A 72,089-nucleotide genomic window follows, 5' to 3' on the forward strand; every position below is an offset into this window, starting at 1 on the left:
GGTTAGGTCCAGAGGTTGGTCCAGATCACTGCTCAGGTACTTTGGACTTTCCCTTGTTAGCAAACTACATTCTCTGATTTTGGAACTACACCCTTCTTGGGCAAAAGCCAAGTGATAGTGTTGGCCACAGGCAAAGTTTTTCCCCTTTCTTGTCCCAAAGACCCAGAGACTGCTCTGAACATCCAACTGTCTCACTGGGCTGTGAAGCCCATTTGGTCACCCCTGATTTTCACACAAAAGTAACTCAAGAGAGCTCTTCTCTGCTGCTGGTCTATTGGATGGCGTTTTAACTCAACCATCAGTTTTGTCAGTTATCAAAACTCACAGCTAGGCTTGGCAGCCTGAACGGAGCTTACCCAAACAGAGCTCTGTGGTATCCAGAGAGAAGAAAACGTTCCTCCTAAAATCTGATAAGTGATAGCCTTAATTTAATAATCAGAAACAGAGAGGGCGATAGCTCGTTTCGAGTCCTCTGCTCGGCTTCCAAATACACCTGGCTCTGATATTAACAGGAAAAGAGAGTGAGGTTGGGCCCAGTAGAAGAAACATGCCATTTTAAGGCATCAGCTAGGCAAGCCAAAACACTAACAATAATCATATCACATAAAAGAATGTGGGCTTTTATTTTCAGCTATTACTTTCTTGAGTTCAAAACTGCATACATTACTTTTAATATAATGGCAAAATGCATTAATGTCACAGAAAGGCTAAAATAAGCAATCACAGCTAAGGGAATAATGGGTGATTAGTGAGCCCCTTATTCAGAGCCTCCTCTTGGGACTCTTCTAATCCATTTTAGTTTGTGGTTGGCATGTTTCACGTAGTGTCCAATTTATTTGCAGGTGTTGTTTTCAAGACTGAAAAACATTTATTTTGTTTTGTTTGTGAAAGAATTGCCTCCCAAAACACACTGCTGTTCTGGGACATTTAATTGAACTGGCATCATCCTGTTTTAAAACATCACAGTGTTAAGTAAACTTGACCCGCAGTACCAAAGTGCTCACTCCTCCCCAGCTGTGCCATGCCACCGAAATGCAGGCACACATGTGTCATATGGTGACTTCTCCAGCTGAACAAGAATAAGCTTCCCTCTGAAAAATAATTAGGACTTTCTCCCCCACTACAGAACTCTCAGAATTGCACCCCTTCTTTGGTGCAAAATCCTTGCACCAGAAGTAGAGCATTCTTACTCACTACTCCCCAGGGAAAGTATTTTCCCTGGAATTACTTACTTCAGCTGCCTGGAGTTAAGTTTCCACCGATAGAACTGGACTCCTCTAATGTGCTGTGGGCTTGTCTTAAAAACGGAGCAGTCTTTGAGAATCCTAAGAATCAGGTCAGGGTTTACAGACAGACGTTCACTGCGGTTTTTCATAAAAGGAAAAGAAAACAAAATACTCCATATTGAGAGATGGCTGCGTAAACGACAGCATAATTCCTGTGATGCAATATTATGCATCCTTTTAAATGATGCTACTGGAAAATGTAGGTGGCACGTGGATATGAGCATTATATAACAAGCTTTAAAGAAACAGAATGCAAAGTATGAGTCAAAATAGAGGGGGAAAACTACTGCAAGTAATAGGCTAAAATGTGTCTCTGTCCTTCTGGTGAAATGGGGGGAGGTGGGAGTGGAGACTGGGATTGGAAGGGGACTGTCTTATTCTGTATTCTTTATTTTTTCCAATGTTTCCACAATCAGAAATTACCTTTATGTTATGTTGTTACTGTTTTTGTGTTTATTAAGGCAAAAAAAAAAAAAAACCACACACAAAAAAACCAGGATCTGCCATCCCTGGGACACAACCTAATTAGCACCATGAGCAACTTCTAACTTCATGTTAAGATGGTTTTGTGATCCTGGAATTGTACAGTAGCGTATGCATTAGAGAGATGATTGAATTGCAGGAGAATTTAGGGACCCAAAGTATATTTTAACTTTCACTTTAAAATACATAGGGAGTCGAGGGAGAAAGATCTAGACAGGAAATGTCACCAAGAGGAAAAAAGCATCGAAGCTCTGAAGGACACCACGCCACCATCTCGTGTGAGGGCACGACTACCATGGCAGGTTTTGAACTCACAACTATAACACTGTGTCTCCTGGTGGAAAAACACACACACACACACACACACACACATGAAACGCACAGGCTTCGCACACACTCACTCAGGTGGAAAGACCTTTTTTTTCCTTGGGGGGACCTAATGCCACGATTTCCAAACACTGGATCCCTTTCTCAATACTTAAAAAGCCATCAAATAAAGCTTGACAAACTCTCCCACTATAAATAACCTCTCTGCCCCTCTCTGATTTAGACAGGCAAGTAGACACCACCTAGCAGAGAAAATGAGCTTTGCCAGGCCTCTTGAAGGCAACGAGAAAGCTGGGAATAAGATGGAGCAACTGAGTCCCAACCCTTGTTCTAAATACACCAAGATCTGTGAGAATTTTACTAAGCATAAAAACAATGAATGAGGACGAGAAGATAACGATTTGAAAAGAAGTGCTCTGTCCTTTAAATCTGGTGCACCTCTGGGCTGTTAGGTTGCTTCTTTCTTAAGGAAAGAAAAAGAAAGAAAAACTCAGAAAAGAGCCCCTTGTGGTTACAAAAATCACATAGCTATGTTATGAGGACCAATAAAACTATTAGCTATTGGCCCAAAGCCAAGAATCCATTAATGACAGACTGGTATCTATCCAGGAATGTAAAATGTTTTACTAAATAAACACTAGAGCAGGAAACAGTCAACTTCTGTCATTATGTAAAACTTCAGTGTGATTCTATCCTGAAGTGGGCCCGCGAACAGGCCCGTTCAAAAAGAAAGACACCGCGGCAGCTCTCGGGTACCAGGAGGAACCAACAAAATTTAAAAATATTCTACAGAGGAACTTACAAAGCCTGCTATATAAAGGATAATACTATTGTTAGAGGGTGCCCGTAGCAGCATTTAAAACCGAAATGAAAGAAAGAACTTGTTTAGAAGGAAGTGGAGTTAGCCACCTAGGATAATGGTTAGTAATTAAACTATAATGACTGATTTTTACAGCTTTTCAAGGCTATACAAACAAAAGATTAGGGCTAATTGAAATATAAGATTAAAATAATGATTACTATTTGTTACTTGAGGCTAACTACTGCTTTCTCACACGTATTTACATATGTCTTCAGTGTTAGGAAACCTTGTGAAAAATTACCGATAGATATACAGCAAATTCCCTAAAAGGACGGAGCATCCAAGGATAACTTGAAGCAGACAAGTGCCTCCCCACTCCTAAAACACATAGGATTTTGTATGTATCTCGTGACATTTAGGATTTCTCATAGGAACTTCATCTGTGTTCTCGTAGACTACAGGGAAAAGACCTCAATCTGATTATGAATCAGCATTAACTTTCATCAAGATTTAACACTTTATCTAACTGAGGAATCCGTTAAGATCTATGAACGCTATAGAAAATTGTGTCATTCATGTATTGGAAGACATGCAAAGGTAGCGTCAAACAAGCCATTTTGACTAAAACCATCACATTTAATTACAGAATACTCAGCTTGATATTTCCTGCTAACATACTATCCCTTTCCCCTTCCCTCTGCTTCCTAACCCCCATCTCCACCCTCCCCTCAGCAACACGCAGCTTGTGGAATCTCCCCAACCAGGGGTTGGACTCATGCCCTTTCCAGTGAAAGTCTGATGTCCTAATCACTGGACTGCCAGGGAATTATACTCTTCACTTCTTCTGACATAAATCTGTTGTGTAGCTTCTATACCCGCTGGATGTCTTTTATGCTCGAGAAGCCAAAAATAAACGTTTTAATGAAAATGACAAGACCCAAATTATGTTCTTAAAAGTGACTCAGTCAGTGATAAACCAGCTCAGATTTCTCTATTTGTAAGAAAGGACCGTTTGCAGGATATAGTTTTTCATCCTCAGCTGTCAGATGAAAGCTCTGTCATATGTGGTAGAGTTCAGGGGAAAAAGAATGTGAATTTAGGTACAGCTTCAAACCTAGGATATGAAAATAGAATCAGAACACAGAACCAGCTACTGCTACAGCTTGACAGGCAAGGACGAGCTCCATTAAAGAGCTAGGAATTTAAGGGTAGCTCTACAGAATGCCAGGGTCAAGTTAGTAAAGTTAGACCCTTGATCTTTCAAATATTGTTACCACCTGTTGATAACACAGAGGTAGAAAAATCCCTGCCTGAGGACCAGTGAGGGTTGCTATGGCAACAGCATTCACCCATCCCCTTCTCCAACACTATCTGTATTTCCACTAGTAGTCCAGTTTTAATGTTTTTTAAACAAAATGCAAAAGAAATACTGCAGAAAAGCACACTTTTGAAATTTACTTACTGAAAGTGCTTTTCTAATACATCAATAATTTAGAGGCAACCATTTTAACTGGAAGAATAAATTCTGAATTTGTGAAAAGTCTGAAATGATAGAATTTTAAAATAAAGTTGGCCTATTTCAAACACATAGACTACTTCTTATAATAAACAATCTGTTTAAAATTTGAGAATCTCTGCAATCTTATTGAATCACGGTGAAAATTTGATTTCTCTAGATCCTGTTGAGTTTTTTGCTGCAGCCCACTATTAAAAGAATGCATCAGCTCACAACCCCATACACCTGCATCGGAAAATGTCTTTTTAAACTTCCACAGACCCAATATTCTAAACATCAACAGCTAATTACAAATGCAGATTTGTGACTATTGTCCAGAATAATATTCCTGAGAAAATACAATATCCATAAACTGACTTCAATTACCATATTAACCAAAAGGGGATATATTTTTACAATGTTTAACCAAAAAGATGCAAAAAATTCAATAACCCTATCAAGATTTCATCATACTAAGCTAATGTTCTCAAAAGAGTTTGCTTTAGATTGCTTCCACAATCTGCTTTAGAGCATTATTTGCTTACCAAACCCCTCATTCTACAGCAAGGCTATATTTAAGCCCAGTTCAGGATGAATTATTACAAAGTCTAAATTAGGGAGCTCTAAATTAATGTGTGTTGTGTTTTTTTTAAAAAAACCATTCTAGGAAATCTCTACTCACAACCTGTTTTACCAAAACCTATTGCTGGTAACAATCATATCTGATTTGACCCTAAAGTTGAGAAAAACATTTTACCAAGTCCTGTAACATCAGTGTAACAATAAGTAAAGATATTCCCATAGCTTGAGCCAGTAAGAATGATTTTAAAAAAATAAACTCGAGAGTGAAGGAAATTTTTTGACATGCTACAATAGTACAGAACTGACAGTAATTAGTAAAAGAGGAAAGATTAGGCTAAATCTGGAAAACCTCAGAACAAAAGTACCCAAGATTAGGACTGGAAGCAGCTTTGCTATTTGAAAAAACAAAAAGAAATAAAATAATGGGCTGCCTGTTATAGATAAAGCTGGTAAGTCAGATACATTGAATTTTTTACATTCTCTAAACTTTGTGATCTAATTATTGGATAAAAAACAAAATGTGAACTAATTAAGCAATTATTTGTAATATGCACCAAGAAAGCACTGAAATAATATTAAATTTGAATGGACTGCATACACAGGCTTGGTTCTTTTTATTATTTTACATACTAAAATACACATGAAATATTTACATATACAAGTGCCAAACATAGCAACATCCTTCTTGGGTCCTGGTATTAATAGGTATATGGTGCACACATGTATGTCTGCACACACACGGATGTGGGGTGTGTGTGTGCACATGTGCACACCAACAACCAGCAATGGTATTCCACAAAGAGATAAATGCTAAGGGTAGGAAACGTGAAGGTGGAAAGTGATAAAGTCCTAATGACTGTCTTAAATAAAGTTAAGACCTATTAGGTCAAACCCTGCTGGGTAAATAAACTAGTCCCTGGTGTAAATTAGAAACTTTTGGAGATGCATTAACTTCTTCAGGCCCCTAAGGTACTGTTTAGTAAATTATTGCTCCAGTGAACTAAACGATACCCTGGGGGCCTGCAAGACTTAATGTATCTTCAAAAATGAACGACGGACTCTCTTCTCACCAGTAGGATATCACACACCTGTGCACCATGCCTCACCAGCCAAGTACTACAGATAAAAGAAATTCATTCATTCATTCACTTACTCACTCACTGTCTACTGAGATTCAGCTCTGAGCGAGGCCATGTTCTAAGCACTAGAAACACAGCAGTGAAAGGACAGGAAGGAAGACAAGCTTCCATAAAGCTGACATTGGGATGAGGAAAGACAAACTTTAAACAAGTGAAACAAGACACATCAGGAAAGACAATAAAACAATGTGATGTGCTAGAAAGACACAGGAGAGCCATTCTGTCCCAGGTGTTCAAAATCTTGACAGCTAACTCATAAGCCAGCACCCAACTATGGAGAAGGAAACAGAAGGGACCATGTTGGGTATTACTGCTACAGGTATCACAGGCTTCACACACAGAGCCCAAAAAGAACCTCATCAAAGAACAAAAGAAAGTCAGTGCAGCTTCAGTGAGCATTGATTGCAAGAGGGGGAAGCCCGCCATGGAGCAGAAACTCCTGGCTCTGTCCAGTTCACTCTTAGAAAGCAGCTGAGGTGGGAAAGGGAAGTGGGGGAATACAATTTTTAAAAACTAGAAAAGAAGCATGTCTTTGGGATTCTTGGACAGAGCTTTCTTGGAGGAAATAATAAGCTGCAGGTGATCCTAAAGGAAAAGTTCTGTGACCCATTAACAATTTTAAAGAAATCCTGTTCTAAATGGGACAGGGTCTGTACTAGTCGGCATTCTCCAGAAAAACAGAAACATCAAGAGATATCACACACACACACACATATATATACAGACACATATGTACACACATATATATCCACACATCTCTATATATACACACATATGTATCTATACACACATATATTTACATATATATACACACACATATATATTTTTAGATAAATATTTGAATATATGTAGATAGATAGATAAATGGGAAGATAAAGAGATTATTTTAATAAATTGGCTCATGCTATGATGAAGGCTTGGTGTATCCAAAATCCCCAGGGTAGGCTGGCAGGCTAGAGGTCCAGGGAAGAGTTGCGATTGAGTCCAAAGGTAATCAGATGCCAGAGTTCCTTCTTGCTCAGGGGAAATCAGTCTTAGCGCTATGCAGAACTTCAACTGATTGGGTAAGGCCCACCCATATTTTGGTGGGCAATCTGCTTTACTCAACGTCTACTGATTTAAATGGTATTGAAGCTCTTTCAGACAACACCCTCACAGAAGCAATCAGAATAATGTTTGAAAACATATCTGTGTCCTTTTAGTCCAGCCAAACTGACACATAAAACTAACCATTACAGGTTCACAAGAAGAAATGAGCACAGATATCTCATGTCAGGGGTATAAACCCAGCTCAGCATTTCCAGGGCCTTGAGTACCCACTTCTTGTCTTCATAGATCCCTCTCACTGAGTGAGAGACTAGAGATCCTGGAGTAATTCTGCCACTTCTCATAGTTAGAACTCTAAGAAGCCTAGAGCCCCAGGCCCTACCATTCTGAGGAGAATCTGACTTCAGAGTCAGTCAGAGCTGGGCCTGAGTTCAGGCTCTGTCACAGAACAGCTGTAGGAGTGTGAGCAAGTTCTGCAACCTACCTGAGCCCCACATTGCACATTTTTATAAGGGGGCAACAACTGCAGCCACTTCAGATGAGAGTTTCTTGGTGATGATAAAACAAAATACAAAGTGAGATCATACAAACTGTGCCCAGTTCGTAGTAAGCGGTCAATAAACACAAGTTCTAACTGTTCACTGAAGAGTCTGTTTTCTAAAATCCATGAATCCTGGTGTACGTGCATGGAGCTTTTGATTGTGTGCATGAATGTGTGTGTGCACATGCATTTATATACGTAGATGGCAAGGGTGTATCCACAGTAAAATTCCCCTGAGCATGTAAGGAAACTGCAGTTCTCCCAGTGACTCAACATATTTCAACAATCAAAGAGAGAGGAAGAAACTTCTTTAGGGGACATACCCCATGCCTCAGGGAGCAAAGTAATTTTTATCATCCTCTCCTCCTCTCTCCCACCTCTTCTTCCTCTGAATGTTCTCAAAGACCCTTTTTTCTAAAGGTTTCAGGAAATTCTAAAGGCCCAAAGCTTTGTCTTTGCATACAGGAAACTAAAGTAAAGCAGACTAAATTAATTTTCTCAGGGCTACTGAAGAAACTGGTGGTAGAGTCCTCTTAATTCATCTTTAAAGAAATTGGGGGACAAAATAATATTTTCTAAATGATTTCAAGAGTATTTACTAAGTAATAATTCAGTCACTGTTAAACGTCCATATGAATCAGGTTTTATAAGTAGCATAATAACAATTCCTAAAAATAATGTGCCTGTAAAATCAACATCTTGCTGCTAAAATACCACCAATAAACATGATGGGCTAAACCCCTACTGTGACCTGAGATGTGTCCGAAGAGGGCTGGAGTCTTGAGTCTCTATAGCTCACATACTGTTCAGTGGTCAGTGCCTTACAATAGAGGATGTCTTTGAATGAGGAGAGCAAATGCACCATGTAAGTTATGTCACGTTGGGTCAGGCAGCTCACATTGCATGGCACAAGCCTCACAGTCAAAAGCACCCACTTGTTGCAAGGCAAATGCTGGCTGGATTTTGTCATGATCACTTTGCTGAATGTAGAAGCTGCTCCACTTAATAGGACAGCTTTTTAAATAGACAACCCCCATGCAAAAGTGAGAGGAAGAGATGATTATGGCCAAGAACTCAGTAGTTTGCAGTCACCTGTGTGTAGCAAGCCATTGAAGAAAGTCATGGACAACCAGCTTGCAACTGGGCAGAAGATAACCTGATAAGATTAAAAAAAAAAAAAGATTCTGTTCTGGTCCAGTCCTTAAAAAAGAAAAAAAGATTGGGATCTAGGATCCAGTGGCCCTTTTATAGTAGCAATGCTACAGCTCACAAGCACTTTGTTATAATTGCTGGAAAGAGAGAAGCCCTGGGATGCCAACCAGAAGTAAGATTTTGGGCTCTGGTCTCGGCTAATTCATTGGGTTCCATGTACTTCAAATATAAAGTTTAACGGAGGATATGATATCCCAGCCAATGATACGTCTTATGACATTTTCCTGTCTTTTCCTATTCATACTTGCAACAAACCCCTAAGACAATGGTAGGCTAATGGTGGTGATGCTCACTGAGTCTTGTAGTCTCATGGCTAGAAAACAACACAACCAAATGAAGCCCTTATTTTCCACGTCAGTGCTCATTCACTAAACTGCACTGAAAATAATCTTACTCTTTGAAGGTCAGAGTCTATGTGAAATAGGTGTGTGCACGTTTGTATCTGTCTATTATCATTCCAACATGTCAACAGCAGGCTATCACTGACCGTTTTGTATCTAAGAGAGGTTTAGAACATTGTGTAAATGACTAATAAGAATATTTTATGATTTTAAAAGATGTTCATGGAATTTTTAAATCAAAAATTTACATAATGCTGTATATAATGATTCCAGTTTTGTAAGAAGCCAGATATAGGCACATGTGGTTGTATGTGTGAATAGACACACATATTGATAGAAAGCAAGCCTGGGATGTGGATGTCAGCTGGTAAATAGAGGCTGTCTTCCAATAATGGAGTTTTGCGGGAGACCTGGGCTCCATCCCTGGGCCAGGAAGATCCCCTGGAGAAGGAAATGGCAACCCACTCCAGTATTCTTGCCTGGAGAATCCCATGGACGGAGGAGCCTGAGGGGCTACAGTCCAGGGAGTCGCAGAGTCGGACACGACTGAGCGACTTCACTCACTCATTCAGGTGATTTTTAGTTTAAAAAAGTTTTAGTTTTAAAGTTTAGTGATTTTAGCTTTTGTACTTTTCTATATTTTTGAAATGTTGTAAAATGAACATATTTTGCTTTTTCAATCAGAGAAAAAAAAACATTTGTAAACTAGTGAAATCTTTTCTTCAACTATAACACAGCAAAGTCATTTGATGCTAAAATAATGTTTAATTCTAACAGTGAGCTCTTGTCAATGACTCAGGAAAGTACACATACCTGCCAAGCATTTAGAAGGGAATTTGGCATATGCATTACGGGAATTAAAATTGTTCATACCTTCTGAGCAATAACTCACTTCTGTAACTGATTTCAAACCATTCATCCTCAATGTTTGTACCTAGGAATACATACAACATTAATTATAACAGCAAAAAAATGGAAATAACAAAATGTTTAACAATAATTGTTAAGAAAATTGACATCCACTCAATGAAATAGTAAGCCAGTATTAAAAAGAATGTTAAGACAGAAACATTTAACATATTGGGAAAAATCAGGTGATGAAATAAATTTGTAGAATTTGGCACAGATTGTAGTCCACAAACTCAAGGGTGAAAATAGTATTTTTCTATAACAATTCAACTTCCTTTTTTACATAAATCCTTCAGAGTGGTAGAAACTTAACCTCAGAATTCCTTTCTCCTGGAAGCTCCTCAGTACACACGGTACTTGGACATCTATGAAGAAATCTGTCCTCCAGACTGGATATGGTCCTCATTTCCAGCCAAAGTCATCTTCCAATCTTGGGTCACCCTTTTGCTTCCAGACCACAGCACAGGATTGGACGTTTCATGAGGCTGCTTTAAGCGTTCTGGCCTGGACACATCTACAGCCATTTCTTTCCTATAATTTTATCACTTCCTTACTTCTCACCTGGAAAAATGGAAACAACCTCCTCTGCCTCCGCATAAGGCTATCTGTCTTGAGTTGTTGCCATTTTCCCTGGAGAACAGAGCCTGAGGCCCTTCTGAATCCTCTGAACACTTCTCCTGTTTCCTTTCTCCCCAGGAGGAAGTGTGCTTGTGTGTGTGTGTGTGTGTGTGTGTGTGTGTGTGTGTGTGTGTGTAGAGGAGGTGGAAGGAAGGGAAAGATCCCATACTCCTCCAACCATGCTCTCAAAACTCCACTCTGTGATGTCTACACACCCAGGTATGTGGGCATTTCAAACCCTGACGCCAGGGAGAGATTTTTTTCCTTTGCTCCTTACTCAGTCACATATTTCTCCAGAAGCAGGGAACCCAGAATAGTCCAGCTGGTTAGAAAGTATTAATAACCTAAAATGTTATATTTATATAATCATGAATAACTTTAAAGGAATTAAGTCTAGGGAGGAAATTCACTAGAAGTAAACACGTTAAAATATTAGTACTGGCTATTGATTCTGGAGAATAACTTTATTTTTGTGGGTGATTTGGCTTTTTAATTTCTTTGCTTTACCAAGTTTTTCTGAAAGTCTGAGACTATGAGGGGTAAGATATGGAACAGCCAGTCATCAGGGAAAGAAGGAAACAAAAAAAGATGTATACTTCAGAAAAATATAATATTGAGATGCTACTGAAAAAGCAATGTCTATTTTTTTTGAATCATCAAAGACAGATTGCTGCTGCTGCTGCTGCTAAGTCACTTCAGTCGTGTCCGACCCTGTGTGACCCCATAGACAGCAGCCCACCAGGCTCCCCCATTCTGGGATTCTCCAGGCAAGAACACTGGAGCAGGTTGCCATTTCCTTCTCCAATGCATGAAAGTGAAAAGTGAAAGTGAAGTTGCTCAGTCGTGTCCAACTTAGCGACTCCATGGACTACAGCCTACCAAGCTCCTCCGTCCATGGGATTTTCCAGGCAAGAGTGCTGGAGTGGGGTGCCATTGCCTTCTCCGTCAAAGACAGATTAGGCCAAGGTAAAACATGCAATACAGAAAAGAATGCCATTGACATGATATTGCAAGAAAAACTTACACTGCACTGACTGTCTCAAAATATACATTTTACCTCTCTTCAGTCTTCATTTTACAGATAACATCTGGTTGAAAACACTATTAATTCCACCCTGTGGACTTTGAGAATTTCTACAACATGAGTGTCCAAAACACTTCCAGGTATTCTGATGGTTCTGGTCATTTGAAAGGGTTTGGAGAAAATGAGGTTTTTCATCAGGTTGAGCAGAGAATGTTTAAGAAGAAGCAGATGTGAAAGTTAAATTTATAATTGTGCCAGTACTACTGGCCTATCAACTGCTCAACCCCATGAAGACACCAAGATCCACGGTCCACTTGTCTTTCCTTTGGCTTTCCTTATTGTTATTGTCCATTTTATAGCATTTGTAATGTACTTCTAATTACACGGCTGGCCCAGATGAGCTTCAAAGAACTTTCCTCCTTTACCGAATGTTTGGTCCCTGCTCTCGTTAAAATTAGGTGCTCTGTGTCTGGCTCCTGGATAGGCAAGTTCCTGTGAGAAGTGATGACCTTTGCGATGGTCACTGACGAGCAACGAGACTTGAGTACATCACCTCTCCCTTCTGGGACGCGATTTTTCCTTATCTTAGAAACACAGTGTGCTCCACTCCGGAGCTTCTCTGCAGACTGTGGGCTCCAAGCATAACTTCTGCCCGTGCCTCTCAGGCTCCTGTTCCGGTCGCTCCTACGCTTGGGACCTGCTGACATCAGGTCACCCTGGGTGCCTTTGGGGCTTCTTCTCTCTCTAGATTCGCCCTGAAGGCGACTCCTCCTACTCAGCACTTTCAACCTCTACCTTTTACAGCTTGATGGCTCCCCAAGCAAAGTCTCCAGAGGGGAGGTCCCTTCTGAACTCCAGGCCTGAACATCCACCGAGGATCTTGTGGTAAGAGGTGATTATCGCCTCTGACGCAACATATCCAAACGTAACACCGACCCCTCCCTCCAAAACCTGCTCCGTTTGCCGCTCGCCCCATTTCAGTTAACACACGACTCCTCCACTCTTCCTAAGGCACAGGACAAAAGTCTTGAGGGCTTTCTGGATTCATTCATTTTTCCTATACACACGTTTTCCAACTCATCAGAAAATTCAGCCTGCTTTCCCTTCAAATTTCCCCTCAGCATGCCCACTGCTCCCACTTGGATCCCACCGTGGGTCTCTCACTCAGGAGGATGTCCTCCTGGTCTCCTGTTGCGCCCCCTACAGCCCTTTCTCAGCACAGCAGAGGGAATGACCACACTGAGACGCCTGCCAGCCCACGGCTCTTTTCCATTCCAAGTTCCTTGGTGGCTTTGCCCTCACTCAGGATAAAGTCAGATTTTGCAGTGGCTCCCAAGGCCCAGAGCCATCTGCCCCTTCTCCTCTCCTTGCTCACTTGGCTCAATGCTCCCTGGGCTCCTGTCCCTCAAACATGCCAAGCCACCTAAAGCTTTTGTCCTAGCTGCACCCTCTGCCTGGACCACTCTTTGTCCAGATTTACGTGACTTAACCTGCACCATATACAAATCTTTGCTTAAACATCACTGTCAGTGAGACTTAGTCTAAAGATGTCAACTTTTAAATTGCAACACCTAATCCATCCTGCACACCCCTTCCCATCACATGGCTTTATTTTGACTTCATGACATTCGTCACCTTCTAACAAAATTGTCATCATTTACTTACACTTTTAATTGTGGTGAAATATACATAACACAAAGTTTACCATCGCAATCACTTTTTAGTGTATAGTTCAGTAGTATTAAGTACATTCACATTGTTACACAATCAATCTCCAGAATTCTCACTAACCCCAAACTCTCCACCCCTTAAACAACTAACTCTCCATCCCAACTTCCCTCAGTCTTTAGCACCTACTGTCCTACTCTCTGTCTCTGAATTTGATAACTCTAGGTACCTCATATAAATGGAATCATATGATATTTTTCTTTTTGTGACTTGATATAATCACTTAGCATTATGTCCCCAAGCTTTATCCATGTCCTAGTATATGTCAGAATTCCCTTTATTTTTAAGCCTGAATGATACCTCATTGCATGTATATATCATGTATATAATACTTTGGCCACCTGATGCGAAGAACTGACTCATTTGAAAAGACCCTGATGCTGGGAAAGATTAAAGGAGGGAGAAGGGGATGACAGAGGATGAGATGGTTGGATGGCATCACCGACTCAATGGACATGAGTTTGGGTAAACTCCTGGAGCTGGTGATGGACAGGGAGGCTTGGGGTGCTATAGTCCATGGGCTCACAAAGAGTCAGACACGACTGAGAGACTGAACTGAACTGATCACATTTTGCTTGTCCATTCATCCATCGATGGATACTGGGGTTGCTTCACCTTTTAGCTGCTATGAATAGTGGTGCTTGAACCTGGGGACATAAATATCTGAGATCCTGCTTTCAATTCTTTTGACTATATTGGGTTGGCCAATAAGTTCGTTTGGAGTTTCTTCATAATCTGTTATAGAAAACCCCAAGTTTTTTGGCCAACCCAATGTTACACACCCAGAAGTGGAATTTATAAATCATATGATAATTTTGTCTTTACTTTTTTGAGGAACCACAGTACTGTTTCCAAAGCACTGCACCATTTTACACTCATACCAACAATGCACAAGGGTTCCAATTTCTACACATTCTCACCAATATCTGTTATCTTTTTACAGAAGCTCTCTTAGTGGGTGTGAAGGAGAATCTCACTGCGGTTTTGATCTGCGTTTCCTTATGACTAGTGCCACAGGCTCTTTTCATGTGCTTGTTGACCCTTTGTTTATCTTCTTTCCCCTATTTTTAATCTGGCTGAGTTTCTTTTGTCGTTGAGCTGTAGGAGTTCTTTACATATACTAGATATTAACCACTTGTCAGCTGTATGATTTGCGCATTTTTTCCCTCCCATTCCATCGGTTGCCTTTTCATTCTTTTCATTGGGTCCTTTTATGCACTGCTGCTGCCGCTGCTGCTAAGTTGCTTCAGTCGTGTCCAACTCTGTGCGACCCCATAGATGGCAGCCCATCAGGCTCCATCCTCCCTGAGATTCTCCAGGCATGAACACTGGAGTGGGTTGCCATTTCCTTCACCAATGCATGAAAGTGAAAAGTGAAAGTGAAAGTGAAATCGTGTCTGACTCTTAGCGACCCCATGGACTTCAGCCTACGAGGCTCCTCTGTTCATGGGATTTTCCAGGCAAGAGTGCTGGAGTGGGGTGCCATTGCCTTCTCTGCCTTTGATGCACAGACATCAGTTATTTATTTATCGTTTTATTTTACTTACTGTTTTTCCCTCCTGTCTCCCCTCTGGTGTATGAGCTCCACAAGGGCAAGGCCATGTCTATTCTGTCTGCAGCCATATCCCTAATGCTGAGAACAGTGCTTAGCACTTGGTGAGATCTCAACAAATATTTGCAGAATAAGAGGATAAGGGAGTGGACAGCTCAGAGATGTGATCCAGCCTTTCCCTAAAATTGCATGGGTTCAGAAAAAATCTGAAGCATAATTAATACATATCAAAAAGAAGAATGCTCTAAAACAATAACTTAAAATAGATTTCTTGAATAAAGGGCTTTTTAAAAATTCTTCTCTCATGGGAAGCTGGTTTCCCAGGCTACCTGGAAAACAGGCCTGCCTCCTCCTGCAGAATCCATTAAAGTGACAACTCTGGATGTGTCTGAACAGAAACCTGCTCCATCATTGGCTCTCTCTGCCCTCACCCCACCCCTTCAGACCTGACCTCTCTCCCGCTTCCTCTTCCCTTTCCTGCCCTGCGCCTATGGCCCTCTCTCACACTGCAGGGCCCAGGCTGGGCCTCGTATCTGCTTTATGTCCAAGGTCCCAGCCTTCTCTGTCAGGGATTCCTTTGCCTCCATTGTTCCACTGAGGACCACACACAGGGGCAGGGCTCAGGTACCCTTCAGTCTAAGGAGGCCTGTGGGAATCTGGGAGAAAAGCATGAAAAGGGGCAATGATTGAACAGTACTTAGGAGGGGGTTGTTCTTGTCAAGCCTGGTTAATGATAATGGTAATTTAGGATCTGCTTAAGCTTTCCCATTGTTAGGCTTTGCCAAGAAGTTTTCAAGTGGTATTTCAAAGGCTTCTAGGTCTGGTTCATGCTGCAGGGATACCAGCAAAGCAGGGTAACCACACCTGACATGGTGTGTCCCATAGTGAACACCAGGCCTATCTGTGTCTTCCTTCTTATTCACCAGTATCCACCCACCCCAGGGCAGCCTTTAGAGACTGGAAACCTCAGTGATTTCCATTATAAAGACAAGCTGTTGAGATCTTCTCTTCACTCTGTCTTCTCGAGAACAAAGGACTTTAGCATGCTCTGTCATGGGAGGAAAGGTAGACGGAAGTGGTTAAGTTGAGGCTCAGATCCTGATCCAGCTGCTTCCTAAACGTGGGACTTTCAGCACTAACCGCTCCAGGATTCACTCTTCTCATCCAAAAAAAAATGGTGATGATTGTAAAACCTACCTTGTAATCTGTTATGAGAAATAAATGAGAGCCCATGAGTAAAATCCTAAGAAGAGTGTCTGACACCAGGCAACGGGTTGACAAATGTTAGTTATTAGTATCGCTGCACAATTAGTGAAGTCAGGGGTCTCCTTTAGAATAGGGTTTCTCAGCCTCAGCACCATTGACATTGAGGCCTGATAATTCTCTGTTGTGGGAGGTTGTGTACTGACGGATATTCAGCTGCACCCCTGATCTCTACTAGAAGTTGGTAACTCTCCAACTTACCTCTCCTTCCCCCCTCCGCCTACCCACCCAGTCTTGAGAACCAAAATAAAGGACTCCAGATATTATTAAATGTTCCTGAAAAGGGAGAGGGTGCCTTCCCTTGGTTGAGAACCACTACTTTAGAATGTGTATGTGTTAGCCTTTCAGTCATGTCTGACTCACGACCCCATGGCCTGTTGGGCGCCTCTGTCCATGGGATTCTTCAGGCAAGAATACTGGAGTGGGTTGCCATTTCCATCTCCAGGGGAACTTCCCAACCCAGGGATCGAACCCAGGTCTCCTGCACTGCAGGCAGATTTTTTAACCATCTGAACCACGATGGAATCCCCACGACTTTAGAATAAGCATCAGTAATTATATAAACGTGTGACTATCCGTGGCTATGACCCACTGGGGAAGGTATGTGTGTGTGCATGCTAGTTTTCCTTAAACTGGGAATTTCAACCCCCACAGAGGGGCTTTGAAGAGTCACGAGGTCACAAAAAATAATTCCAGTACACTTCTTATTCTGTCTTGGTTGGCCACTTTTAACACCTTCATCCAGCCCTAACCCCTGCCTTCCACAGGGTGGCCCGTTCCTTAGCTTCCACTTGGCTCAACCCCCTCTGCAGGAGGTGTGGTATATATACCTCCCTGCAAGATGCCTGGCACACACTAGATGCTTAAGGAAAGTTTACTGAATGAAAGCAAGAGGTGAGCCTAAGTGGTTTAGCTCAGATTCTTTTCTTTTTCCATTTTCTGTTTGGTTTCGCACATTAGCAAAACATCATCTTTCCAAAAAGCAGTAAATTTCATACAAAACAGAATCTGAGTGGCAGAATAGGGAAACAGGAGGTAGAGAAAGGCCCCCAGGAATAAAAGAAAAAGGGAAAGTGACAAAGGGTTGACAGTGGGGTGTCCTGGGATCCCCACACCCAGCTCCTCCTGGGAATATTTTCCTTTCTTCCTAGCTGTCAGTGCAGTCCCTGCCCTATATCAGATTGTGATGAGGGGATGCAATGAACAAGGGATGTAATGAGCAAGGGAACGTGAGGAAGGGCTCCTTTCTAGAGGCTGAGAGGTCAAGGCGGTTTTCTCTCCCGCCCCCAATCCTGGCAATCCCAAGGAAAAGCAAAGTAGGAAGATCACTTTGACAGCATGAGTCTCCTCCAGAGGAAAACGAGAGCTCAGAGCAAAACTCAGAGGCGAACTCAACATGGAAATAACATCAACACCAGTCCTGAAGCTGAGTGGGAGAGAATGAGAAGGGAACACAGGGAAACCAGGGAACCACCTGGAGATAGTGCATGAATGGGAAAGTCGGGATTAAGGGGAAAGTCGGGATTAACCCTGAGCTTCTACTGGCTGAGAGTCAGTCATCTTGGTTCTCTTTTTCTCTTGGCCATAATCTGGGCTAGATCAGGTCCTCTGAATTGTGGGCACTTGATAGTAGACCCATGGGTGGGAGAAAGCCCCAGACCGAAATATTTTATTGAATTTTAATAGAAATCCCCTCAATTCCGTTTCCAAAGAGAAGAAAGAGACAGGTTCCCCTCCCTCAAATTCCCCCAGTATAACCAAGAAAGGCCAGGACAGAAAATGCTAATTCTGGAGAGGAAATGGGCCCATGTTAAAGCTGGGTGAACTGGGATCCTGCTCCTTTGCTGAAATACCCTTATTCTTTCTTGTGACATCCTGATTCTCTCGATTTTCTGAGACAGCGTGTTCTTACTGCGCTCACCCTCCAGGAATTCCACGTCAGCCATCCCTTTTCCTATACACACAGAGGAAGCTATCAGACAGGATTTGACACTAAGCTGCTTAGATTGGGAGATTCCCTTGAAGAGCTCCTAGCTGGTGGATTTTGCTGATGGCTGCCTTGAACCCTTGGGCAAAATGTTGTAGATAGTTGTCTTGACTTCGTTGGGGATTTGTTCTTTGCAGTTGCTGCTGCTCTTGCTCTTCAGTTGAGCATCTGTTTATCTACTTCCTTCACAGAATTCTGCTCTCAGAAAATGATGGCAATGGGCCTCATGCTGCCATCCTGCATGGCATCGAGGGTTTTCTGGGTGAGTTTTGGTTCCGTTGAAACTCAATATTACCAGTTGGCTAGGCTGATGGTGAGGTGAAACCTGGCATAAAGAAATGAGTTGAGAAATAGGGACCACACAGACAGTCTGCTATGGAATTTAGTATTGAACTGCCCAGGGAAACAGAGACAGGCAGACCAATTCACATGACTTCGTTTGAGCTGCTATAACAAAAATGCCATAGATTGGGTGGCTTAGGCAATGAACATTTATCCCTGGCAATTCTGGAGGCTGAAAAGTCCAAGATCAATGTAACATGCTGGCTGGTTCAGTTCTGGTGAAAGTCCACTTCCTTGCTTGCAGACAGATGCCTTCTTGCTGAATCCTTACATGAAAGAGGGAGACGGAGGAGAGAGGGAATAAAAGGGACCGTGAGGGAGGGAGGGAGAGAGATAGAGACAGAACTTATAAGAGAAATCTTATTTCTCTTCCTATAAGGGCACTAACCCCATCATGAAGGCTCCATCCTCATGACCTAATAACCTCCTGAAAGCCCCATCTCTGAATACCATCACATTAGGAATTAGGTCTTCAACATATGGATTTACGGGAGGTGGAAATATGCAGTCTATAATACTTAGGTCACATCTTGAAGTTTCAAGAGCAAATGAGAGCACTCCACCAACCACCAACCAGTGGACAAAGCAGTTGGTATTTGGTCAAGGTGTCTCGGACTTTGGGTAACGCTACCACAAGGTGGTGAGGTCCCAGTCAAGGTCTTGCAAGTGGTGGTGGTGCTGCTGGTAAAGAATGCACCTGCCAGGGCAGGAGATGTAAGAGACATGGGTTTGATCCCCGGTTCAGAAGGATTCCCCTGGAGGAGGGCATGGCAACCCACTCCAGTATTCTTGCCTGGAGAATCCCATGGTCAGAGGAGCCTGGCGGGCTACAGTCCATAGGGTCTCAAAGAGTCAGACAAGACTAAAGCGACTTAGCATGCACGCACGCATCGTGAGGTGGTCAGGTCCCAGCCAAGGTCTTGCAAGTGAGCGAGGTGTCCATGCCAGAGCCCTTGTTCCCCACCCAGAGTCAGTAGAAAACCCCAAAGCCTGTAACAGCTCTAAATGCCCTGGATACTGTCTCATGATGGAGTCGCTCATCCTTGCTTCCTCCTTCCGTGGCCCTGGCCCACTCCAGACTAAAGACAAGGTTATCTAATCTGGAGATCCAGTTAAAATGACTTGAGCAAATATATTTTATAGGCCTTGGTTTTAATCATTCTAGATGGCAAGAAGAACACATCAACTAACTGAGCTTTATGGCAACACACGGAGCTCTGAACTAGCTACAGATCAGTGCTCCACTGTAAGTGCTGGGGGTGCATCACTGAATGCCAGCCAGACCTTGGCACCACTGATTGCCACACAGGACAGTTTGGGTAGGCAAGGCTTCTCTCAAGGGTAGAATTTATTTTTATTTTTCACTCACCTCAAAGTATGTGAAGAATGAGAGAATGGTACATTTTTTCTGCTTATCACATGCTGTAAAAATGGCACATGGCCCAGGAAGCTGCAGCCACTACATCTGAGTCCAGGGGTTCTGAAACTGCTGCAGCTTTTTCCATTTATTTTCCTAACTGTTTTTGACCATTTTAAGTTAGAAGCTTCTGAAAAAGAGGATGTCTTCTCCCTTCTATTAGCTGTCACCATACCTAGAAGAGTGTTCAATCCTGGCCAATGATTAAATAATCGCTGACTATTTAAAAGAAAAACCCTTTTGCAGACTGTCGACTTAACAGATGTCTCTCGTGCTTTTCATTTCTCAAACATGACACGTGGGTGGATTTGGCTTGAAAGAAGGAGAAATTTCAGTGGTATCAGTACAGCAATTTTTCAGGGCTCCATTATTTTCTGATGCTCACTTTTCTTGTTGTCAGAACTGAAGAAGCACCAGCTACACATACATCAAGATAAGAGCTGTGTTTCCATTAATGAAAAGGGGAGGCTTTGCTGGGAATAAAGGAGTTTTTTTTCATTACAAATGGTAAAAGAGAATTTGTTTCAGGGTCTTATCTGGCTTATGATCATCTGGACAGGCTTACAGAGGGAGAAATGTTGGGGTTTCTTTTCAAGACAAAAATTGCTTTTTCATTGCATCAAATATGTGTTGCAGCTGCTTAGACACGCTGTTCTGAAAAGCAAATAGAGTGAGCCTGCCATTGGACCTAGATATACAAAATAGTATCATTATTTAAAAAAAAAAAAAAAAAGAACTGTACTTAGTGCAACCAGTTGCTGAAAGTCAAGAAGACTTTCAAAATCTACATGTGATTGCCTGAACGAATAGCATCCTACAATAACCAGAGGTTAGCACAGTTAATAAGTCAGTGTCCATTCTCATTAAGAGAAACAGAACAGGAAAACAGAGAGAACCACATTCCTCTTTTCTGGTGTGGGACCCGGACTCCAAGAGAGAACAAAGTTCACCTAGACTGCCAGTGCCAAAGCCAGCAGTCATCTGAGGCATCTGATAGACGCACAACCTGCATGAACTTATGGCCACGTAGACTCCTCCCTCTGGCTCCCTCTGAGCTCAAACTCAGGGACATTTCTCCAGTCTGCAGACCACCCAGAGCTATGATGACATCTGACTGCTGCCCTGGCTCAGGGAAGCCCTGTGAGGGAGAAGACTATGCCTTTTCTACCTTCTGATTCTCAGCATAGTGTTTTGCAGATGCTAACGAACTTTTATGGAGCAAATGAATGAATGAGAGAATGGCTATCAGTATTCCAGAACGTGATGATCATCACTACAGGTTGTTCTCTTTGTGTTTATGAAAGAAATATATTTGAAGCCCCAGAGCAACTTCTATTCCCAGGCTGATGTCCATCAGTGAAATACACTATATTCCAAGGGTGCCCTCCGCATGTTAAATGTCTGGTCAGGCCATCCTCTCCTTTCAATCCATATCTGCTTGATAAACTCCAATAATCTCTTTCCTTGTGCCTCTTTCCCACTCCTACATTTAACTATCTTCTTTCTTCAGTCACCTTTTTGTGTTTCCAAAACATTCCCTCTATATCCTTTTATCCATTGTAACTCTCTATTGCAAGTCAGAAAACCCAAACCACAGGCCATCCAGAGCTAGGGCTCTGTTTAAGCTTGAGGCTCAGTTGATACCGTGGGGCTTGGTTTCTCTCTCCATATGCCAACTGTGCATTCCACCATGTTGTCCATAGTCTCTGATGGGCTCTCCCCTCAAAGCTGTAATGTATTTGTAGCAAGTCCAGTTTATATTCTTCAAGGTTCAAGTCCAGGGTTAAACAAAGTGTCCTCTCCCCCAGTAGCACCAGAATGGAGCCTCCCTTACTCTGCCTTAGCCACATCATACACATGTACCAGTCACCATCAGAGGGCAGGACACACTGTTAGGGCTAGACTCAGTCTCCCATCGCCATGCTAGGGTTCAGTGCAATCAACCAAACTCTAATCATGTGGGTTAAACGTTGACTAAGGGTGGTTCCTCCAAAACAAACCCGGGGCATTCTTACCTCAAGAAGTAGGTATGGATGTCAGGTGACAAAAACAATCGACGCCCACTGTCATCTTCAACTTGCTTTCTGGTTTTCTTACCCTTTCCTGTGTCATCAGCACCCACAGGATTCCACACTCTCCCTTTCTCACTCCTTCTCTGTTGACATGTCAATCCCTACTAAACACACATCAGTTCCATTTTTGTCCTTGGCTGCTCTCTGCCTCTTCAGCAACATTTCTTTTTCTGCCTTCCTTCCCCAGTCTTCACCTGGATTTTAACTCGCCAGCATCATCTTCAAGAATTAGAATACCTGCTGGTACTAAGCTTCTTACCAGAACTGTAACAGCTGCTGGAACTGTGTGCTTTCGTGGGTGACCACAGAATCTCCCTCATTTTTCATCAGCTTTTTCCTTCTGTTTCTATAACCCCATCAAAACCAAATATACCCAGGCTTTCCCATCCATCTTAGAAAACAAGACAAAACCACTTTCTCGCTGCCTTGGCAGCGAGCCCACCTCCACCCTTCTCCTTCCTGTTCTCTGTCTCCTCCCCCCATCACACTCTCACCCCATCTCAACCCCTCCAGGCTTAAGCTCTCTCAACCTGTCTCTGCTTTCTTTCACCAAACTCGTTTCTTACATCTCTGAAGTTCTGTTTCTGGGGCTGTCTCCTTTCACCACCCTCCCCAAATTTCCTCATAGTCAAAATATTTGAGTCCTCTCTCTCCCTCATCTTCCACATCCAAACTGCCCTTGGAACTTTTCGAGTAGACCCTGCAAGAGTCCCCAGCACCATTCCCTCCTCTGTTTCTTCCACTATAAAAAAATCTTTTTCTCAGCTCACCTGTCTCCCTCGTTCCAGTCTCTCCATCCTTCAATTTGTCCTTCCATCTAACGCTCAGAACTGATTTGTGAAATACCCCCCTTGCTTTAACAACTTACGGTGAGCCACGGGATGAAATGTATATGCCCTGGCTTTGAATTCAAGACCATTCACCCTGTGCTCCCACCTGCTGTCTAGTCCTAGAGACACTCTGCATGCCCGTTGCAGCTCTCTGCAAAACTGATCCCTCCACAATGTTCTCATCCTCCCTCCTCCGCCTCTGCCTCTGGAGAAGCCCTATTCCTTCTCCCAGGTTGGCCACAGCGTGAGCCCCTCCCCTGCAGGACTCTCTCCTCACCTTCCTGACTGCCCTCCTCTAACATTATCACTCTGATTTATTGCTGTTTGTCATTGTCTTTAAGTGCCAGACCAGGATCGTGATGAGGGCCGCCCCCGTGCACCACTCCCCGCTGTTTCACGCCTGGCGCGGTTGCTGGCACACGTTAGATGTGAGGTCTTCACCACCTCTCCAGCCCCAAGGCTTCACCTGCTCTACATCTCCTTCATGCCCCAAAACATGGCCTCTGCATTTCTCATGTGTCCACTGAGGCCAACCCACTCAGAGCGAGAGTCCACAGAGCCCTCCACGCTTCTTCCTGGAAATTCAACCCGGCTTCCAAATGGTCGCTATCAGGCTCTGGTCTCGCCCCTTCTTCACATCCAGCTCTGCTCCCTCCACCTGCGCACAATTTCATTCATCTAACAAGTGTGGATTTTTTGTTCAACATTCTTTTATTTAATAAATATCAGTTGTCCCTGGGGATTCTGCTATCAAAGGGAGCAACTCACCATTCCCTCATAGTGCCCACACTATGTCCCCTTGTGACAAGGAATCAACAGTTAGGTGATTTTTCACTGTCCCCACTACCTGGTAGGGTTTTTCTCGTATGTGTGTATGCGTGCGTGTGTGTGTGACAGTCTCTCCAGAGTGTATTCCTCTCTCTCCATATGCATAGCTAAGTAGGTGCTTCCATCCTTGACCATAAACCCTGTATAAACCAAGGCTAGTGTGACTTTGCCATTCACCAACCAAACTGGGGCTCTTGGACAGTCAACAAAGGAGCTGTTAAAAGTTTCCCCTGGCAACAGGTATAAACTGGGACCTTCCCTGGGTAATGAGTACATCTGACCTCCCTAATATCTTTGGCTTTATTTCTTGAATTTTTCCCCACCGGGCTGCTTTAAATGCCTCCCCCATTTCTGCTCCTTGCTCTTCACAGAAGCCTCAGTCATTCCCACTGCTTTCATCCTCAAATTCATGCTCCTCTTCCCCTGACCTTCTGCCACAAGCCTGCCTGATCCTAATTCTTTATTCCTTCTGCTATCAAGCAGACGCTGGTGACTGATCCGTTTTTTACATCTCTTCTTCCATCCCGTCCTTACCTGTAGGAATCACTTCCCCTTCTTGAATGGACTTTTCTCCTCCTAATTTAAAACTCAGCCTGAAGTCTTCACCTTTACCAGGAATCTCGCCATGACTGTGAAGAATCCGCGGAGAAAACATTCTCATCCAAAGCCAAACATTAACCTCCCCCATTTCCTTGCATCCTATATTATTGGCAAGAAAGAAACCCAGAGAAATTAAAGAGGGGTGGAAACTAAGGCATTTATCCACATAATCTCTTTTACATTTTTATCTTATAAGTACTTTGCACAGAAGACTCGTGCCTTCTGTTTCAGACACCAGCACGTGGGTATCTTGACAATAACAGTATCAAGGATGTGGAGGGTCTTCTCAAATAATTAACGCACATTTAGGGACAGCTTCTTACCTTTCTAAATCAAGTTGCCCCAAATGGTACCCAGGGGCTCAGAACCACCAGGAAATATTGATAGTTTTCTGTCCTCTGGAGCATTTTTTCACAATTTTTTTTTTTAAAGTCCTAGCCTTTGGGGAGATGGGTGGCCATTCCGACGGGTATCTGTCTACGCCTCACCTTCCAGCGGAAGCTGCTCCCTCTTCTGGTCAACCGCGAGGGAGCGTGCCGGGGAAGGACCGACCTCTCCCGTTCCCCGGAGGGCGCTGATGGGGTGTGAGAAAGACGGCTCATTGTACTTTGGCAAGAGGAACGGCACAGATGTGAGATAGGCTCAACTCAATTATCGCATTTGGTTTAATCAGCTTTCTGAGGCTTGCAGTCTCATCAGAGACGCAGCGATGGCCCACCATCCTTCTCAGCAACCCCAGAGAGCCGAGCACAACCCCGTCCTTCCCCAGAAGATCCTGGAGTCTGCCAGCGCGCTGGACCGCTGGAGTTCGGGCCCACCCCCGAGCTCCGCACCGGGGAGACCTGCCAAGCCCCAGAGGAAGGAGACGGCAGTTCGGGTCATTAGAAAGACTTGCCAAAAAGTGCTCAGAAAATGAACAATTAATTTCGGCTGTCAAAACAGATACTAGAGGAGCCCAGTTAGATTTCAAGCATTTTTCTCTCCACCAGCAAATCCAAGGCTTTGTCGGTGATAAGAGATGGAGCAGATTTTAGGGATGTTTATGAGACAATATTACATAGTGGTTCAGACTGCTGTGGGCTGTCGGATCAAATTGCCTGGTGTGGATCCCAGCTTTGCTTCCCCCACCCCCACCCCCTCACCCCCCGCCCGCTGTCTCCTCAGGCATCTGTAAATTGGGGATGGTGGAAGGAGACCGCAGGAAATGGGGGGAGGGGCGGTTTCGAGGAAGACACCTAGCTCGGCTTCTGCATACAGTCAATAAACGGTTGCTGCTTGTTTTTTTTTTTTTAATCATTATTGGTGGTGGTGATGTTATCACACAAAAACTCTTGCTTCTCTTGGAAGTTAACGGGTTCAATTTGTTTGTTCCCTCTTCCTGAAATGATTAGTACTTTGCCCAAACTTCAGAAAATTTTCTGAAAATCAGTTCCTTTGGGGAACCCTCACTGGTAAGCAATTTATTGACTCAGTAAAAATGTCCCCCACGAATATAAAACCTCAAAGAAAAGAGAAGTATTTTTGTTGTCGTTCTCCCCCGGTGAGGCTGCAGCGTCCACGACACATACATAAGTAAAATGGAATTTGAAAAGCAAGAGGCAGAGTATTTTGAAAAATTAAAAGTTTCTTATAAATCCTTACAAAAATGCATCTGTGTCAACACAATAAAAGTAATATCCCAGCCTACTGGTTTTCATCTTCTAGTTCTGGGTAAGCCCTAGCTGGTTAACCCTTCCAGTGCTGTTCACCAGCTGCTACTGCTCTTTAGGGCAAGAAAGTGAGCACTCATCCTTATCTTCTGTAACATGAGCTTTCTCCCCTCATGGGGTCACAGTTTTTTCCAGATAATTGAAGAAAGCAGTATCTGACAGTACATTGTACACTAACCCGTAAACGATATTAAAAATAAATCATCTTCATAGTTGAGAAAATAAGCAATTTTTTTTTTTAATCTGGAACATAGAGAATAGATTTGCGATTGCCAAGGAGGAGGGATATGGGAAAGGGATGGATTGGGAGTTTGGATTAGCAGATGCAAACTGGTATACTAGAATGGATAAACAACAAGGTCCTACTTAATAGCACAGAGAAGTATATTTAGTATCCTATGATAAGCCATAAGGAAAAAGAACATGAAAAAGAATGTGTGTGTGTGTGTGTTTGTATGACTGAGTCACGTTTCTGTACAGCAGTAACACAACATTGTAATTCAACTATATATTTCAATTTTAGAAAAAAATGTTAAAAGCTAACCTTACATTCCTGGCTACTCTTTATTTCCAATGGTAAGTCCCATACTCCTGGGGAGAATTTGTACTGATATTCTTCTTAAAAACCAGTATCTTCCCAATATCCATGTGCTACCTCCTTCCATGACCACAGAACTGTTTTATTCCCAGAAATCATGTGCCCAGGTAAAAGACTACATTTTCCACCCTCCTTTGTAGCCAGGTAAGATCACACAGCTAAGTTCTAGTCAGTGAAATGTAAGTCAAAGTGTTATGTGAAACTTCAGCAAGGCTCCGTAAAGGTAGCTGACACTGCTAGGATTGGGGTGCCTTCTTTTTGCATTTCTTTCCCTTTCTTGCCTATTAAAACATGGATGTGATGACTGGAACTCCAGCAGCTATCTTGAACCATGTGGCAAACCTGAGGATGGAAACCACATTTAAACGATGAAAAAAAATTCCTAATGATAAAGAAATCATTATATCAACCCTGGAATGTCAAATTCCAATTTTTTTTTTTTTTTCAAAATTGAGGCAAACTAACTGCTTTGAGTCACTGTTATTTGGGGCTTTCTGTTCAAGTAGATGAACCTGATCCTAATTGACACATGTTCTTGGCACCAGGATGAATTCTCTGCATTGACTTATCTAATGATGCTTACTGCCTTGTGCTCCAGCGGCTTTAGCAAGGCTGCTCTTCCATAGAGATCTTCCTGTTAAGTCATTCCTATGCACCTGGCATATGATAGAGGTCAAAAAAGTACTCACAACTCTTTCACGAATAAATGATTGTTCCTTAGGACCAGCTCGTTTGAACTGTCATTTCTATCATCAGTCAAAAATGAATACAGCTTTCAAAAATATACCCAAAAGCAATATAATGATGATAACCATTAATAATTGCTGAGTATTTTCTACATACTAGGTCATTTGTTTAACTTGAAAAAACCCTGTAAGCAAGTTAAACATAGGTGTGTGCATATTTCTGTGTTATGGCGTATGGTCCACACTTGCAGATGACACATACTATCAAAAGAAGCCATGTCATTTGATACCATGGTCACTGAAAGCCCCTCCTCTTCATCCCCACAGCCACACCAACCTGAACTGGCTTCTGAACATCTCGCTGAGCACACTTTTGGGGAGAAATATTTGTTCTCTGTCAGCCAAAGATGGAGAAGCTCTATACAGTCAACAAAAACAAGACCAGGAGCTGACTGTGGCTCAGATCATGAACTCCTTATTACCAAATTCAGACTTAAATTGAAGAAAGTAGGGAAAACCGCTAGACCATTCAGGTATGACCTAAATCAAATCCCTTAGGGATTATACAGTGGAAGTGAGAAATAGATTTAAGGGCTTAGATCTGATAGATAGAGTGCCTGATGAACTATGGAATGAGGTTTATGACATTGTACAGGAGACAGGGATCAAGACCATCCCCATGGAAAAGAAATGCAAAAAAGCAAAATGGCTGTCTGGGGAGGCCTTACAAATAGCTGTGGAAAGAAGAGAGGTGAAAAGCAAAGGAGAAAAGGAAAGATGTAAGCATCTGAATGCAGAGTTCCAGAGAATAGCAAGAAGAGATAAGAAAGCCTTCTTCAGCGATCAATGCAAAGAAATAGAGGAAAACAACAGAATGGGAAAGACTAGAGATCTCTTCAAGAAAATTAGAGATACCAAGGGAACATTTCATGCAAAAATGGGCTCAATAAAGGACAGAAATGGTCTGGACTTAACGGAAGCAAAAGATATTAAGAAGAGGTGGCAAGAATACACAGAAGAACTGTACAAAAAAGATCTTCATGACCCAGATAATCATGATGGTATGATCACTAATACAGAGCCAGACATCCTGGAATGTGCAGTCAAGTGGGCCTTGGAAAGCATCGCTACAAACAAAGCTAGTGGAGGTGATAGAATTCCAGTTGAGCTGTTTCAAATCCTGAAAGATGATGCTGTGAAAGTGCTGCACTCAATATGCCAGCAAATATGGAAAACTCAGCAGTGGCCACAGGACTGGAAAAGGTCAGTTTTCATTCCAATCCCAAAGAAAGGCAATGCAAAAGAATGCTCAAACTACCGCACAATTGCACTCATCTCACATGCTGGTAAAGTAATGCTCAAAATTCTCCAAGCCAGGCTTCAGCAATAACTTGAACTGTGAACTTCCTGATGTTCAAGCTGGTTTTAGAAAAGGCAGAGGAACCAGAGATCAAATTGCCAACATCCGCTGGATCATGGAAAAAGCAAGAGAGTTCCAGAAAAATATCTATTTCTGCTTTCTTGACTATGCCAAAGCCTTTGACTGTGTGGATCACAATAAACTGTGGAAAATTCTGAAAGAGATGGGAATACCAGACCACCTGACCTGCCTCTTGAGAAATCTGTATGCAGGTCAGGAAGCAACAGTTAGAACTGGACATGGAACAACAGACTGGTTCCAATTAGGAAAAGGAGTACATCAAGGCTGTATATTGTCACCCTGCTTATGTAACTTCTATGCAGAGTACATCATGAGAAATGCTGGGCTGGAAGAAACACAAGCTGGAATCAAGATTGCCAGGAGAAATATCAGTCATCTCAGATATGCAGATGACACCATTCTTACGGTAAAAAGTGAAGAGGAACTAAAAAGCCTCTTGATGAAAGTGAAAGTGGAGAGTGAAAAAGTTGGCCTAAAGCTCAACATTCAGAAAACGAAGATCATGGCATCCGGTCCCATCACTTCATGGGAAATAGATGGGGAAACAGTGGAAACCGTGTCAGACTTTATTTTGGGGGGCTCCAAAATCACTGCAGATGGTGATTGCAGCCATGAAATTAAAAGATGCTTACTCCTTGGAAGAAAAGTTATGACCAACCTAGATAGTATATTCAAAAGCAGAGACATTACTTTGCCGACTAAGGTCTGTCTAGTCAAGGCTATGGTTTTTCCGGTAGTCATGTATGGCTGTGAGAGTTGGACTCTGAAGAAAGCTGAGCACCAAAGAATTGATGCTTTTGAACTGTGGTGTTGGAGAAGACTCTTGAGAGTCCGTTGGACTGCAAGGAGATCCAACCAGTCCATTCTGAAGGAGATCAGCCCTGGGATTTCTTTGGAAGGAATGATGCTAAAGCTGAAACTCCAGTACTTTGGCCACCTCATGAGAAGAGTTGACTCATTGGAAAAGACTCTGATGCTGGGAGGGGTTGGGGACAGGAGGAAAAGGGGACGACAGAGGTTGAGATGGCTGGATGGCATCACTGACTCAATGGACGTGAGTCTGAGTGAACTCCGGGAGTTGGTGATGGACGGGGAGGCCTGGCGTTCTGCGATTCATGGGATCGCAAAGAGTTGGACACGACTGAGTGACTGAACTGAATTGAACTGAATCAGTTCTCTAGTCTACATTTGAGAAAAATAACATATGAAGCTACTGAGCCCTCAAGGCTTGGTTCTTGAATGAAACTCAGCTGTTAACAATCATTAAAATTCATCGTTTTGCCCATCTGTAAAGGCCAATGTATCAAATAATGAATGAAGTAGACTGTTTAAGATGTGCAGCAAAAAATACCATTTGAATGCTGATGCATTATTCACAGAACTTCACAGAAACCCTACTGGAAACATCCAAGTAGTGAAATACTGCTTTTGGTTTTGTTTTTTATTATACATGGTGTCACAATTATCAGTGACACTATAATTTCTTTGAGTTACCTGGTCTTTTCATTTATCTTATTAAAGTCCTTTGGTCCAGAGGCTTTTGGTTCTTAATTATGGTTAGCCTGACTAGTTCTTACTTCTATCCACTGACCTCTGATCAAGAGCCCAGGTTAGCACTGCATTTCAATCAAGTATGGCTTGGCACCTACAACTAACTTGAGTTTTTATTTATTTCCCAGCATGGATAAATGACACTTAAAAGTGATATTCTCATGGTATATACCATGACATTGTCTAAAATAAACTAATTTTTAGCAGTGCCTGCCAGCATTTTTTTGAGTCAGAGTGTACATTGCCACTGGTAATGTCTGTAGAACATGGTGGAACAAACAGAGTCTGCTCTTGGGTCAAGGTAATCTGCTAAAATGTTGGTTGCCCCAGACCCGGTATCTAAGCACAACTGTAATCCTTTCAGGCCCATTGATTGCAAAGCTCAGAGTTATAACATTATGCATGGTGATACATATGGTACACAGAACATATAAGGATAGAGAGTATATCCATGTGCATATAATAATAGGCTCATCTATACATCTATAATTATGTATGGCTAGATACACGTTCAGCATAATATGAACACCTGTAGTAAGAGAGCTAATGTTGAGATAGGATGCTCCATGTATGCTGTTTCCCTTATCAGCACTTTCTCACAGGAGGAGGAATTCCTAATCTGATCTGTCAAAGTCAACCGTTTGCCTTCCCAGTGGACATTTTCCTTAATAAGTGCTTGTTCTTGTCTTTCCATTTAACTGTCATTTTTCCTGCAGTTAAATAGCTAAATCAGGTTGGTGTGAATTTTCAACTCTGGAGGAAGGGAGTAAAGGGCATTAGTCTTCCCAGCCACAGTCTGGTTCTCTAGCCAGGCTTTTATTGTGAAGCCTGCACTTCTCAACCGTCACTTTAGGGACACTTGGTTTCCATTGTGGTTTGAACTCTACTCTACGTGAGGAGTATTCAGAGCTAGGAAAGCTCCAGGGAATAGGAGGCATAAGTGGTGGGATTGGATCTATGGTTGTAATATCATTCCGTCTCCAGAAGATCTTCTGACCCAGAGATCAAACTCAGGTCTCCTGCATTGCAGGCAGATTCTTTATCATCTGAGCCACCAAGGAAGCCCCTCCTATCACAAGGCTGTGCTGTGCTGCGCTTAGGCACTGAGTCGTGTCCAGCTCTTTGCGACCCCATGGACTGCAGCCTGCCAGGCTCCTCTGTCCATGGGGATTCTCCAGGCAAGAATGCTACTTGCTGCCTAACCAAAGGATGGCCACATGCTATATAGAGTAAGACTACATTCCCTAGTCTCCCTCAAAGCCAGCTGTTGGTAGGTTCTGGTCAACGAAAATTAAAGAGAAATGTTGTTTGGGACCTCTGGGAGGGCTGCTTAAAGGGAGCTGAACCAGCTGGGAAAGTCCTTTTTTTTCCCCTTCTGGCTGTTTTCTTTCTTTTGACTTCCAGTTGGGATGTGATTGCTGGACTCCAGCTGCCATCTTGGGTCATGAGGTAACTTTGAATATGAAAGAACTGAGCTAAAATGATGGAGCAAACAGACAGGAGTCTCAGACTCTGAAGACGCTGTGGAATCCTTATTAAACTCTGGACTATCATTAAACTTTTCTCTTTTTATGTGAGAACTTTCCTTATTTAAGTTATCCTTAACCGAAGGGTTTTCTATTAAATAAAACTGAATAGGCCTAACTGATTCTATTATCATATATATATCTCTAATTTCTTTTTTATCCTATGTTTTGGCCATGCATGGCATTGATGTTCTTAGTTCTCTGGCAAGGGAACTCATGTACCTGCAGTGGAAATGTGGTTTCTTAATCACTGGACTACCAGGGAAGTCCCTATCTCTAATTTCTAATGGTTAAACAGACTGACCCTGTAGCTACCATTACCACCACCATTATCTATATGTTATATAAATAGCAGAGAGTCCAAGCTCACCACCAACCACAAAACCCACCAACATGCCAACAGGAGGAGCAGAGTTCCTGCCCTTATAACCTCTCCTTCACCCTTTTGACTTGCTAGGGAAGATACAAATTTTCCTGGCTAATGCCCTGCTAAGGAGCAAGGGTGGACCTACAAGGACCCAGGAAACCTGATTACAGAGTGACCACCTGCAGCCTAGGTGACACCAAGAAATTGGAAGACACGATTGCAGCCATGAAATTAAAAGACGCTACTCCTTGGGAGGAAAGTTATGACCAGCCTGGACAGCATATTCAAAAGCAGAGACATTACTTTGTCAACAAAGGTCTGTCTAGTCAAGGCTATGGTTTTTCCAGTAGTCATGTATAGATGTGAGAGTTGGACTGTGAAGAAAGCTGAGCGCCGAAGAATTGATGCATTTGAACTGTGGTGTTGCAGAAGACTCCTGAGAGTCCCTTGGACTGCAAGGAGATCCAAACAGTCCATCCTAAAGGAGATCAGTCCTGGGTGTTCATGGGAAGGACTGTTGTTGAAGCTGAAACTCCAATATTTTGGCCACCTGATGCGAAGAGCTGACTCATTTGAAAAGACCATGATGCTGGGAAAGATTGAAGGCAGAAGGAGAAGGGGACAACAGAGGATGAGATGGTTGGATGGCATCACCAACTCAATGGACATGGGTTTGGGTGGAGTCCGGGAGTTGGTGATGGACAGGGAGGCCTGGCGTGCTGCGGTTCATGGGGTGGCAAAGAGTCGGACACGACTGACCGACTGAACTGAGCTGAACTGAATATGAAACTAGATCTGCCTGTAACTGCAGTCCACCTCTAGACAAATAACCCAAATTTAAAGATTTGGGATAACTTGGAGGAGTTCTAAGACACAGTGTCTGTTCAGGGCATGGTATTCTTCAACCACTCTGCTGTCCTACTGTTCAACCCAAGACTTTCACTGCCAGCTAGGCAACAACTACCAATGTGCTGGCTGAGATGTCACTTTCCAATTAGTATGAGCAAATGTTAGAAAACAGAAAATTGTTTTTTTAGTGAAACAATCATCTGTTTATTTGGAAAAACCATTTGTTCACTGCAGTGGCAGAGGTTCTCTCTCACTGGAAGCTCATTCCCAAGAAGCTTTAGTAGTCAGGTTTTAGTAAAAGTTAAAATCTGGAATGAATACATACAAAATTGTTTAAGCCTAAACCAAACATTCTTATAAGATAGATTTTGTCCATTTGTTCTGGACAGCAATTTTAAAATAAGCTGCATTAAAAATTCTTTCTGATGAGAACAAACTATGAACTGAGCTCTCCACCAAAGGCCTTGAATACATTTTAATCTTCTACCACTACGTGAATGCTATTGGTACCCCACAAGCATTAACCACTAGTAAGGACAAAAATATAACTCGGAAGTTAATTATCTCCATGGTTTGCTCAACTTATTGGAGATTTTAGATATAAAACTGGAGATAAAGGGAAGTTTCAAGATTAAAACAGAAACTCTGAGACTTTAAGACTGTCTCAACATAGACAGGTAAGTATTCCTCCATGTAAATGATTGCATTAGTTTCAGAGGCAAAGAGGGTAGATATTTGGCAATCCAAGTGTCCCTTCCTTCTGACAAATTGGAGAACATAATTTCCCTAGAAATTACAAATGAATTATAACAAAGTAGAAATCAAATCAAGAAAAAAAAAAAAAAAAAAACCCTGGCTGGTGTAAGTCAGTTGGCAATCCCAAGTAAACCACTAGGTCTTCAGTGCAGAGACAGAAGATTCCCTCTGTTGCAAACACCATCAAACTTGGAAGTGTGGCCTGCCGAATCCCTGCATCAGGGATATATCCCAGTTGGTCATTGCCTAGGTCAAAAGTAAATAATCCTGTTAAACTTGTTTTAAAATTCCCTGTGCACATACTGTTGACTCCCTAGCTGTTTTGAGAAGAAAAGGCATATTAACTAGTTTTCACATTCCTACTTCTGCATAATTATCATGCTTAAGAACTCCCAGTAGAGGTAAAGGACTCATCACTGGAAAGAGGAATTTTCAAAAACAAAGTTGCCTCAAGAGGTTCTAATTTCCCCTCATGTGATCATCCTCAGTTACATCTGGTGAATTCTGCCTCTAGTCACAGATGACACTAATATATAATAAGTATTTATTAAATTCTTTCTTTTTAAATCAAACACATTTTATTACTAATAAGTTTGGACTTTCTTGGAAGGGTTAGCGTTACACCCTTTGTAATTCTGAACATCTGAATGGTACAGAGAACCCATGGCTGCAAATATTGCCCTTTTCATTTCTCAACTCCTGATCCTACTCTGCCTGCTTCTTCAACATTTCTGGAGGAGGGAGGATAAAGCTTTCAGAGAATTTGTGTGTTGGAAAGGGAATAAGCCATTAAAAGCAGAACTTAGGTAGAGAGAGCAGTCTGCCTTTAGGAGTCTGCAAAGTCTTGGAAAGTTCAGCTCAATTTTGGAACTTCCTTTACATCTAGAGCTCTATTTGTAGTTTCTCTGAGCCTCAACCAGAGCCTTCCAAACTATGGGAACCTAATAAATAACCGCCGAAAGACTGAGCAGATGCAAATATGCTCTGGAGTCTATCAGATTAAATCTTAGCTCTCCCCAGCAATTGCTTGAACTCTCTACGCCTCACTTTTCTCATCTGTAAAGCAGAACAATCATAATTAGAGTTCCTGTAATGATTGACGAAGGAGATAATAGTAAACATAACAATAATAATATTCCTGTGAACTCCTCAAGTGCAGGGACTGTGTTCTCATTCCCACAACTTTGTATGGTGAGCCACAGAACCAGGCAAGGGACGAGCATGTGCAGCTTCATTAGATGTCATTTTCATAACTTTAAGAGTTGCAGGTTTTCCAGACAGGGCAAATACAGAAAAAGATGACAGAATTCTGATTACCGGAGTTTGATGATAAAGTTGGAAGAGCTGGTAGAAAAATTATGGAAGGGCAGAAGAATTCAATAGAGTGGCAGTAATTTTAAAGCCAAAGGTGAAAACAAGGAAATGTCCTAAGGTTATTAAATAAATGTGAAATCCAGCTCATTAATGAAAAAAAGCCTCAGTCTTAATGGGGAGCGTGGAATTCAGTTTACTCAAATCAGAAGGAAAGATGGGTTAACAGCCCCTCTTGAACCCAGGAGAGACCAACTTGTGAAAGACGTGGCTTTGGAGTTCCTGTTGGTGTGGTGACTATTGAGGAGTTGGCATTCTGGCCTCTTAGAAGAATCCATCTCCTTCCTCAACGGAACCTCTGGTAGATTAGAAACCACACAGTCTGTTGACATGGTCTCTTAAACTTGCTTGCGAAACTATACTTTGTCAATAGTGGGTTAGTGTTTTTAACCCAAAGAAACTTTGGAATAGAGTACAAAGATTAATTGGAATCTAAATTATTAATACTTACATGAAGTTCTAAAATAATGTTTTATAATCATTGAGACAACCTATATTTATTGGATATTTCAAATGTTTGCACATTTGAAGAACACATGGCTTATTAAGGTATTTAACAGCCTTCTGATGTCGGTTTAAATGGTCAACTGGGCGATTAACTTTAGATTCCCACCCAGTGTTATATCAAATGGTGTAAGTGGTATTGAAATACTTAGTAGAACTTTAAAATCATCAGAGTGGTTTAAGTATGTGGGAAGATTTTTTTTTTCCTGTTAGGGAAATGTGAAGGGCTTGAGGGGAAAATGAATATATTGAATTGACAAAAGCAATGTACGATATTTAAAAGAAGTTTATTATCTAGGTTTGTAACCAGAATTGGTTGATTAAGGGGGGTTGGTCCACTCAACTTGAGTTGAAAAGGCAGAAATCAAAGGCTCCCTTGAAAATGCTTGTTAAAACTACTAGATTATAAGTAAAATTGGATTTTTAAATATTCATTCAACATATTTATTGAGTATATGCCATATGTTGGGCACTATTCTGTATGCTAAGAATATAGAAATAAAACAAGGCCAAAAAAAAGTTTCATGAGGCCTACATTCATTAAACTTAACGAGCTTTAGAAAGAATTAAGTTATTAACTGCTTGCTTTAATACATTGTATATTAATTTTTAAATGTTAGCTGTGAATAGTCTCCTTATCGCACAAAATATCCCCCAATGGACACCAAAAAATTTCACATTGCTAAGTGTCTTCATTCATCCTTTTGTGTTTAGTGCCTAGCTCAAAATTGTGTTGAGTCCTCCTATATTGACTTCACATCACTCACAAGAGATCTGAGTTAAGCAAGATTTTTTTTTCTTAAACTGCAAATGTCTTGGAGACATTAACATCTTCATGTAATTCAATCAGATTGTTTCTTCTAACATCTGAGTTGAGAAATACATTTTCTGATAGAGGAAAGAGAGGAAAATTACTTTGGGGATGGAAATATCTGTGCAGAGAAAGGGAATCTCTGGATTGGCAGTATAGTAGGGGGCAGGGCTGGAAGTCCTGGGGCAGTTGAGAGGTTGAAGGACTTGAGTGAAGGGTACAAAAAGGGTGGTGGGAAAATGCAAAGAATTTTCAACTATTTCAAAAAGAGACTCCACCCAGGAAAGAGAAGGAGCTTCTCTCTCGCTTTCTTAAGTGATTGTCCGTGCCCAAAACCCATTGGTCAAAATTGCTTTGTTAAAAACTTCCATGGGGTGTCGGGGGCAGAATTTCCATCAGGGTAAATAAAGCTTTTGCAAGATGACCTGGCAACTCAAACAACATTGCTTCCAAAGGAAAATGTTTCTCAATTCTTAACAGTCCTCTTAAAACCAGTCTATTGAAACATAACCTATCTGTAAATTAATCAGTATTTTGATAACCAAAATTCACAAAAACCACACCCAAGGCAGTTCCAGAAAATTGCAGAGACGCTACAGAAGCCCAGCAATGACCTAAACCATGCATTTGCAGAAGCGAGCCCTAAGCTGAGAACTCCCAGGATTTTGCAATCCATACCCATTTTTCAGGTTCCTTATTCCAGCAGTCATAATTTACATATTCCAAAACTTCAGACAATGCTGGTGGCCCCTGGAGCAGGAACTCCTCCTCTAATTCGTCATTCCGACAATAGCGGCTAGCAGCAAATCCCCCCTTTTCAGGACCAATTAGAGAGCAGATAGATATCTCAGGGTAGAAGTGTATAGTGGTTAATTCTTCAGGTTCTAGAATCTGAAAGAACAAAGTTTAAATCCTAACTACCACAGCCAGGTTACTTAAACTTGCCACACCTCAGTCTCCTCATCTGCAAAATGGGGGTTATAATAACACCTACTTCATGGAGTTTCTGAGGGGTTTAAATGAGATAATCCATGGACAGTATCATGCCTGACACAAAGTGAACACACAGAGTCACACTTATACACGGGCTCCCTAATTTATAGCAAGGAGTATTTCGTATCTTCTGCTCTCCCTATGCCATAATATAAGTGGTAATTATGGACATCTGGGCTGGCCTAGCTAACTTACAATTTTTTTCAACATTAAAGAAACTAAGAAACAATCCAGTTCCTATCTGGGCTTTGGAGATGTTGGAATGAGTTATAGTCTCATAAACGCTGTTCTAACAGTTGACAAGGATTTGGCTTTAATCTAGTGAATGAAAATTTTATGAAAAGAGAGTTATGGAAGAGTTGTGAGGAGAAACTGCAATGTTCTGAATGACGGATTTCAAAATCATCACCTTTTCAGACATTCAGTCCCATACTGGACCAAAATACCACTGACAGTATTTCCTTGAGAACATGATTTTTCTGAATAGATCCATATAAAACAGGCAGATTTATTAAGGGGAAAAAATGAGTTTAATAATACAGTATTAGATTGAGTATCATCCAGGAAAAGTGTACTGTAAAAAATGTTTTGAATATTAATTGAAGTCTGGCAACTTTTGTGTTGTAAATACTTGTATTATAGTGAGGTAGACAGTTTAAAAAAAACTCTCCATTAGACAGACTTAAAATTTTGTAATAATATTTAAGAAAATGATAACATTATGAAAGAATGAAATATCTGATGAATGCTTAACTTTGTACAACTCGAATATAAACTTTAAAAAATATTAGAAATTATAACATTTGAGTGCATATAACGTTTTGTACATTAAGATGAATTGCATGCTGTCCATTTCCTCTTTGCACTTTCAGTCACCTTAAATAAACAAATATATACAGCCTTAACAGAACAACAGTGCATCCAAAGCAAATGTGCATTTTAAATTATTTCTCCTGGCCAAGTCTTTTTTTTTCTTTTTTACTTAGCATTTTATATTAGCATTTATTATCAGTCTCACCCTTTCTTGGATAGTTTGTAGTTCTCTGAACCAAACAAGCAACAGGTTTAGATCCAGAGAGAGCAACACCACTTAGGAAGAACAAAAAGGTCTTGTAATGGTTGGTACAAGGTCCCTTGTTTAAACCATTTCATGGTCAAAGACAAGAAGGAAGCTAATTCTTCAAAGGGCCTAGTTATGGGCAATGTTTGAAAATAACACTGGTGCAGGCTGGGGAAAGTTCATGCTTTTGGCAACCTAAGGATGGGTATTTAACTTGCACCGGGGCTCTCTCTTGCTTCCGGAAGATGAATTCCACCCTTGCCTTCTTCCTCACCACACGGTTCCCCATCTCCCACCCCAAGCTCAATGTAACACTTTGCTCTTTTCACAGTTTCTCATTACTAAGTTTTAAAAACATTGCCTAACTGGTAATTACAATCTGAAACAATTCTTTTGGGGGAGCCCTGGGCTATTGCTGGCTGGTAATCTTTCAGGAATGTCAGAGAGAGGGGAGGGAAGAGAGATTCCAAAGAAACTTCGAAGACAAGGACGTGTGCCTCCTTTCCTCCCTCTCCTCCCAACTCCTGGGCCTGACCCTCCATCCGAGCCCTTGGGGAGGGAGGGGGCAATCACCTCCCCTCCGGACTTCGCCCTTCCTCTTCTTGGGTCACTTTCCTATCCTCTGCATCTCTTACTTTAGTTCTAAATTCCCCAGTTCTGCCCACTTTTTCGTTTAAATGGGAAATCACCTTTTCCTTCAAAGGGGATGTCTGAATTTTGGCAAATTCTGCCTAAAGAAATCAGTGAGAAACAGACATGGGGAAGGGCTTTTCCATAGGTTACCTCCAGCCTGGGCAAAAGCACCTCGGTGTCAGCCCATCAGAGGCTGGTCTTGTGGTTTCTCATTATCCTTCAGGGGGTTCCATTTGGACTCATTCTTGTCATTCCATCCATACCAGCTCCCCTTTCCCCCAGAAAAAGCCAGTGAAGGCGGTGACCTGAGCCCCCTGGAGTGAGATGCAGGTTGCCACTTCTCTGTACCCGAAGAGGCCGGGGCAGAATTGGGTATACAAGCAAGCGGCAAAGGCCCGCTTGCATCCGCCTCTTGTCTTGCAAAGCTCTTCCAAAGGCAGGACTCCTTCTGACTTTGTAATATCTCTACCTCAACACTTTCTGCAGGGGCGCTGGGTCGGGGTCACGGAACAGGGCCAGAAAGACCCACCTCCTTTACATAAGTAGAAAACAATCCGACCGAGATGTGGTCGAAGGTGAGTCTTCCTTCCACAGGTTTCCTTCTTAAACTATTAATTTCCCCCCCCCCTAATCCTTGGAGCAGTTGAGAAATAGGTATGCGTCTCCCCTGCCCCCACCTCCCATGGAAATCTGTTGAAACACACGAGGAAACCCAAACCCACACTAATAACGACCAAAAAAAAAAAAAAAAAAAAACTGAAGAAATCCTCCTTGGCTGGTTTTTCCAGGATGGCCCCCCCGGGCAAGGTGTGAAATTCCGTCTCTCCCTCTGGGCAGGCAGGTGGAAGGTTCTGGGAAGGCAGAACTCCCTGGTCTCCCACCGGCCGAAAAAAGTCCAGGCTGCGGCCCCGCTCTCCACCTCGTCGGGGGCCAGCTCTCCTCCGCCTCTCCGCGGTCGGACCTCCCCCCGGGCCATCCCGGGCCGAGGCGGCAGGAAGGCGCCGCTACCTGCAGCCGCACGACTCCACCACCATCTCCTCATACTGCTTGTAGACCACGTTATTGCCCGCGTCGATGTACAGGATGCTGATGGGAGTCAATTTGGTGGGCACGCAGCAGCTGGGCGGGGTGGAGCCGGGGTCCATGGAGTTCATCAGCGTCTGGATGATGGCGTGGTTGGTGGGCTCCAGGTGCGAGCGCAGCGGGAAGTCGCACACGCCCTCGCAGTGGTAGGCCTCGTACTCCAGGGGCGCGATAATCCAGTCGTCCCAGCCCAGCTCCTTGAAGTTCACGTGCAGGGGCTTCTTGCTGCAGCGCAGCCTCGACTTCTTGCCGTGCCGCTTGCCGTGGCGGCTGGCGAAGGCTGTGCGCCGCCGCCGGCGGCCAGGCGAGGGCGACCACGGCCCGGCGTCCGGGATGCCCGACGGCGGCGGCGGCCCCGACCCCTCGGCGCCCGCGCCGGGGCCGACCACCTCCGTCGCCGAGCCCAGCTGCTCGCGCATCTCGGCGAACAGGGTCTTGCGCTGGGACCTGGAGAACACGACGAGCAAGGCGCGCTCCTGCGGGGTCCGCACCCTCCGGCCGAAGCCCAGACTCCGCAGGTCCGGGGGCGGCGGCTGCTGGGGCCCCGGCGCGCGCGCCTCGGCCTCCTCGGCGCCCGGCTCGCCGCCCCACGCGGCCCGAAGCTCCAAGCACAGCTGCTTCCAGGGCTGGGGGCGCAGGCCCCGCCACACGTCGAAGACTTCCCAGCCGGGCCGGGGCGCCCCCTGCGGGTCCAGGCTCCGCGCTTCCAGCAGCAGGGGCGACTGGCAGGCGAAGAGCTGCAAGTGGAGCGGGCCGGCCGGCGGCCCCCAGGGCGCAGCGGGCGCCTGGCGAAACAGCCGCAGCTCCGCGCCCACGAGCTCTTCTTTGTCTGAGAGCGTGGACACATCAAACAAATACTTCTGTCTCCGGAGAGGAGTGTGCGAGAGATCGTCTGCGAGATTAAAAAAAATAATAATAATTACAGTCAGTTTCACTTAAGAGGGAGATCAGCCCGGAGCTCTGCGGCCGCCCCTGGGAGGGAGCTGGGGCAGGTCGGTGGGGGTCCCGGGGCGCCCACCCGGAGGGCTGACCACCCCGGCTCCCTGCCCCGGCGGAGCGCGGCTAAACGGAAAGAGCACCAGGGCGGCCCCTTCGTCCCCATCAGCGCTGGACACCCTGCGCGGAAGTCAGTGGAGAAGGCGGCCGCAGCTGCCTCCCGGTTTTCCCACCCACCCACCCCAGGAGTCTGCGTAACCACTAATGCGCCCTTTGTGGCCGCGATACTTCCACACCTCCTCTCGGCTGGCTGATTCTCATCATTCCCGTCTCAGTTCAAATGTCACCTATTCCGAAAGGGCCATCTTTGACCACCCTGATCTAAAGCAGACTCCCTCGGTCACTATCGGGGGACCCTGGTGTATTACCTTCCCGGCATTGAGCACGATCTACAAGGACCTCGTCTGTATTTGTCTCCTCAGTGGTCTGCCTTTTCCAGCAAGAGCCATGCCCCACCTCCAGTAACCCGTAGGAGCTACTGGCCGGCCAATCTTGCTCACCGCAGCGTCTACAGGCCTGTCTGATCTAGGGTACACGCCAGTCAGTAAGTGGGGAATTTCTTGGCTGTCCTTTATAACTATCTAGAGAGTTTTAAAATGACAGCACCAGGGCGTGCTTCAGTCAACTGGATCAATATCTGAGGACAGGGCCTGGGTATTGGAGTTTTGTTGGGGTTTCTTAGCTTTGCTTTAAAAAAAAAAAAAAAAAGGCAAAGTTGAGTTGAAGGGACAGCCCAAGTTGAAACCCAGGTGTCTGGTGGAACGGTGGAAGGTGCTGCCCAGCAGACAGGTTTGCTGAAACCTTTAGGCCCAGTAGGAAGGTCACAGAATGTGGAGCTGCACGGCAATTTCTTTCTTTTTTAAATTCATCAGTCACTTAAGAAACAGAAGAGCAAGAAGGGTTTCCAAAGTCTGCAAGGGTGCAAATGAATCAACGCTAACACCAGGCATCTATCCACTGAGAAGACGCTGCAGCCAATGAGAAATAAATACACCAGCAAGGAGAAGAAACTCAGCAATGCATACACACACAGAGTGACCTTCTCCCCTCCTCCACCTACCCAATCTGAAATCATCTTGCTTTGCAACTAATCCTGAAGATAAAATTTTTGGTTACCACTGAGAAAAAAATGGGGGCACCTGGAGGAGGGACAATAACAAGCTTTTAAAAACTCAAGGTGAATTCCTGGGGACCCAGGCAGAACTGGACTTCTTTTTTGACACATCTGTGCATGAAGCCAATCCCAAGGTGGAAAGTGTGCAAGGCGGAAAGCTAACCAGATTTTCCTGGGCTGCCTTCTCATAAAATATTTACAACCCAGCAAATACAAAAATCCCCAAAGCCCCCAGCTTGCCCCAGAAGCTAGTAAAGTTGGGGTAGACTTCAATAGTAAAAGTGTCACCGGGTCCCGGGGTCCGGCCCTCGATGCCTGTCCAGATGTAGCCCCAGGGCACTGGATCTGGAGCCTCTGCCACATCCAGTCCCCACTCCAGGCTGACCGCTGGGCGGCCAGCCGCCTCACTCAGTCGTGCAAGTCCAGACCTGAGATGGAGCTGTGGGAAGGGTTAGAGAGGTGAAAAGGGAAAAGCCGCTGGAGGCACTTGATTTATGGAAGCCGAGACCTTCAAACCGACCAGGGTCACATTAAAATCAGTGGGAATTCAGCACACTTTCTTCTCCTTTCAAGAAACCTGTGTCTGACAACATTCAACCACCACCCAGATCTCTGGACCTATGATTGCCTAAGGCTTCCCCTTCCTGTCTCTCAAATTTCTCTCTCCCCAAACTAAGGAGGTGATAAGAGGGACAAATCTAAGGTTCTTGCTGCACCAGCTCGATGTCTTGAGGGCTGACATATTTTTCATCCTTACTTTATCCACGAGCACAGATTGGTCCTGCAAGGTAAGTACTCATATTGTTCCCATTTTACAGATGGGAAAACCAAGGCTTGGAAAAACTAATTACCCAAGTCTGACAACTAATAAGTGGTGGTGAAAGTGAAGTCGCTCAGTCGTGTCCGACTCTTTGTGACCCCATGGACTGTAGCCTACCAGGCTCCTCCTTCCACGGGATTCTCCATGCAAGAGTACTAGAGTGGGTTGCCATTTCCTTCTCCAGGGGATCTTCCCGACCCAGGGATTAAACCCGGGTATCCCGCCTTCCAGGCAGACGCTTAAACCTCTGAGCCACCAGGGAAGCCCAACAAGTGGTGGTATTCAGACCCAAACCTAGGTCTCTTTAATTCCAGAGTTGGAGCATTTAGCCAGTAGGCCCCATGGCTCCCTGGAGAAGGAAATGGCAACCCACTCCAGTATTCTTGCCTAGAGAACCCTGTTGATGGTGGAGCCTGGTGGGCTGCTGTCCATAGGGTCGCACAGTCGGACACGAGTGAAACGACTTAGCATGCATACATGCATGATTGGAGAAGGAAATGGCATTCCACTCCAGTATTCTTGCCTGGAGAATCCCAGGGACAGAGGAGCCTAGTGGGCTGATGTCTTTGGGGTCACACAGAGTCAGACACAACTGAAGCAACTTAGCAGCAGCAGCCCATGGCTTCCGCTGCCTATCCATTAGAGTCCAGGTCCTGGAGCCCAAGGCAGCTGGGGAGTGGCCAGGTTATAAGTGATGAAGCATACAGTCCAAACTATATTTTCAGGGCTTGGTAGGAATCAAACCTGGGATCCTTTAGGAAATCATTTCCATCTCTGCTTACATAAATTTGAGACAATTTGTCACTGGTTGGTGAGGTATAGGGGAAGAAGAGGCAAGTGTAAAAGATGATTTATTTAGTTTTCTCTCATGCAACACAAAGAAATCAGCCTGCTTTTGTTTTCATTCCTTTTTTTAAAAGCATGGACTGCCATACAACAATGCAAATCAGCCATAATTATACTTAATCCCCTCCCTACCTGCATTGTTGTATGGCAGAAATTAACACAATATTGTAAAAAAAAAGTTTTTAAATTTAAATTAAATAAAGTAAAAGTGTGAACTAATAATGCTTAGTCTACACAGCTGAGTCATGTTTTTCTAATCCTCAAGAGGGGTCAAAACAGAGAAAACCTCTGTAAAAAGAGGTTTCCACTGGTTCTGCAGCCTTGGGATTCACATGATTTTTCTAGCAAGATCAGCCTGCTTCCCCACCCATTCCAGAGCTAGGAGAAAGAATACAAATGGGGGCTTCCACCTGTATCCTGCTCTCTTTTCTTCCTACACCAGATCCATCCCACAGTTTGGGGGGCCTCACCTGCATGGACGCACTTGCCACAGGTGCACACTTCCCCAGCTACAGGTACACACATTGGGCAGTCGACACACCCTTAGGAGGACAGACCCAGAGAAGAAGCTGACCAGGGCCTGGAAGTGATGTGAGCAAGAATGCGGTGGCTCAGGTACCAGAGCCGAGCAGTGTGAATAGCTCTCCAAGCCACTGAACCTGCAGTGGTCCCTAAATATGCATCATCAGCTTTCCCCAGGAACCTGTCAGAAACGCATACTCTCTTGGGCCCCAGAGGTTTGAGGTGGGACCCAGAATTTGCATTTTCCTCAGTTCCCTGGTGATGCTGGTTGGGTCCCCACTCTAGGAACCACACGTCTAGATGAGCCCACCCCCTGGGCTCTTTCAGATGCCCCACCAGGTAGGGAGGGCCCCAAGGGGATAAAACGCAGGGCCAGGGCAAGAGCTAAGGCAACACTTAGCAGAACCAAGTTCCTATTGCTCCCTGCTCCTCCTGCCCCCTGCCACAGACACCCCCACGTGTGTTTTTTTTTTAAACTCTTACAGCCACGTGTGTCCAGAACCTCTAATCCGCCACCTGTGGCTACTCTGTGAAGCTCCCCATCAGAACACATTCTCCACCTGTCTGGACCTGCTCTGGAGGCACGCATCACAGAAATAGCCCCAGAGTAGGCTTCCAGCTTGGGGAGTGCACACACCATCCACTGTAACCCTGCAGACACTTTGCCTGACAATCCTGGCATCACAAGGCCTGGCTTGCGCTGTCCTGGCCATCTGTGGGTAGAAAACCAGCCCTTCACACTTCCTCCCACAAGCCTCCTCTCGCATGATTGGAGTGTTAGTTGCTCAGTCGTGTCCGACTCTTTGCGAACCCATGGACCATAGCCTAGCCAGGCTCCTCTGTCCTTGGGATTCTCCAGGCAAGAATACTGGAGTGGGTCGCCCTTCCCTTCTCCAGGGGATCTTCTTGACCCAGGGATAGAACTCGGGTCTCCTGCATTGCAGGAAGATTCTTAACCATCTGAGCCACCAGGGACGCCCAAGAAGCAAATATCAGAGAGTAAAGAAAAAGGATACACGAGGGCGCCTTACGTCAGGATACCCAGGAGAGCGGCGTTGGGCAGCCTTCCCCGCCCACCCGCACTAAACGAGCTGCGGACGGCTCCCGCGCGCGCCATCCTGCAGACCTCCTCCTAAAACCCCAAACATCCTTTGGTTTGGGGCGGAAAGGGCCCGGCCCGCACTGCGTTTCCCCAGGACGACTTGCCCTATGTCCGCAACTTGAGGTCCCTCTTGAGAGTCCTGGTTGCATCGTGCGTTACTCTGCGGGGCCCCGAGGCCGCCCCGCAGCTCCAGCACGTCCCCTAAGGCCCTTCGCGCCCAGACCCTGGGCTCCAGGAAGCTGCCAATTAGCGCGTGTCCCGCTCGCGTCCTCTAAATCCGCCGTGACCTAGCGGCCACTGGTGGGCCCCACCCTCCTCCACCGGCCGCCCACCGCTCGTCCGGCCGCGTGTCCTCTGGCGATGGGCTGCGACCCAGAAAGCTGCGATGACAGCGGGGTCTCCCACCCCTAGTCCGCTAGGTGGGGACTGAGCGGGGAGGATAATAGCCCGTCTTCACAAAGGAGACTCCGGAGGTCTTAGCTGCTCAGGCTTTTCCTCTCCCGCCCCCAACCGCATCCCCCCCCACCCCCACCCCCACCCCCACCCCCACCTTCAAAAGCATCCCTGAATGCTCCCGGGAGCGCCTCTGTGCCGGGCACGTGCTCAGGGTCTGGTGACCTCGGTCGCGTGCGTGAATCCTCAGCAACAGCGTGTGAGGCCGGTTCTAACTGTTACGCACTCACTCTTATAGGTGAGAGAGCGGGCTCCACGAGGAGTCATCCCTCGCCCAGGGTCTTGCAGTTCGTAAGGGGGACACGATCTGAAGGTCTTGATTCGCAAGCCCCTCTTCCAGGGTTCTGATTGGGCAGCGGGGCAAACCGGGAGGACGTGAGACCCACATCCATCACAGAGCCGCCAACACAAAGGGCGCTGGGTTCTACCAGGAATTCCTTTTTTGTTTTTTCCCTTTCCTGGAAATGAGAAGACCTTCAAGCAGGGAACTCAGAGCTGGCTTGGAGCCTCTTCTTTCCAGGTCACTCAGCCCTGCTGATGCCCTGAGTTTGCCCAAGTCCACAAATTGGAAATAGAGCCAGCTGTACTGGGTGAGTGAAAAGGAGTCTTCGGTCCTCTCTCCGCTGGGGTATGAAGGTTTCTGAGTAATTTCTGCTCCAACTATTACCCTCTCCTGGGACAGTGATCTCCTGGTCATCCCCCTCCCCCCCACACACACTCTTATCCTGAGCCCCACCTCCATCAAGATCTGAGCCTTGCAAACTGCTGACCTTGCTGAGCAGTCCCACTGATTCATAAGGCCACCAGCACAATTCACCATGTCTGGGATGCTTTTGCTTATCTCCAGCATAATCCTAACAGTGAACTCTGCTGTATGCACTCACTATGTGCGTACGAAGTCACCTCAGTGGTGTCTGACTCTTTGCTACCCTACAAACTGTAGCCTGCCAGGCCCTTCTCTCCATGGGATTCTCCAAGGCAAGAATACTGAAGTAGGTTGTCATTCCCTTCTCCAAAGGATCTATCTTCCTGACCCAGGGATCGAACACGTCTCATGTCTCCTGCATTGGCGGACGGGTTCTTTACTACTGCAGCCATCTGGGAAGCCCACTGTGTGCTGGGCATGATCTAAATTCTAGACTTATAATAAGTCATTTAAGTTTCAAAACGATCTAAGTCATTTTCTTCGAAAAAAAGAAAACGTATCATTATTATGTCATGATTCACAAAACTAAAACACAGAGGGCTCAAGTGTCACTTGTCCAAAATAGAGATAGATGTGGCAGTCTGGTTCCAATATCGGTGCCACCACTCTGGACTTCCCAGCCGCTGACCCGTGTGACTGGTAGAGACCCTGAGAACTCTCCAGCTCTTTTGTGCTGCCAGTGACTGTGGGGAGGACATCCATCCCTGACCTCCAAGTGTCAATCACTTCCTAATCAGCAGAACCAAAGGGATGCCAACAACTGGCCTTTTGAAATAGAACTTAGATGGAAACAACTTTCGCTAAATGAGAACATCATGCCAACTCACAGTCACTGGGGGAAGGCTGGCAAATGAGACAGAGTAAGAAAGACGTCCGAGGATATGTGTACCTGTTAGTTACTACTGATGACATGGAAAGAGGGTAGGAATCTAGAGTCTGAGCCAAGATTGGGATCCTGACCTGTAACTTATTGGTTGGCTGATCTTGGATGGACTGAATCACATAAGCTCTCCCAGCATCTTACGCTTCATCTGTAAAGCAGGAAAATGGCATCCCCCCCTCCACTTTGCAGAGTCATTGTAAAGGTCAGAGTGGAGGCAACCAGAGCTGGCTGTGCATGACAGACAGAAGCACCCAACGAATGCAGCCAATATTACTATATAACTACCTATGGCCAGGTAAGGGGTACTGGGGGAAAGACACACCATCCTCCTCTTGACCTTCTTTAAGATGCAGTCCAGTTCTCTCCACAAGATTTTCAGAAGTGAGTGGAGGGGAGGTGCTGGGCAGAGGGGTCAAGATAGAAATAAGGGCTTCCAGTGAAGGGCCAGGCCCATAAGGGTTTCAGCTTCACCCCTATACCTTGCTCCATCTCAGTCCCTAGGCTTTATCCACTGCTCTGGGTCCCTCCCACAATGCTCAGTGAAGACCAGCCTCCAGCCAGAACCTCATCAAGGACAGGGCCCTCCTCTGCAGGTAGCAGGTAAGCAGCATGCAAATCTACCAGGCCCCTGAGAGCCCTAGTGGCTGGTTTCCTTGCTCCTTGCCTCCCACTCTCCTGATGGCACCTTCGTGGGGCCCAAACTGTCCACAGAGCCAATCTAGGGTACAGGAGAGGTGTTCCCTAGCTTCATCAGGCAACTTGGAGGAGAAGGGGTAGCCCTAGTGGCTGGTTTCCTTGCTCCTCGCCTCCCACTCTCCCGATGGCACCTTCGTGGGGCCCAAACTGTCCGCAGAGCCAATCTAGGGTACAGGAGAGGTGTTCCCTAGCTTCACCAGGCAGCTGGAGGAGAAGGGGTAGCCCTAGTGGCTGGTCTCCTTGCTCCTCACCTCCCACTCTCCCGCTGGCACCTTTGTGGGGCCCAAACTGTCCGCAGAGCCAATCTAGGGTACAGGAGAGGTACTCCCTAGCTTCATTAGGCAGCTGGAGGAGAAGGGGTAGCCATGAATGATGCCTTGGGCCTCAGTGCGAGGAGGCCATGGCATCACAGTCCCACAGAAGCTCCTCTGGGCCAGCGCCTCCTCACCACACATTCACCCAATGAGCCTTCGCTCTGGGTCTGTTGGCTTCCCTAATGTTTTCCCCAATAGCTTGCCCTGAATTTCTCAGCTTCTTTCCGCCTTTTAAAGACCAGGAAGTCCCCTGGAAATCCTCCATAGAGGACTTTTCCACCCTCTTCCCAAAGCCTCAGAACGTCATTGACCCTTCTCCCTGGCTCTAGCCGGGGCCTTGGGAACCACAAAGAATGAGTCTGGTGGCCAGCCTCTATCTGGAAGAGAAACCTCAATGTTCCCACAGCAAGTTTTCACTCAGCCTGTGGCAAACCAGTGAAGTTGGGTGGCAGTAGTGAAGGGGAACCCCAATGTCCACCCTGCTGGGAACAACTTCACTCTCCCAGGGAGCTTTCAGCAAGTTTCTGGTAGGAGACATGCCAGCCCTTTACCTGATCTCTGGGCGCTGGGCACCCCTAGCAGGAGTCCGGAGGTACTTAGAAGAGACTCCTTTTATCTCTCAGGATGAAACAGATAATCATTTATAAAGCAGTTTCCAGGCACATGGTGCAAACTCTCCTGGCCGCAGGGGCTCATGCGCCAGAGATGCAAAGCCCAGGTGAAGGACACTTCACCAGGCTTCTCTCTTCACTGACATCCTATCCTGGCCTCTCGACCACATTGGCTCAGATCTTAATGTGACAGCATCACAGCTGAAATTCAAACAGAAGCTCGGAACCACCCCACACGTCGACCTTCTCTCCTAACTTTCCTCTGCCGCTAAGCAGCCTGCTCCCGGCGTCCTCAGCCGCAGCATCGCCTGCAGGTCACTGCTGTCTCCTGGACCCTCGGAGCAGGGTCCACACCTGGTTGATTTAACCAAGGTCGCCCCACCTGCTATGTCGACCTGTATAGGGTCACCTGAGAGCCCAGGGGAGTTGCATCTCAGCCCTGAAACTGCCCTTTGGGCTGGAACATGATCTCGGCCTTTGGACTTGAGAGCTTGGAGATTCAAAGTAGAGGAAAAGCTTCCCATTTTACGTTGTTTCCCCTCCATGACCAGTCCTGAAGTTGCCGGTGGAAGGACGGGCTCAAACTGGCGTGTGGTTGTGTGCGGGATTTTGGACGGTCAGCGCCGGGGCGGGGGGCGGGATGGGGGGGGTTCCTGCGCAAGGGAAACCTCAGTGATGCGTGTTCCTTCAAGCGCCGGCCCGGACACTCCTGAGGCCGGCATCGTGGCAACTCAGCTCCACTGCGTTCACCTCGGCTTGAGTCCCGAAATAACACGCTAGCATAAACGAGATTCCTGGTGGCAGTTATGACCCATAGTTTAGCATCCATCAGTTCCACCCCCCTACCCCACCGCTCCACCCTCCCCCAGCCTCCCTTACTGGGCATGGGAGCGGCGGTCGGCTGAGAAGTGGGATCGCGACTGGACCAAGTTGCCCGGAAGCCAGATTTGCAAAACAGGCGCACGGATTCTCTTCGGGTCAGAGGTTATTTACGGGGAGAAGGGGTATGGGTAAACCATTCCCGATCGACTCCAAAATTAATCCTCCGCGCTGCCACCGCTCCTGCTTTCCGCTCCGCTCCAGCCTTCAGACCCGCCCTTCTCCTCCCCTGCACGCACGCCCAGTACCGGGTCCCTAAACCCTGCCCAGCCCCCAGGCGCCCCAGCCACCGGCCGCGCAGCGCGCGCCTCCCGGCGAGCGCCGGTGGGCGCCGCCAGCAGGCTCCCAGAGCCTGCAGCAGCTCACCCCCAGCAGACCCAACCCTGGGCCCCCAGCAGCGCTAATGGACTGTCCTGGAGGGCAGGCAGCAGCCTCCCTGGAACCCATTATGCCAACGAGGACCTATTTGATCCCTGTAAACAAGAGACTGGAGAAGGACATGGCAACCCACTCCAGTATTCTTGCTTGGAGAATTTCATGGACAGAGGAGCCCGGCAGGCTTTCTAGTCCATAGGGTCGCAAGAGTCGGACATGACTTAGCTACTAAACCACCACCACCACCACCACCAAACAAGAGACACCATTTAACCGATACTGAGCTTAAAAATAAACAGCCAGGCTTTAAGGGCGCAGGGGTAGGAGTGATGGGAACGGGGTTGAGGGAGGTGGTAGGTACCAAGCAAGGAAATGGCGCTGTGAATCCACATTCCTGCTTGCCACCCTTCGCGGCCTCGACTCAGACCCCTTCCCAGGTCCAGAGAGCATCGCTTAACCGTGGGTATTCCATACCCGCAGAGTTCTAGAACTAGAGCCCTCCTCTGCACTTAAAGGCTCCCAGGGATTCTTGTTGATTTGCTCTGGGTCGGTGGATGCAAGCAGAAGTCCTGGCAGGAAACACAAGTTTTCTTTCCGCCCTGCTTCATATTTCCCCCACCTGTCTGCTCAGTGGCCTTCTCCTCGTCTGCCCACGCCGCCCGCAGGAAGAATTCACCAGCTTCCCCGAGGGGTGCGGCCAGAACCCCAGAGCTCCAGCTGGGAGAAAGAAACGGGGTGCACTAGAGCGCCCATCAGTCCAACGCTCTGCGTTCCCCGAGGTCACTCTGGTCGGAAGGGGGAGCTTTCATGTCTTGATTCAGTTTGCGCGGGAAGGGATTCCCAAGGCCTGTCGTCGGTTGTGGCTTAGGGAATTTTTTTTTTTCATATGCAGAAACGACAAGGACGTTGGTGCACGTTTTTCGATCCCCTCTCTCCACCCCCAGCAACTCGAAAACTCCCAGAGCCCCAGAACCTCCCGCGCCAGGAAAAAGCAGTGTCCTTCTCTGATTAGTCTCTCCTGCGGAGGAAGTCCGGCCCAGAATTCTGGCGATACTTGGCCTCTCGCTGTAGAAGACACTAGGCGTTGTTAGCCTCTTGCTAAAGCGGCATTTGTAAGGCGGCCCTTAAGGCCTCAGGGATGGGAGTGACAGTTAACTGCTGTTTAACAACGAGCCCGTGGCCAAGGGTTAGGTTTATGGCCTGAAAAATGTTTTAGTCATCCCATCCAGAAGGGCAGAACAAACTTCTGGTTTCAGGCTTCCTTCCCTTACCCCCGGGGTTAGTTCCAGGACCTGACCGTTCACTGGACTTGAGCGGGATCCTGAACCTGGAGGGCTTCGCAAACCCTGCGGGGGGCTCACAGGGGCGCGTCCTCACCCGCACGCACTTGAACGCTCAGCAGTCCTTTCCCAAGGCTGTTCCCTCTTTCCGGGGAAATAAAGCCTAGATTGGAACCTTCTGCCGGCTTCCTCACTTGGCCGTCTGCTCTGCATTAGTGTTTTTATAAGGGACTCAAACAAATCGAATACAAGGTCACCAAATAATTAACAGTTGTGAATTCCCTCCATTCCCATTAAAATACTTCCCTGCTTATATTTCATTTTCCGTTTGCCAACGACAACAGGGTTCGGGCAAAAGCCCGGCTGCGTTGATTGCACCACTCTGCGGCCCAGGTCCACCCAGAAACTCGCTGTTTTGCATAAACATACCGCGCCAGACGCACTTCAATTAGGAGGGAACGACGCCGCTCTTAGAAGTGCTTCCCGCCGCCAGACTATCCCCACAACTGTCCTGCCCTGCCCCCTGGCAATAGCGACCCAGAAGGTAAACCTAGAAGCCAGCGATCCCGGGCAAACTCTCCCGAGGTTCATTTCCAGGGTGTCAAGTTCTTCAAGGATGTTCAGATCTCGGGTTGGTTTTTTTTTTTTTTTTTTTTGGTTTGTTTGTTTGGTTGGTTTTTATCTGTTCCCTACTGCCTCCTTTCTGAGAGTGCTATTGTAACAACAACCAAAAAAAAAAAAAAAAACTTAAAGAGTATTCTTATTTCAAAATTATCTAGAAACCTAACTCACAGCAGTGTTCTTAGGTTCATTTTGTTTTCTTCATCCTTAAGAGGCTTTTTTTTTTTTTTTGGTCCCTTGTTGGAATTAACAGTGGTGCTTCTCTCACTACGTAAATTAAAGTCCGAGTTTTGCCTCACTCTCCCTCACCCTCTATCTTACAGCCACACTGAATTCACAGTTCTCACTGTGTGCCTTTCCCAGGCCCCGGGGCTGGGGATCCAAGCCTCCTGTACTTGGGGTCTTTTAATGAGTTCTATCATGTGCTAACAGCAATGTCTGTATATCCAACCTGGTCCATCCTGATCCTATCACTGTGCCAACACACACATGCACACACTTTCCCATCTCTGTGGATCAAAAAAAATCTTGAAAGCACAATTTGGAGGCATTCTTAAAGGTCAGGGCTTCCCTGGTGGCTCAGCTGGTAAAGAATCCACCCACAATGCAGGAGACCTGGGTTCAGTCCCTGGATTGGGAAGATTCCCTGGAGAAGGGAATGGCTACCTACTCCAGTATTCTGGCCTGGAGAAGTCCGTGGACTGTATAGTCCATGGGATCGCAAAGAGTCGGACACGACTGAGTGACTTTCATTCACACACAAGCTATGTGAAAACTACCTTTAAAAATTAAAGGTCAGGGATAAAGTGGTTTGTGCCTTTTACAGGGAGATCAAAGAGGAGGCAACGTGCATCTCAGTTTTAGACCTGTGAACTCAAAGTTTCACTCCAACTCCTAACTAGGTCTTGAGAGATTACAGAGGTAGGGAGTCTCAATTTTTTCTACTTCTGTTTCCTGCCACCATCCTTTAGAAATTTCCTCTTGCCTTACTCTATCCATATAGCACCAGAAGTAAGCATGCAGAACTGGCTATATGCTTCAGCTCTCATTAGCTGTGTGACCTTGAACAACTTGCTTAATCTCTCTGCCTTCTTTAAAATCATCTGTAAAACAGGGATTGTAGCACTTTCTTCCTGGGGGAGGGAGGTGTTGTTAGAATTAAATGAAATAAGTAAACGCTCAACATGTCAATATATCCCAGTAATATCGGAGAGCAAACTGAAAGGGTGGACATATTTTTAAAACCTTGCAATCTAGTCTCCTAAGGGGGTGTTGAGAGAAGGAGGGCAGGGAGTGAGGCAGTACTGAACAGGCAGTCTTCACAGATCTAAAGCGCTCTGAATCCATCCACGCTGGGCAAAGTTCGCCCGCACGCTCCCATTCTTGAAATGCAAGCTTTAGGTGTAACTTTTGGGGTTCCGGGCCCCCCAGGTGAGGAAGACCTTTTTAGAAATACTGTACTTTAAGTAGTTCAGGCCTCAACAGCGGGCTTCAGGATTCCTTACGTGGTCTTTGCTTCTGCCCCCGAGGGACCCCCTGCTTCTCAAAGCCAAGCCTGCCACACTCGACGGCGATTTAAACATCCCCGAGGCAAGGCGCCAAGTCAGCGCGGCCGGCGCGGCTCTCGGTTGGCCGCTTCTCTCCGCTCCTTGTCCTGCCATCCCCAGCTGGGGGAGGGGAGGCCCGAGGGTTTGGCGCGGTTTGAGAGTCCCCACGTGAGAGGGGCGGAAGTCCTCGCCAGGAACCCGGGATGCGCGGCTGGCGGGTCCCTTCCATCACGGGAGACTAGACACCGTTTGATGTGTTATGACATGAACCCTCAATTAGATCGCTGAGTTGAAACACTCCAATCAGGGGCCCGATGCTAAGCAAGCCCCGGAAGGTCCAGCCCGAGGTCACCGCCGGTGACACATCACATCAAGATCAGTGAGAGGGAAAGTGAGGCTTTCCCTTTATCAAGCTGGGGCTGTGGCCCGCAACGCGCCCCTCCCCTGCGCGCCCCCTCCAGCCGGCGGCTTCGCACTCCTCCGCCCCCGCGCGGCGTGCTACCCGCCGCACAGCCTTCCGGCTCAACGAACTGCCTTTTCTTCCCGTTTTCTGGGAACCTGAGGGCTCGGGGGAGACCGCGCCTTGGACGCGGAGGGCCAGGTGGTCACGCCGCGTCTCCTCCGGCTGGGGACCGCGTTCGGGAGTGGAAGCCGGACGTCTGTATCTCTGTCCGGCTAGCCTGGAGAGCTTGGCTCGGGAACAGAGCCCTCCCCTCCTGCCTCCCCCAGGCTGGGCGCGCAGCCAGTCTCCTCCCTACCTGCGGCGCCCAGGGGCGCCCAGCGCGATGCCCGGGGAGAGGCAGCCGCGCAAGCCAGGGTGAGGCGAGCCCGCGTCTGCACCGGACCTGGAGTCCCCAGAGACCTCCCACACGTGCGCGACGCCGCAGGCTTCGGTAGACGCCTCCCAGCAGCCCGCAGGGTCCCCTGGTCCTCTGCCAAACTCTTGGGGCGCAGCTTGCGAGTTAGGGGGCGTCTGTCTGGGGGAGGGGCAGAGGTTCTGGCCACTTCCAGTGGGGAGAAGAAAAGGCGCGCCCAACTGCGGGCCACCCTGGGCCTCCGGGACTTCTTTCCCTGGGGAAAGGCCTTTAGAGTAATCCCCTCGGTTCTTCCTTAGTCTCTCGACTGGGGAAGTCTGGGGCAAGTCTTCGATTAGGGAGTCAGAGAGGATGAAGGATCTGGAGGCAGAGAAACAACAGAGGTAGGGCGAGGGTTGGAAGTGGGGTCAGGGCGAGCTGCGCCGGCAGCAGAGAGGCCAGGGACCCTGATGCAAAGCTGCGAAGAAGCCACGTGTATTTGCCAAGGTGGCTTTACTAGTCCTGAAATCACCATAAAATACCTGGCGTTAATTTGCCGCCCAGACCTTTCGGCAGCTCGTGAACCTCGCTGACCTCCGGCTGCAGACGCGAACGCCTCGTGGGCTGGACCCATGCGGGTCAGGAAGGCGGCGGCAAGGAAGGGGGCTTGGGGCCTGAAGCCTGGAAAGAGCCGGGGGCTCGGGGCCTGCTCTGTAAATTTCAAGGGCGTGCCAGTCCCCAGGTCAGCCGGGTGGTCGTCTCGGTCCGAACCCCGGCGCTGGCCAGTTCCTGGGCGACCTCACTTTCACTGACCTGGAAGTGGGGGGCTGGGAAGGTGTATCGAAGCCGAGGAGCTACGTCTGGGCTGGTGGCGGAGTGGACCGATGCCTCCTTCCTTTCTCCTCGCCCCCTACCTCCGCTTTGCCCTCCCTTTGCTTTTTCCTCCTTCATCCTATCTCCTTCCACGTTATTGTCTCTTTAGGAGCTGAGTGCCCGGCGCCGGCGGATCCCTCCCCAATTTCTGGGACCAGGGTAGCGTGAGGTTCTCTCCAAGGCAATCGCCACGCTGCAGACCCGCGCGGGTGGCAGGGAAGAGGCGCAGGGGTTTTCGCAGACACCCACACATGCACCCGAGCCCACGGAGGGGCCCAAAGACGGGGCCCCTGGGTCGATGTGCAGAGAGAAGCGAGTTGCCTGGCTGAGAAAGGTGGGTGAGCACAGTCAGATACCCACGTGGATTAAGTACCAACAAAACACCCAAACAGCCCACTTGCCTCTGCTCCCGGCTCTCCCAGACAGTTGTTGCGACTGCCTCTGCAGAAATGACTCGGTTGCGGCCCCGAGGGCGCAGGGCTCCTATGCGGCTGACCATGCCCACACTCAGCGCCAGGAGCGGTCGGGTACCAGCGGAGCGACTGGGCTGGGGCACTTCCACCCGCCGCTCGCGGACTCGCTGCTCTGGACCGCAGCATTCTCTTCTCCCGGCTTTTCTCGGAGCCGATGGGAGCTCGGGGCTTCCCAGCGCTCGCTCGGGTCCCAGGGCCGCTCGGTCCGCCACCGCGCAGCTCCGGGCCTTGGACCGCACACCCAGTACCATCCGGGATTCCTCGCCGCGGGTTTCATCAGTGCCCGCCGCGACCCCTCTCCAGCCCGGGTCATCTACCCGCCACCTCCCGCCTGCCACGCTTCCTCCAGCAGCCACCAGACATGCGGCCCCCACGCTGCTTTCTGCAAAAGGCAAGAGGAAGAGGGAAGGAATAGAGAAAGAAAGAAACGGACGAAAGAGAGGCAGGAAGAATTGCACACTGGAATAAAATCTGCAGCCGCGTTCGGAAACGTACTTGGGCTTGAGAAAAAGCAATTTAAGAAAAGAAAAGGAGAAGGTATCCAGAGCGGAAAGGCGAATTCACAGATGCAGCCTCCTGCCAGCGCCGGAGCTGAGCCCTGGCGGCTGACCTCCAGGGAGAAAGGAGTCGGGCGTCTTCTTTGCCACTTACCTAGTCCCCTGTCTACAAAGCTAGTGATCGTATTAGCCGACTTGGAAGACTGGAAAAAGCTGGCATTGATGCCCAGCTTCTCGGCGATGGAGTAAGTCCTGTAGATTGACAGCATGTACTCGTGGGGCACCACGCGCGGGCCCCTGCCGGGAGGCTCCCGAGCTTCACGCCGCTCTGGCGGCCGCCGCTGGGGCTCCTCCTGCGGCCTCGGCGGGGGCTCCTGGCGATCCAGGGGCGCCCGGGCCGTGGCATTCTCTCTCGGCGCCCGCGGCATCTTTCCTTCCTTGCGGCTTCGCATTCCCTTGGCGGAGCCCAGCTCGGCAGACGAGGAGGAAGAGATGGAAGCTTGCTGGAAACCCGGCAGATCCCACAGGAAACTGATGAGGAAGACGGCCGAGAGCAGGACCCTGGAGGTATCCATGGCGAGCGTCTCTCCGAGAGGCGGCGGCACCGGGCGCGAGGAGCGGCACGGAGCGGCTGGACAGCGGCCGGGGCCCGGCTCCTCCGGCGGACTCGGAGTGCGAGGAGCCGGGTCCCAGCCACACAAATCCCGGCCCTGCCACGCCCCCTCCCGCCCCTCGCCGAGAGGGGAGGGGAGAGGACGGAGGGGAGGGGAGGGGAGGGGAGGAGAGGGTGGGAGGAGAGGCCGGGTGGTTTGGGCAGGAGGTGTGGGCGAGAGGGGGCCGCTGTGGGCCGGAGTGGCCGGGGAGGGGCCACGCAGCGCCCCCGCGGGACGTGCGCGGGGTTGCCGGGCAGTGCGCGCGGAGCGAGGCCCGGCGCGGCGGGCAGGAGGAGGCGCGCGAGGCCGCTCGGCGGCAAGGAAGCCAGGGTCCTCCGCAGCGCCAGAGCCCCTCCAGCTCTGTTCGAAGCTCGGTCTCGCCGCAGCAACGCGCTGCGCGGGCTCCCGGTCTTCTCCCTCCCCTCCCCCCTCCCGCCCCCCATCCCGCACCACCACCAACTCGGTCGCCTCCACTTGGCTGGGAGCGTGCAGCCCCGGGAGGAGGCAAGCGGCGGCGGCGCCCCCCAGGGACAGCTCCGAGCAGGCGTCTCTGCAGCCGACTGCGCGTCGACTCCGGGCGGTGGTACCTTCCTTTCCCGGCCCCAGCCTCCCGGGCCAGTCGATCGCTCCCCCTCAATGGCCAGCCCAGGGGCCAGGGAAGCCTCTCGCCGCGCACGCCTCTACGCCAGGCGTAGGGCTCAGACCAGAACAGCCCCGTTCTCTCGCTGGGGTTACCGCTTTCCACAAAGACCAGGCGTCTGTTCCCGACCCTCGAGGTCACGCAAAGGCCACGAGTCTTTAGAGTCTGGATGGATGCTGAAAGCTGCCGCGCTCTTGTGCAGGCCCCAGCCTCTCTCCTCGCAGTCCCCAGCCTCTTCGGACGCTGGGTTTAGGCGACTCTTTCCTCCTCCAGCTGTACCCCCGGCCCTCTCCCCTCCGGAGGCTTGGCCCCCGCCTCCAGTGCGTCCCCGTTTTCCCCTCTCTTCTTTCCCTTCCGCCTTCCATACTTCCTCCTTCCCCAAGTTCCGTCTGCATTCCAATCCCTCTTTCTCCAGCCTGCTTTTCTTCCCACACTGCCCTCCCATCTCTCTTTGCCTTCCCACCCTCTCCCTCCACGGACCCCCCCCCCCACTTCCCTTTCGGTGGACCCCTCCCTTTGCAACTCTTCCCCAATCTGTTTCTCTTCAGCTCAGCCTCGCCCCGTCACGAGTTTCCTTTATCTGTCCCCAGATTCCCCGTGCCTGTCTTCTCCACCCACTGCCTCACTCATTCCCGGGCCTGAAATCGAGGCGGAGGGGCTGCCTCTCACGCGCTGGTCTCCGTGCCCCTGGAGCGCTGTGGACGTCGAGTTTCCCCGTGCGTTTACTGGGTGCTCCCGGCACCAACCATAACATGCTCTTGAATCGCCGCAGCCTCTATGGGAGGTTGCCCTTCCATTTTTCCACTTTCACAGATTTAAACAATGAGACTGAGAGGGGATAAATGACTTTTCCAAGGACGCTCCGCCAGAAGGATGTGCGGCCAGAAACGGAATCTGAGGGCGCGGGCTCCAGACCCAGTGCTGGTCCCATTCCTGGGCCGATGTCTCTACTTCCTTCTTGCTTTTTTCTTTTCTTTATGGTTTTGCTTGCTGTCAGATGATTTCCTCGCCCACACCGCATTGTGTACGTGCGCGCGCGCACGTGTTCCCAGTCTTCATACTCGCCACCCTCTCACTTTCTTCCTTTTGCTATTTCATTCTTTCTTCTGTCCCTGCAGAGACCAGTCACCCGACTGCGTAAAGAGGGAGTCTTGCTTCGTTGCTCCCTTCGTTCCCAAACTTCCTTAAGGTCTGGACACTGGCCTCCCGAGGTAATGGCAAACACCCAAGAGAACCTGTTTCCTTTCATCTTCAACAAGATCTTCAGAGGTCAGGGTTGTATCATCCCCATTTTACAGCTAATGGAACTGAGGATCAAGTTCACACTGCTCCAGAACCTGAGTTCTTGGCTATGGGCTATGGAACTGGCCAGTCTCCTCTCAGTCTCCGTTGTGGATGTTCCTCCTGGCTCTATCACAGGCCTACGTATGACCCAGTTTTTATTTCCAAGATTATCAAGTTCTGAGACTTTAGACTCAAAGATGCCTTACCATAACCTTTTCTTCCTTCCTTTTTCTGTGCTTCCAAATAGTTTATTTTTTTACAAACTTAACATAAAAGGAAGTGGAACTGAACAAAACAAATTGTTTTTCAGATTATTGCCACTACAACAGACTTTCAAAATGTGCTTGCCATTATGGGCCCCCTTGTAACCTGTCTCTGTCTTTTATGTACTTATGATTGCCACACAGGGGATAGATGTTATGTCATATCCGCCCCTTGTCACTTAACGTTCCGTCCAAAGCATGTCTGCTCATCCTTCTTTACATTTTTTGGTTTGATTTTGTTTTATTGCCAAGGCCATTTCCTTGGACGTCTTTCTTCCGTGTCCTTTCTGTCTCCTCTGCAGGTCTTCACCAGCCCTCCGCCTCCCTGCACATGCCACCTCTCCCAAACCACAGACTAAAACCCCTTGTTTCCCACTTGAAGAGGAAGCATTTCCCCTTCCGCCTGCTGCTTGTATTCTCCCGTGTCAACCCAGAGAGGCCTCCTCCTTGCGGTCTCTCTCCATCCCTTCCCTCAGGGAAACAAACACTTGTGGTTTGGGTTATCAGTGTTTTAATTTCTATCAGTATGGAGTCTGATTAGTGGTGATTCATGGTTTCAGATCCCCCCAGTCAGTAAGAAGGCTTCCTGCCTGCAGCTGCTGTCCTGTATGTTCTCTCTTCTTTTTGCTCATGGCAATTATTATCTGCCACAAGTTATCAGTAAACAGGAACCAAAGTCATCAGCCTATCGTACCTTAGGAGCACTGGATGGAGTCATGGGTAAGAGGATACGACACCAGGACAGGGACCACATAGGATGTGGTCTGTTCTCCTGGCAGGATTCCGCTGGTGCAGATATTATCCTCCTTCACTGCTATCAGACTCAGGTCCAAGCAAAGGAGGTGTTGGCTCTCCTTTGCCTGAAAGCTCTTCTAATGACACTGATGAACAGATGGACAAATGCAGTGAATGGGGCCGAAGGTCACAAGCCAGTCGGGGATCTACTCACAACTAGGAGGGAGGCAGGTCTTTCTGACTCTTAATCCAGTGCTTTCCCTATATTAAAAAACGTTTCACATCTCAAGTATTATGACAGTGATCCTCAGTAAGGGATAAAGCTGTACCTCCTCCTCCCTCGTGGATATGTTTCAAATAAGAATTTCAACATTAACAAGGCCACACAGAGGCCTTTGCTCCGTGTATGTGTTTATGTGTCGTAAAAAATAAAGATATGAGAACAAACTACGATGATCTGTCTCTAGACCTTCTCAGAACATTTTGAGAACTTGAAACAATGTTGTAGAATTTTTCAGTCCAGTCTTACATTCTCTTGTAATTTCTTTAGCTGTTTCTTCTATGAGGAACAGCAAAAAGGCAGAGAGGTTCTTGAACTGAAATGAGAAGTCCTGGTAAAAGCACCTTTCACAGCTTAATATTCTTTTCATGGTTAGATTTTTTTCCCCCCCAAAGAGAAGGGAATACCATCTGCTGTGCAGTATGGTGTATCCTGCCCCCCTGTGGACACTGAGGGAGTTACCGGTGGTGAATCAAAACTGCTGGACCTGGTGAAGTTTTCAGGGGCTTGCAAGGCAAGCAAGGGATAGTGACATCTACATTAACACTAGCTTGAGAAATTAGAGGGTCCTTTATTAGGTGTGTGAAGCCTCTGGCAACAAAACATCCATAAATAAAGATCTACCTGCCCAGAGATACAGAATCAAAGCAAACAGAATTGCCCTGTTACTATCTGAAAATTATGGTGTTGTCTTTAAAGCATTATTTCATACTAACCCAGAGAGAGAAGATTCTCTTAAGTAAATAGCTCATCTTAGGGTAGGGGAAGGATGGAGTGGGAATTTGGAGTTAGCAGATACAAACTAGGGACATATAGAGAGAGAATGGATAAACAAGGTCCTAATATACAGCGCAGGGAACTACATTCAATATCCTGTGGTAAACCATAATGGAAAAGGATATAAAAAAGAATGTGTGTAACTGAATCACTTTACTGTATAGCAGGGATTAACACAACATTGTAAATCAACTATATTAATTAAAATAAATAATACATTAATTTTTTTAAAAGAGCTCATATCTTGCATTGTGCCATTTTTTCATTAGACTGTCACTTGAAAAGCAGCTTCTATGACAGAAGTGACAGAAAGATTAACTCTTTAGTATGGGCCCTGCGTGCTTAGCCGCTCAGTCATGTCTGACTCTGCGACCCTGTGGACTGCAGCCCACCAGGTTCCTCTGTCCATGGGGATTCTCCGGGCTAGAATACTCCAGTGAGTTACCAGCTCCTCCTCCAGGGGGTCAAACCCACGTCTTCTGCGTCTCCTGCTTTGCAGGTGGATTCTTTACCCGTTGAGCCATCGGGGAAGGGGGCCTACCCACAGGGGAGGTAGACATTCTGTAAAGTCTCCTGAAATATATTCTAGGAGGATAGTCTAACACCTGAAATGTGCACAAATGAAATAATTTCTTTAGTTTGTGGTACTGTTATCATAATGTCCCAGTTAAACAAATGGGGATCAGGTACGATCCCCATTCATATTTCGCTACCACTATTATACTATTCCGAATAAACTGACACTGATAATCTGAGAACAGTAACTAGTTGACACCTGTATGGTCCAAGAGAAACAAGACTTAAGACTGGCAGGTTTTTGATTGAAGGAAAGCTAAGGACGAAAAGACCCAGGGCAGTGGGTTTAAAATTTTCTTCCTTTGAGCTCCGAGAGCTTTCAGCAAGAGGCCCCGGCGCCCCACATTTCCACAAGCTGAGCATCCCTGCTCTGTGTTCCTGACCTTTCCTGACTTCATCTTCAGGCAACAGTCCCTCAGAAAAGAAAAAAGAAAATACTCAGAGTACTGAGCAACCTTCCTCAAAGGAGGTCAAGGGTGAAAAGTCAACAGAATCCTGAGCAACAGGAAGAAAGACAAAAAGTGGTGGAGAAGGCAAAAGAGGGAAAAAAAAAAAAAAAGCCCCTTAGGAAATGGTGCACATGAAGATCAAATGCTCTTGCACAATTTAGCCTTAGAGGTAGCAGCCCCCGATTGCCCCTGCTTTCCCCAGTGCGATATGGAGACCTATTGTGCCACTGGGTCTGTCTGCTTTGGCAATCGTCTGTCACTTCAGAGGGAGGTAAAAATGCATCCGTCTGGGGTTTTTATGTAGACTGCATACAGCAAATTATGCAAAATCTTATTACAGATGCATGTGTGTGTATGCTGTGCTCCGTCACTACAATTGTGTCTGATTCTTTGCAACTCCATGGACCATAGCCCACCAGGCTCCTCTGTGCATGGGATTTGCCAGGCAAGAATCCTGGAGTGGGTTGCCATTCCCTTCTGCAGGGGATCTTCCCGACCCAGGTATCCAACCTGAGTCTCCTGAGTCTCCTGCTGAGCCATTGGGGAAACCCGTATGTAAATATGGTGACCATTAATTACTCAGCCGTTTGGATTTTTTAAATGTAAAATAATTCTCTGGAAATTTTATTATTTCTCAATTTGTATACTTTTGCTCTGGAATTACATTTTAAAACTTCAATCTAACCAGCTCTCATATTCTCTTAAGAATTTCTTTTGTTAAGTTGCTTCTCTAAAAAAGCTTAATTTGTTTGACATAGTGATCTTTTACTGTATTTCACTGTGAATTTGTGGCAACACTTTTCTTCTATAATGATTCAACATGTTTCATGTTTGTCCAAATCATCTAGATTAAAAACACATTGCAGTTTGCTAATAAGTATTGGGATACTTAAACTGAGCAGACAAAATGCCTTCTCAAATGAGCATCTAGCATGCTTCTGAGAGTAAAGATGATTAAACTCTAGAAATGATTTGATCTTTGCCAAATCTTGCATAGAAAATTACAATTACATAGGAAATTGTCTTTCCTATTTAGGATCAGACTTGGTTTTAAAAATCACTACCAACTTTGTCAACATTAAAATAGAAGCAATAAAGATGTGAAATTTCACACAGGGGATCTACAATATTTGGATAATTATAAGCATATGGCTACTTTACATGAGATCTCTATTAAAAGTGTATTTACTAGGGCTCTGGGAAGACAGAGGTTCTCAGATTCAGGGTTTATTTACATGTGCTGAGAATGTCATGTTTACTGTCAATGTATCATAATCTATTCTTGCTTCAGAACTCTAAGCAGAATTAGCTAAATGATCACAGTATCTGTTGTTTATTGCTCTCTTTTCTGTTTGTTAATATCCCAGGCTTTACTTGTAAAAGAAATGGCAAATGACAATTAACTTGGGGAATGTTCTCAATCATTATTGAAACAATTCCATATATTTTGTTAGAATTTAGGGCAGGAACCTATACTGATTAGTTTCAGTAGATTCTAGTGGAATAGAAAGGATTGGTGGATCAACAATTTGATTTCCTGTTCTTTTTGAAGATGCTTCAATGTATCCATTCCTAGGAATCACTAAAAACAAAGACAAGTTTGTTGTTTACTCATTTAGAATTAATTAAATGAACACTCTAAATGTGAAAAATGGTTGAAACTTTATTTGGAAATTGATAAACATGAGATTTAAGAGTTTGAAATGTCACCATACGCCGTACTTTTCCTTGAAAAGCTTTCCTCCGTGACTTTGCTTCTCAACTGCTAAGATGATGAAATGCCACAGCTACAACTTATAATGAATTGGTCTTTAAAAACAGAGTCAGAAAGTAGAATAGTGGTTGCCAGAGGCCGGGGGGAGGGGGGAATGGGGAGTTAGTGTTTAATGGGTACAAAGTTTCAATTTGAGAAGATGAAAAAGTTCTGGAGTTGGATAATCATAGCGGTTGCGTAATAACGTGAATATATTAAATGCCACTGAATTGTACACTTAAAAATGGCTAAATGGTCCCTTTTAAAGTGTAGTTTACCACAAAAAAAAAAAAAAGAAATACAAAGATTTAATAAAACACAATTCAACAAATGCTTATTTGTAAAACAATACGCTTAAGGGCAGAACTTTCTAGACAGCTTTGTAGACAAGTTTGGCTTTTAATACCTTTACACGGAACATATCAATATGCATAACCAGGAGTGGATTTATGCCTAACTACACAAATGTCAATGGAAAATTGCATTAGTCTTCGGGGGCTTCCCAGTTGGCACTAGTGGTAAAGAACCCGCTTGCCAAAGCAAGAGGCATAACAGGACGCGGGATCGATCCCTGGGTCTGGAAGGGCATGGCAAGCCACTCCAGTATTCTTGCCTGGAGAATTCAAAGGACAGAGCAGCCTGGTAGGCTGCAAACGAGTCAGACATGACTCAGCAACAAAACAACTCTAGTCCTTTCACAATTAAAATGCATCCCTTCTTCACCTCTTCAAAACACAGGGCAACTGTGCAAAATCCCTTTTCTTCACATGATAATTTTTTCCCTTGAATAAGACCATTTCACTTTGCCTTCAGTTACGTCCACTCCCGCCGCCTTCAGACTTTCGACCACTGCCCCTTTCACCCTGAGCTCTTGCTACTCAGCTCAGCACCCAGCTGTCACCTGTCCCCACTCCTGGGTCCCGAGTCTCTCTTTATACACCCACCCCCTCACCTCCTCTTTCTCCCTGCCTTGTGCTTCACTTCTGTTCACTTCATCATCGTTTCTAGTCTCCTTGAACTAGCTGCCATTGGGAACTCCAGCCCATTTTAAAACTTTCCTTTCACACTGATCCTAATTAAAGCACCAGTTAGGATACTTGGTGCTTATATCTTCCTGTTTTAGAGGGAATTTGTATTTTCCTCTTTAAGAACAACCAAAAAAACCTACCCCTTGAGACTAATCTGTTTCCTTTCCTGTTTATTTACACGTATGTCCCTTAAGAGATTTCTTTTCCCACAGTGGTCCTGAAAGGGTGGGAGGGGGGGACCCTATCTCCTCCATGAGGGTTTTATTATTTGATATTTGTTAAAACAGAGCATCAGTAAATATGGACTGCTTCCTTGTGAAGTACATTTTTACAATTGGGTGGAACAAACAGGACAATTCCCTTGCTGCATTTTTTTGTCAAGGTTCAAATGGCTGTTGAGGATTGTCTGACCCTCTGTTAGAAGTCAGTTCATATTTTAGCAAAATTAGACAGTGCTCGACTGGCCAAGAATATCAGTGTAGAAGTGTAACACAGTAATACCTGAAATTATGATTTTCATTGCTGAAGGTCTCTTTTACAAGCATCTTCGATTCTCCTGGCATTCAAGCCTCCTACTGCAGGCTAGCCCTAACCTCTCTCCCGTTACTCCTGGCAGTTCTATTGACACCTGGTGTCCTGGAACCTTTGACCCCGCCTGTGTATCCTCACCACTGACTTCCTGCACAGGCATGGGCCTCACCTGGAAGGCTGGCTTGTCTGCATCCTCTCCTCATCTGCTCTTAGCAGTAACAGTTACAGTTCCATGGTGCCCACTTCTACCCAGCACCTGCTGTGGCCTGATGTGGACTGTGGGGGTGTGGATGTGAAGGGCAAAGAAAGAAACGTGCTTGGATGATTTTATCAGCTTCCCTGACTTGCATGCTCCTTGACCACCTACTCATACACAGGCACACACACACTCACACCTCTTCTGAGAGTAAGAAGCACTGGTTGGGCTTCCTGTTACAGAGGTGATAATATTCTAGGGCCATATATCACAGACCTTTTCCAGAAAAACCACAAGGAGGATAGTTCGAGTCTTTGAGAAACTCCCAAGTACATGACAAGGAGAAACACAGAAAGTCAGATTCGAGGAAAACCTGAGAGGTCACTTATTTCAATTGGCCCCAAATAGGTGCAGGTACCACTAGGTGTTGCTAGTGGTAAAGAACCCACCTGCCAATGCAGGAGACATAAGAGGCACGGGTTCTATCCCTGGGTTGGGAAGATCCCCTGGAGAAGGGCATGGCAACCCACTCCAGTATTCTTGCCTGGAGAATCCCATGGACAGAGCAGCCTGGCAGGCTATGGTCCACAGGGTCGCAAAGAGTCGGACATGACTGAAGCAACTTAGCATGCGTGCAAATAGGTGGTGTATAATGACGGTACAGCTTGCCCAGGCACAGATCCTGGCTCTCCTATTGCAGGTCTACAGCCTTAGCACGTAGACCTTGGCAAAACCTCTCCTGGGCTTGCCTTCCACAGCTATGCCATGGGGGCCAACATAGCAGCTCACCAGCAGATCGGCAGTGAATTGTGCACGTAAAATACTTGGAATAGAGAGCAGCACATAGAAACATCTTCACTGTGGGCAACATTATTATTTTACAGGCTAGGAAAAGAGGCTGAGGTGTATCCTGAACAGGGTCTCATGGTTGGTGGCAGCTGGGCTGCAAAACCACGTCCTCCCAACTCCTGTTCAGCCAGGTAAGAGGAAGAGGGCTGCCCCTTCGTCAGACTCAACATGATTCGAAAGGCTGATCTGTTTAGATCAGAGAGAGGACTGATCGGAGTGTAGAGAGCCTTATTAATGCCTTCTAATCACTTTCCAGGCATGCTGGATTAAAAACAAATGGGATTTTAATATTGTGACCCAATTCCAAATGCTCCAGATTACAATGTTTTACAAACTGTGGGTTGTAACACATTAGTGGGTTATCACATCAGAGTCATGAGTCATGGCCTGCAGCTTTTTTTCACTGAAAGCACAGAATGGAATGAGATAGCATAAAATACAATAGGATAGGAAATACCAGTATGTCTTATGCTACACAGCACAAATATTCTCTTGGAAAACTGTTGTTCAAAGGGCGTGTGTGTGTTTGTGTGTGTTGTGGATTGACTCTGTAAAAATCCGGGGGAGCCGTTGGGTCTTTGTTGCTATGCAAGGGCTTTACCTAGTTGCCGCAGGCAGTGGGGGACCGGGTTGGGGGCTACTCTTCATCATGTGCTTGGACTTCTCATTGAAGGGGCTTCTCGTTTGGAGCACAGGCTCTAGGCGCGCGGGCTTCAGTCTTTGCAGCACACAGGCTCAGGACTTTTGGCTCGAGGGCCTTAGAGTGCACCGGCTTCAGGAGGTGTGGCCCACGGGCTTAGTTGCTCCGCGGCATGTGGAATCTTCCTGGACCAGGGATCGAACCCATGCCTCCTGCATTGGCAGGCAGATCCTTATCTACTGCCCCAACAGGGAAGTCCAACATTCTTAAAAGTACTTTTATTAGAAAGGATTCCATAATACTTTTTAGCAAGGCATACAGCTATTCCTTTGGAATAAATGCCCTATTCTACTAATTTCTTTGCCTGAGTGCTCACTTACTTCAACAGTGTCATTCATTCCAGGCAAAAGAACAGGAGAACAGAGGAGTCACGTATTGAGGAGGGTGGGGGGCAGTTTCCAGGGAAGGGCAGGGGCTGCTCACGGTGGTCATTCTCCAGAAAACCATCTGGGACCAGCCCTGACCGCAGCCTCCAAGTTTCCAGCAAGACGGGTTGCATTGGCCATGTGATTAATGGCCGAAAAAAAACATTAGAGGCCATCAGTTCGAACGCAAGGAGGATTAAAAGCTGGAGTCAGTGTCTCCCGGGACAGGGCTCACCCAAGGAAGCCCATTAAACAAGCAGATGTTTCCTTAAAGGTTGTCTGCAAAATGTGCAAGCTGACAAAATGTTTACAGAATCCCTGGGACTCCACCAGCTAGGCTTACCTTTCAACAAATTGTTCTGATGACTCTACAGTTAGCACAGTCCTGGGGTTATCTTCCTTACGTGGCTGCAGATGAAAGCAAGCCAATAACTGAGGCCAATTAATTCAAGCTGCCATTCTCCCCCACCCCTGAACACACACACAGACACAAAAACTGGAAGAGATCGTCACAGCAACTGTCCAAAGGATTATTTCACTCGAGACTCTTCTATAAACTCAGATACATAGGCAGCAAACTTCACCTGGGTGTTCCTGGCTCTTTCCCTGCATGTCTGTGTGCTAAGTGCTTGCTTAGTTGTTCAGTCATGTGCAACCCTTTGTGACCCCGTGGACTGTAAACCTACCAGGCTCCTCTGTCCGTGGGATTCTCCAGGCAAGAACACTGGAGTGGGTTGCATGCCCTCCTCCAGGGGAATCTTCCCGACCCAGGGATCAAACCCATGTCCCTTACATCTCTTGCATTGGCAGGCAGGTTCTTTACCATCAGCACCTCCTGGGAAACCCAGCTCTCTCTCTGGCTCCCATCAAATCCCTGTTTCTGAAATCCATTCATTTAGAAAAACGGAATACTCGCTTGCCCTATCCTTCTTCGTTTCTCCTTGCCATCTTGTCTTCAACGTGGTTATCATCCCTTGCTCCCTGGCTCCCCACAGCACTCAGGATGCCACGTGTGCTAGGCATGCTAAACTGCAGGTGTAGAGAAGTTACACAGCCACAAGGCCCAGAAGGTGACTGATAAAGTAACTTTAGAGGTCTTTGTCCTCGAGCGGTACCCCCTGGAGCCCACCTCTAAGACCTTTTCACTGGTGCTCTCTCTTCCATCCTCCTAGCTTCTGCCCTGTTTCCTCACCACCACCACCACCACCCCTCCTTTCTCTTGTAGATTGTCCTGGGAATCTCAAAATCCCACTGCTTTATTATATAAATCAGATCAGCTCCTGTCTCCTCCCTCACTGCTGCTCAAAAGAAATGAGGCCCATGAAAACACCTTGCAAAGCAACAGTCAACCAGGAGAGCCTGCCTCCACCCATTACATATCAGAGCCTGCAAACAGGTTGGAATTTACAGCTTCATTTTCTTTTGTTTTCCAGCTTTCTGTGTTGAATTGGGCTACATTCTTGGGGAAGGCATCCTTACCTTGGCCTGAAATATGTAATCTTTAAATGCAGAAGTGGTACTCATTTTGTAAAAAGTTTGTTTCTAATATTTAATAGCATTTTCCCTCTTCTCACTATTATAGACATTTCAAAAACTTTCTTGACTCAAAAACTGATTTTTAAAACCTGTGACAGTCTTCCTGACCCAAGAGTCGAACCTGGGTCTCCCACATTGCAGGCGGATCCTTTACCAACTGAGCTATCAGGGAAGCCTTGTAAATTTGAGGTGGATGATAAATCTCTATTTTACTGTGTTTTAATATTTTTACTATTTCACTATTTCTAGTATGACCTGCCTGATGTTCCAATAAGGTCTCATCTCTTTTAAATATTCAAGTAATCATTTGCTGTTAACAGAGTCCCAATTACTCCTGTTCTCTCCTCTTACTTCCTTGCCACCTCCAGTTGAACGGTTTGAGAACCTCAGAGACTTAACTGAGTCCAAGGAGCCAGCCTTTCCCTCTTTCTCCAAAATTTAGCTCTTAAACGTTTGGGTTCTCTGGCTAAAGCTTTGATGTTTGTGCTCCAGCTCTGTTCTCAACTCTGTCTTTCTAACAAGATGTCAAAGTCAAGAGTGACTCCCAGACTCAAATGTACACTGACCCTCCCTCTCTCCTTTCTGTGCCTTCTCCTCAACCGTTGAGACCACCTCAATCCATCAGAGAGATTCTAATCAGAAAGGAAGTGCTCTGAAGTCTTGATTTCTTCTCCTCCTACGGTAACTCTTGCTTATTCCCCATCCTGCTCCCAAATCACCAGATCTGCGAAGGAGCATTGGGAAAAGCATCTCTGCTTGGCCACAAAAAATCCGATTACACTTGCCCCTCTGCCCAAAGCCAATGAGCACTCACATATCTGAGGACTGTCCGTGTGACTTTACGCCAAAAAATAAGATATGCTCCAAAGTGACAGACCAAAGAAGTGATAAACAAGTTCTCTTGCTGGACTAAGCAGTCATAATAAAAGTTATACTTTAAATTCCCTCTCATCACACTATGTTTTAAAAAATCACGTATTTGTAAATAGGTCTCCCCATTAAAGTCTTTATTGTTGTTCTTCCTATAGGGCCGGCTATAGCTTACATGAGAGTTTTGGGGGGAGATTCCTAATAAAAGTAATTTGAGGTTCAAATACCAATGTTGGCATCTGTGAGATATAATGCATGCGTCTGACACTTAATAAAACTCTGTAAATGTTGTAAATTGCCTTCCCAAACCATTCCTTTAGTCGCTGTTAACATCTTTGGAATTTTGGTGATCATATGCTGAATCTCTTTATGTTTAAAACCTAGTTCAAGTGATAAACCTGAAAGAAAGTAGAGTTGGTATGAATCACGAGCAAAAATAGTTGTTTTGGTAATATGCCAGAGGATACATTGATTCTTTCAAAATTTAAAACAAGGACATTAAAATCTGGAGATGTCTGTGCTAATGCCCTTAAGGAATCATAGCTTCCTGCTTCTGCGGTAACTTGAATTTTAAACCCCTCTCTTGAGGATAAGCTACTCACAGTCTGATGACTATCATGGAGATCACCAAAAGCAGCTATTATAATCACAAGATAGAGGAACTGTACCCACAGGAGGCCTGGTCAGGTTATCAGTACGGACTCTACACCACGTGCGTGCTAGGTCACTTCAGTCGTGTCCGACTCTGTGTGACTCCATGGACTATAGCCCGCCAGGCTCCTCTGTCCATGGGATTCTCCAGGCAAGAATTCTGGAATGGGTTGCCATGCCCTCCTCCAGGGGATCTTCCCAACCTAGGGATCGAACCCATGTCTCTTACATCTCCTGCATTGGCAGGTGGGTTCTTTACCACTAGCGCCACCTGGAAAGCCCCCCTACACCACACAGAATGGCAATAAAAATTTCAAAGTGCTTTCTGAGCCTCTGCTCCCCAGCACGCTCACCCCAGACATAGCGAGATGTGTAGAACCGAGGCTGGGCCAGCCCTGGTACTCGACCCGTCCCCCCTCACCTCGGTGATTGGTCAGCGGTTGAAGAAAGATGAGTGCTGAGCCAATCAGGATCTACACCCAGATTTCTCTAAGAGAGCTTAGGAAGCAGGACCGCTTTACCCTACACGGGCAAAGCTGAAAAGATGTCAGCAAAGAACTGCCAGCAACTTTGGTTCCCATCCTCCAGAGAAAACTAGCTCTCTGGAGTAGAGAATGGAGCCCACATCCCAGAGAGGTGAGGGTGAGAGGAGAGCCTTGAGAGGAGGAGTCTCTAGAGCCACCATCTGTAGTTCACCCCTGCCCTCTTCAGCTGAAGCTAGTTTCAGCCTGCCACTTGCAATCAAAAGAGTTTTGAGTAACTCGAAAGTTGCTTCCAGCTACTGAGGTCCCCAGACGCAAGCCCAAGGCTAACATGGTCAGATGTTCACTTCTATGAGTCATAGCAAGAGTGCATTCTGACGGATCCTAATTGCCGGGTACGCTTGCTCCGGCTGGGTTTCTGACATTTGCATTTGACTTTTCTGGATTCATTTTCTCTTTCCTCAATTTCTCCATGAGTCGGTGGCCCTCAGGAGAAATACTGTTTCTGCTCCTCCTATAGAGAAGTACAATCCATTTCCTTCTATGAATATGATCAAAAAGAGAAAAAGAAACATCTCTCAAGTCAAAAGGAAAGACAGGAGTGTCAGCTCCATGTGAGCAGGAGGAGTCTGCCAGAGGTTCCTCCTTAGGGAGGGACTTGTCCTACCCAGGCGCGTCGGCTGGCTAGCTTTGAGAGCTTGTTGTT

General features: G+C 46.3%; 1 protein-coding gene across 1 annotated transcript; it reads right to left on the reverse strand.

Annotated features, from left to right (window-relative positions):
* Window positions 38,137–57,340, reverse strand: GDF6 (growth differentiation factor 6). Its single transcript, XM_018058250.1, has 2 exons — window positions 56,920–57,340; window positions 38,137–41,255 (listed from the first exon to the last, which is right to left on the reverse strand). The coding sequence occupies exons 1-2, from the start codon at window positions 57,338–57,340 to the stop codon at window positions 40,285–40,287; spliced, it is 1,392 nt and encodes a 463-aa protein (XP_017913739.1). The 3' UTR covers window positions 38,137–40,284.

This window comes from Capra hircus, chromosome 14 (genome assembly GCF_001704415.2).
Source record: "Capra hircus breed San Clemente chromosome 14, ASM170441v1, whole genome shotgun sequence".
NCBI classification, from domain to species: Eukaryota; Metazoa; Chordata; class Mammalia; order Artiodactyla; family Bovidae; genus Capra; species Capra hircus.

Bases quoted from the DNA above. Each gene is read 5' to 3' on its own strand.
- GDF6 (XM_018058250.1), bottom strand. From the start codon at position 57,340: ATGGATACCTCCAGGGTCCTGCTCTCGGCCGTCTTCCTCATCAGTTTC. The intron at 41,256-56,919 runs GTAAGTGGCAAA...TTAATCTCGCAG, and splicing joins CTTTGTAGACAGGGGACTAG to ACGATCTCTCGCACACTCCT.